This window comes from Ranitomeya variabilis, chromosome 6 (assembly GCF_051348905.1).
Source record: "Ranitomeya variabilis isolate aRanVar5 chromosome 6, aRanVar5.hap1, whole genome shotgun sequence".
Taxonomy (NCBI): Eukaryota; Metazoa; Chordata; class Amphibia; order Anura; family Dendrobatidae; genus Ranitomeya; species Ranitomeya variabilis.
In genome coordinates, this window is record NC_135237.1 from 486,217,210 (window position 1) to 486,289,298 (window position 72,089).

At 48.2% G+C, this 72,089-nt stretch overlaps 1 long non-coding RNA gene across 1 annotated transcript; it reads left to right on the forward strand.

The window, feature by feature from the left end:
• The first annotated feature begins 24,082 nt into the window (after positions 1–24,082).
• On the forward strand, positions 24,083–46,578 carry LOC143782814 (uncharacterized). The gene is made up of 3 exons (XR_013217053.1): positions 24,083–24,210; positions 31,178–31,336; positions 46,275–46,578. It is a non-coding gene; the product is annotated as an uncharacterized LOC143782814 (long non-coding RNA).
• Positions 46,579–72,089: the final 25,511 nt, after the last annotated feature.

Below are 72,089 nucleotides of genomic sequence, written 5' to 3' on the forward strand. Positions count from 1 at the left end.
GAGGAGCCGTGGCACGGCGCCGGGGGGGTAAGAATGACGGCTGTGCTGCCTCATATTACGAAGGAAAGTCCCACCTCCGGGACGGTCTCACGGTTTCAGGGGACACATTTTATAAGTGTTTAGTTCTGTGTTTGCAAGGAGCATCATGAAAAGAGCCACCTTTTCCTTTTGCATCTTTTCTGCTGCACAAGCTGGCTCTTTCAGCTACAAACGCCTTGGGGGGGTTAAAGGTTCCCTTTCGACTTTCTCCAATCAGGCTTCGGCCTACATTGTGTTCCTCTGCTTTTCCACCTGTCCCTGGGCTCCAACACCGCTAGTTGCCGTCCAGAAGTGCTGTCCGCACAGTCCCTACAGTCCCTCCTCTGTTATTGGGGTTCAGTAACGTCAGCTGTTCCCCTGCTGTGTGTGTGGCAATCCCTCCTACCTCCTCCTACCTCCTCCACCTCCTCCTCCTCCACCTGTCCCTGGGCTCCAACACCGCTAGTTGCCGTCCAGAAGTGCTGTCCGCACAGTCCCTACAGTCCCTCCTCTGTTATTGGGGTTCAGTAACGTCAGCTGTTCCCCTGCTGTGTGTGTGGCAATCCCTCCTACCTCCTCCTACCTCCTCCACCTCCTCCTCCTCCACCTGTCCCTGGGCTCCAACACCGCTAGTTGCCGTCCAGAAGTGCTGTCCGCACAGTCCCTACAGTCCCTCCTCTGTTATTGGGGTTCAGTAACGTCAGCTGTTCCCCTGCTGTGTGTGTGGCAATCCCTCCTACCTCCTCCTACCTCCTCCACCTCCTCCTCCTCCACCTGTCCCTGGGCTCCAACACCGCTAGTTGCCGTCCAGAAGTGCTGTCCGCACAGTCCCTACAGTCCCTCCTCTGTTATTGGGGTTCAGTAACGTCAGCTGTTCCCCTGCTGTGTGTGTGGCAATCCCTTTTACCTCCTCCACCTCCTCCTCCTCCACCTGTCCCTGGGCTCCAACACCGCTAGTTGCCGTCCAGAAGTGCTGTCCGCACAGTCCCAACAGTCCCTCCTCCGTTATTGGGGTTCAGTAACGTCAGCTGTTCCCCTGCTGTGTGTGTGGCAATCCCTCCTACCTCCTCCTACCTCCTCCACCTCCTCCTCCTCCACCTGTCCCTGGGCTCCAACACCGCTAGTTGCCGTCCAGAAGTGCTGTCCGCTCAGTCCCAACAGTCCCTCCTCTGTTATTGGGGTTCAGTAACGTCAGCTGTTCCCCTGCTGTGTGTGTGGCAATCCCTCCTACCTCCTCCTACCTCCTCCACCTCCTCCTCCTCCACCTGTCCCTGGGCTCCAACACCGCTAGTTGCCGTCCAGAAGTGCTGTCCGCACAGTCCCAACAGTCCCTCCTCTGTTATTGGGGTTCAGTAATGTCAGCTGTTCCCCTGCTGTGTGTGTGGCAATCCCTCCTACCTCCTCCTACCTCCTCCACCTCCTCCTCCTCCACCTGTCCCTGGGCTCCAACACTGCTAGTTGCCGTCCAGAAGTGCTGTCCGCACAGTCCCAACAGTCCCTCCTCTGTTATTGGGGTTCAGTAACGTCAGCTGTTCCCCTGCTGTGTGTGTGGCAATCCCTCCTACCTCCTCCTACCTCCTCCACCTCCTCCTCCTCCACCTGTCCCTGGGCTCCAACACCGCTAGTTGCCGTCCAGAAGTGCTGTCCGCACAGTCCCTACAGTCCCTCCTCTGTTATTGGGGTTCAGTAACGTCAGCTGTTCCCCTGCTGTGTGTGTGGCAATCCCTCCTACCTCCTCCACCTCCTCCTCCTCCACCTGTCCCTGGGCTCCAACACCGCTAGTTGCCATCCAGAAGTGCTGTCCGCACAGTCCCAACAGTCCCTCCTCTGTTATTGGGGTTCAGTAACGTCAGCTGTTCCCCTGCTGTGTGTGTGGCAATCCCTCCTACCTCCTCCTACCTCCTCCACCTCCTCCTCCTCCACCTGTCCCTGGGCTCCAACACCGCTAGTTGCCGTCCAGAAGTGCTGTCCGCACAGTCCCTACAGTCCCTCCTCTGTTATTGGGGTTCAGTAACGTCAGCTGTTCCCCTGCTGTGTGTGTGGCAATCCCTCCTACCTCCTCCACCTCCTCCTCCTCCACCTGTCCCTGGGCTCCAACACCGCTAGTTGCCGTCCAGAAGTGCTGTCCGCACAGTCCCTACAGTCCCTCCTCTGTTATTGGGGTTCAGTAACGTCAGCTGTTCCCCTGCTGTGTGTGTGGCAATCCCTCCTACCTCCTCCTACCTCCTCCACCTCCTCCTCCTCCACCTGTCCCTGGGCTCCAACACCGCTAGTTGCCGTCCAGAAGTGCTGTCCGCACAGTCCCTACAGTCCCTCCTCTGTTATTGGGGTTCAGTAACGTCAGCTGTTCCCCTGCTGTGTGTGTGGCAATCCCTCCTACCTCCTCCACCTCCTCCTCCTCCACCTGTCCCTGGGCTCCAACACCGCTAGTTGCCGTCCAGAAGTGCTGTCCGCACAGTCCCAACAGTCCCTCCTCTGTTATTGGGGTTCAGTAACGTCAGCTGTTCCCCTGCTGTGTGTGTGGCAATCCCTCCTACCTCCTCCTACCTCCTCCACCTCCTCCTCCTCCTCCACCTGTCCCTGGGCTCCAACACCGCTAGTTGCCGTCCAGAAGTGCTGTCCGCACAGTCCCTACAGTCCCTCCTCTGTTATTGGGGTTCAGTAACGTCAGCTGTTCCCCTGCTGTGTGTGTGGCAATCCCTCCTACCTCCTCCTACCTCCTCCACCTCCTCCTCCTCCACCTGTCCCTGGGCTCCAACACCGCTAGTTGCCGTCCAGAAGTGCTGTCCGCACAGTCCCAACAGTCCCTCCTCTGTTATTGGGGTTCAGTAACGTCAGCTGTTCCCCTGCTGTGTGTGTGGCAATCCCTCCTACCTCCTCCTACCTCCTCCACCTCCTCCTCCTCCACCTGTCCCTGGGCTCCAACACCGCTAGTTGCCGTCCAGAAGTGCTGTCCGCACAGTCCCAACAGTCCCTCCTCTGTTATTGGGGTTCAGTAACGTCAGCTGTTCCCCTGCTGTGTGTGTGGCAATCCCTCCTACCTCCTCCTACCTCCTCCACCTCCTCCTCCTCCACCTGTCCCTGGGCTCCAACACCGCTAGTTGCCGTCCAGAAGTGCTGTCCGCACAGTCCCAACAGTCCCTCCTCTGTTATTGGGGTTCAGTAACGTCAGCTGTTCCCCTGCTGTGTGTGTGGCAATCCCTCCTACCTCCTCCACCTCCTCCTCCTCCACCTGTCCCTGGGCTCCAACACCGCTAGTTGCCGTCCAGAAGTGCTGTCCGCACAGTCCCAACAGTCCCTCCTCTGTTATTGGGGTTCAGTAACGTCAGCTGTTCCCCTGCTGTGTGTGTGGCAATCCCTCCTACCTCCTCCTACCTCCTCCACCTCCTCCTCCTCCACCTGTCCCTGGGCTCCAACACCGCTAGTTGCTGTCCAGAAGTGCTGTCCGCACAGAGCCAAACACCTCGCCAATGTGTTAGTGGGGTTCAGCACCGCCAGCTGTTCCCCTGCTGTGTATACGGCAACGTGTACTGCGACCGCCACGCAGGCACAACAAGTTAAATTTAAGGGAACCTGTCCCCCCCCCCAGGCGTTTGTTACTGAAGGAGCCACCTTGTGCAGCAGTAATGATGCAAAGGGAAAAAGTGCCTCTTTTCGTGGTGCTCCTTGCACATGCTGAACCTAACACTTATGAAAAGTGTCCCCTCCTACCGTGATACCGTCCGGTTGGTGGAACTGTCCTTTGTGATGTGACGCAGCACAGCCGTCATTTTTACCCCCTTGGCGCCGTGCGCCGCCTCCTCAGCGTTGTTTGAATCAGTCCCGGAGCCTGCGCTGTTAGGTTAGCCCTTGGCCATGCACACATTTTGCGCTGCCCATCTTCTGACATCATTTGGTGTCAGGCTGGCTGCGCCTGTGCGGCCGCGCTGGCCGAGAGCCCGCCTCGTACTGTCTTCTGATTTAATCCCACTGGGGGCCTGAGATCCATGGACATGCGTAGTGCATATCTGAACCTCCACCTCTCACTCATCTCCCTACGGCTTTTTCAGACTGTGCGGTGTCAGCTGGTCCCTAATAGCATGCCACGGCCGTGACACCGCACAGTCTGAAGAAGCCGTAGGGAGGGGAGTGAGAGGTGAGGATATGCACTGCGCATGGCCACGGATCCCAGGCCCGCGGTGGGATTACATTAGACGACACTGCGAGGCGGGCTCTCGGCCAGCGCGGCCGCACAGGCGCAGCCAGCCTGACACCAAATGATGTCAGAAGACGGGCAGCGCAAAATGTATGCATGGCCAAGGGCTAACCTAACAGCGCAGGCTCCGGGACTGATTCAAACAACGCTGAGGAGGCGGCGCACGGCGCCAAGGGGGTAAAAATGATGGCTGTGCTGCGTCACATCACAAAGGACAGTTCCACCAACCGGACGGTATCACGGTAGGAGGGGACACTTTTCATAAGTGTTAGGTTCAGCATGTGCAAGGACCATAATTAAAAGAGCTAAGTTTACCTTTTCCAGCATTAGTGCTGTACACGATGGCTCTTTCAGCTACAAACGCTTGGGGGGGGGTTAAAGTTTCCCTTTCAACTTGCTCCAGTGCAGGCTTCGGCCTACACTGTAATCCCTCTCCTCCTCCTGCTGACCCTGGGCTCTAACACCGCCAGTTGGGGCCCAGATGTGCTGGCTGCACAGAGCCAAACACCAGCCAATGTGTCAGTGGAGTTCAGCACCGCCAGCTGTTCCCCTGCTGTGTAGCCGGCAACGTGTCCTGCAAAAGCCTCGCAGGCACAAGAACTGAAATTGAAGGAAACCTGTCCCCCCTCCCCCAGGCGTTTCTACGTTTTACAGCCACCTTGTACGACAGTAATGCTGCATGTGTGCAAGGTGAAGACACTGCTTATTCAGGTACTATACAGATTATCAGGTTTTAAATATATCAGATAGGGATTTTATACATTAGTTAGGACTGCTCTATAAGGGTATACCTTGACGATTTGGTGGAGCAGCTTAGTATACATTTTTTTTGCAAAAAAACGTATCAACTAAATACCCTGTTTTCTTTACATCTTTTGACTAGCACTTGCTGATTACTGTGATTTTTTTTTTTTTTTTACAACAGAGTATTTTTGACCTCACTGTGCTCTTTTGTGTCTTCAAGTTTTCTGGTGGTGTGAACAGGTTCCTATAGACTTGTTCAATGTGCAAGTGGCCCATGTGTTTCTGGTTCTCTAATTGTTCTCTTGTTTCTACAAGACTGGGGAGTCCACCACTCCTCTGTGGGTCATTTGCATTTAAGCTGTTCCATCCTGCATGTCCACATGGATAGTCCTTCTCTGAACCCTGCTTATTCAGGTACTATACAGATTATCAGGTTTTAAATATATCAGATAGGGATTTTATACATTAGTTAGGACTGCTCTATAAGGGTATACCTTGACGATTTGGTGGAGCAGCTTAGTATACATTTTTTTGCAAAAAAACGTATCAACTAAATACCCTGTTTTCTTTACATCTTTTGACTAGCACTTGCTGATTACTGTGATTTTTTTTTTTTTTTTTTTTTACAACAGAGTATTTTTGACCTCACTGTGCTCTTTTGTGTCTTCAAGTTTTCTGGTGGTGTGAACAGGTTCCTATAGACTTGTTCAATGTGCAAGTGGCCCATGTGTTTCTGGTTCTCTAATTGTTCTCTTGTTTCTACAAGACTGGGGAGTCCACCACTCCTCTGTGGGTCATTTGCATTTAAGCTGTTCCATCCTGCATGTCCACATGGATAGTCCTTCTCTGAACCCTGCTTATTCAGGTACTATACAGATTATCAGGTTTTAAATATATCAGATAGGGATTTTATACATTAGTTAGGACTGCTCTATAAGGGTATACCTTGACGATTTGGTGGAGCAGCTTAGTATACATTTTTTTGCAAAAAAACGTATCAACTAAATACCCTGTTTTCTTTACATCTTTTGACTAGCACTTGCTGATTACTGTGATTTTTTTTTTTTTTTACAACAGAGTATTTTTGACCTCACTGTGCTCTTTTGTGTCTTCAAGTTTTCTGGTGGTGTGAACAGGTTCCTATAGACTTGTTCAATGTGCAAGTGGCCCATGTGTTTCTGGTTCTCTAATTGTTCTCTTGTTTCTACAAGACTGGGGAGTCCACCACTCCTCTGTGGGTCATTTGCATTTAAGCTGTTCCATCCTGCATGTCCACATGGATAGTCCTTCTCTGAACCCTGCTTATTCAGGTACTATACAGATTATCAGGTTTTAAATATATCAGATAGGGATTTTATACATTAGTTAGGACTGCTCTATAAGGGTATACCTTGACGATTTGGTGGAGCAGCTTAGTATACATTTTTTTGCAAAAAAACGTATCAACTAAATACCCTGTTTTCTTTACATCTTTTGACTAGCACTTGCTGATTACTGTGATTTTTTTTTTTTTTTTTTTTTTTTTTACAACAGAGTATTTTTGACCTCACTGTGCTCTTTTGTGTCTTCAAGTTTTCTGGTGGTGTGAACAGGTTCCTATAGACTTGTTCAATGTGCAAGTGGCCCATGTGTTTCTGGTTCTCTAATTGTTCTCTTGTTTCTACAAGACTGGGGAGTCCACCACTCCTCTGTGGGTCATTTGCATTTAAGCTGTTCCATCCTGCATGTCCACATGGATAGTCCTTCTCTGAACCCTGCTTATTCAGGTACTATACAGATTATCAGGTTTTAAATATATCAGATAGGGATTTTATACATTAGTTAGGACTGCTCTATAAGGGTATACCTTGACGATTTGGTGGAGCAGCTTAGTATACATTTTTTTGCAAAAAAACGTATCAACTAAATACCCTGTTTTCTTTACATCTTTTGACTAGCACTTGCTGATTACTGTGATTTTTTTTTTTTTTTTTTTACAACAGAGTATTTTTGACCTTACTGTGCTCTTTTGTGTCTTCAAGTTTTCTGGTGGTGTGAACAGGTTCCTATAGACTTGTTCAATGTGCAAGTGGCCCATGTGTTTCTGGTTCTCTAATTGTTCTCTTGTTTCTACAAGACTGGGGAGTCCACCACTCCTCTGTGGGTCATTTGCATTTAAGCTGTTCCATCCTGCATGTCCACATGGATAGTCCTTCTCTGAACCCTGCTTATTCAGGTACTATACAGATTATCAGGTTTTAAATATATCAGATAGGGATTTTATACATTAGTTAGGACTGCTCTATAAGGGTATACCTTGACGATTTGGTGGAGCAGCTTAGTATACATTTTTTTGCAAAAAAACGTATCAACTAAATACCCTGTTTTCTTTACATCTTTTGACTAGCACTTGCTGATTACTGTGATTTTTTTTTTTTTTTACAACAGAGTATTTTTGACCTCACTGTGCTCTTTTGTGTCTTCAAGTTTTCTGGTGGTGTGAACAGGTTCCTATAGACTTGTTCAATGTGCAAGTGGCCCATGTGTTTCTGGTTCTCTAATTGTTCTCTTGTTTCTACAAGACTGGGGAGTCCACCACTCCTCTGTGGGTCATTTGCATTTAAGCTGTTCCATCCTGCATGTCCACATGGATAGTCCTTCTCTGAACCCTGCTTATTCAGGTACTATACAGATTATCAGGTTTTAAATATATCAGATAGGGATTTTATACATTAGTTAGGACTGCTCTATAAGGGTATACCTTGACGATTTGGTGGAGCAGCTTAGTATACATTTTTTTGCAAAAAAACGTATCAACTAAATACCCTGTTTTCTTTACATCTTTTGACTAGCACTTGCTGATTACTGTGATTTTTTTTTTTTTTTTTTTTACAACAGAGTATTTTTGACCTCACTGTGCTCTTTTGTGTCTTCAAGTTTTCTGGTGGTGTGAACAGGTTCCTATAGACTTGTTCAATGTGCAAGTGGCCCATGTGTTTCTGGTTCTCTAATTGTTCTCTTGTTTCTACAAGACTGGGGAGTCCACCACTCCTCTGTGGGTCATTTGCATTTAAGCTGTTCCATCCTGCATGTCCACATGGATAGTCCTTCTCTGAACCCTGCTTATTCAGGTACTATACAGATTATCAGGTTTTAAATATATCAGATAGGGATTTTATACATTAGTTAGGACTGCTCTATAAGGGTATACCTTGACGATTTGGTGGAGCAGCTTAGTATACATTTTTTTGCAAAAAAACGTATCAACTAAATACCCTGTTTTCTTTACATCTTTTGACTAGCACTTGCTGATTACTGTGATTTTTTTATTTTTTTTTTTTACAACAGAGTATTTTTGACCTTACTGTGCTCTTTTGTGTCTTCAAGTTTTCTGGTGGTGTGAACAGGTTCCTATAGACTTGTTCAATGTGCAAGTGGCCCATGTGTTTCTGGTTCTCTAATTGTTCTCTTGTTTCTACAAGACTGGGGAGTCCACCACTCCTCTGTGGGTCATTTGCATTTAAGCTGTTCCATCCTGCATGTCCACATGGATAGTCCTTCTCTGAACCCTGCTTATTCAGGTACTATACAGATTATCAGGTTTTAAATATATCAGATAGGGATTTTATACATTAGTTAGGACTGCTCTATAAGGGTATACCTTGACGATTTGGTGGAGCAGCTTAGTATACATTTTTTTGCAAAAAAACGTATCAACTAAATACCCTGTTTTCTTTACATCTTTTGACTAGCACTTGCTGATTACTGTGATTTTTTTTTTTTTTTTTTTACAACAGAGTATTTTTGACCTCACTGTGCTCTTTTGTGTCTTCAAGTTTTCTGGTGGTGTGAACAGGTTCCTATAGACTTGTTCAATGTGCAAGTGGCCCATGTGTTTCTGGTTCTCTAATTGTTCTCTTGTTTCTACAAGACTGTGGAGTCCACCACTCCTCTGTGGGTCATTTGCATTTAAGCTGTTCCATCCTGCATGTCCACATGGATAGTCCTTCTCTGAACCCTGCTTATTCAGGTACTATACAGATTATCAGGTTTTAAATATATCAGATAGGGATTTTATACATTAGTTAGGACTGCTCTATAAGGGTATACCTTGACGATTTGGTGGAGCAGCTTAGTATACATTTTTTGCAAAAAAACGTATCAACTAAATACCCTGTTTTCTTTACATCTTTTGACTAGCACTTGCTGATTACTGTGATTTTTTTTTTTTTTTTTACAACAGAGTATTTTTGACCTCACTGTGCTCTTTTGTGTCTTCAAGTTTTCTGGTGGTGTGAACAGGTTCCTATAGACTTGTTCAATGTGCAAGTGGCCCATGTGTTTCTGGTTCTCTAATTGTTCTCTTGTTTCTACAAGACTGGGGAGTCCACCACTCCTCTGTGGGTCATTTGCATTTAAGCTGTTCCATCCTGCATGTCCACATGGATAGTCCTTCTCTGAACCCTGCTTATTCAGGTACTATACAGATTATCAGGTTTTAAATATATCAGATAGGGATTTTATACATTAGTTAGGACTGCTCTATAAGGGTATACCTTGACGATTTGGTGGAGCAGCTTAGTATACATTTTTTTGCAAAAAAACGTATCAACTAAATACCCTGTTTTCTTTACATCTTTTGACTAGCACTTGCTGATTACTGTGATTTTTTTTTTTTTTTTTTTACAACAGAGTATTTTTGACCTCACTGTGCTCTTTTGTGTCTTCAAGTTTTCTGGTGGTGTGAACAGGTTCCTATAGACTTGTTCAATGTGCAAGTGGCCCATGTGTTTCTGGTTCTCTATGTGTGCAAGGTGGCTCAGAAACTTATTCTCCTTGCCCAGGTTGAACTGAACACGTCTAAAATGAGTCCTCTGCGACCATTAAAACGTACCTCAGGTGTGATTTTCCTTTGTATTGACACGCAACAAGCTCCTTGGTAGCGCTGCCCGTCTTCTGGCATCATTGTTTGGCTGCCTGCGCCTCTGCGGCCGCCTTGCCCCACACAACGCCCCTCGGTGTCTTATTTATTTTGACTGCGAGGGTGTGATTGATGGGCTTGAGCAGTGCATATGTTCGCCTGTCCCTCGTCTCCTTCCACCTTCTTCAGAGTGTGCGGCTTCATGGCCGTGGCATGCGATAAGGGATCAGCTGACGCCGCATAGTCTGAAGCGGGTGTAAGAACCCAAGCGAGAGGCGAACATATGTACTGCGCCAGGCCATGAATCCCAGCCCCGCAGTGTTTTAACAATGTTAAGACACTGCGGGGCTTAGATTCATGGTCATCGCAAACCGCAACGGCCGACATTACATGATGTCAGAGGATGGCCAGCGCTAACAGCGCAAGGCCAAGGGATAACACAAAAGCGCAGACTCCTGTGCAACAAATAACGATGCTCAGGAGGCCGTGCAAAGCACCAAGGTGGCATTTTTGCCAGCTGTACTGCGTCTCTTTACGAAGGGAACTCACGCCTCAAAATCAGTTTGACTGTGTGTGAGAGGCGAACATATGTGCTGCGCCAGGCCATGAATCCCAGCCCCGCAGTGTTTTAACAATGTTAAGACACTGCGGGGCTGGGATTCATGGTCATCGCGAATCGCACCGGCCGACATTAAATGATGTCAGAAGATGGGCAGCGCTAACAGCGCTAGGCCAGGGGATAACACGACAGCGCAGACTCCTGTACAGCAAATAACAACGCTCAGGAGGCTGCACCCAGCACCAAGGTGGGATTCTTGACATCTGTGCTGCGTCTCATTACGAAGGGAACTCGCGCCTCCAACACAGTTTGACTGTATAAAGGGCTAAATGTTATACGTGTTTCATTCAGCGTGTGCAAGGAGAAAAATTAAAAGAGCAACCTTTGACTTGTGCAGCACTACTGCTGCATAAGCTGTGGCTCTTCTACTTTGTAACACCTGAGGGGGGGTTAAAGGTTACCTTTGAAATTGGTTCAATTAGGCTTCGGCCTACACTCTGCTCCCCCTGCAGAGCCCGGGCTCCAACACCGCCAGTTGGGGCCCGGTACTGCTAGCTGCACAGAGAAAAACACCAGCCAATGTGTCAGTGGGGTTCAGCACCACCAGCTGTTCCCCTGCTGTGCAGCCGGCAACGTGTCCTGCAAAAGCCACGCAGGCACAACAGACCCAAAGCTGCCGCCAGTGCAGGCTTCGGCCTACACTCTGCTCCCTCTCCTCCTCCTGCTGACTCTGGGCTCTAACACCGCCAGTTGGTGCGCGGTCCTGCTAGCTGCACAGAGCCAAACACCAGCCAATGTGTCAGTGGGGTTCAGCACCGCCAGCTGTTCCCCTGCTGTGTAGCCGGCAACGTGTCCTGCAAAAGCCACGCAGACACAAGAACTGAAATTGAAGGGAACCTGTCCCCCCTCCCCCAGGCGTTTGTACGTTTTACAGCCACCTTGTACAGCGGTAATGCTGCATGTGTGCAAGGTGGCTCATAAACGTATTCTCCTCGCACATGTGGAACTGAAAACACGTCTAAAATGTGTCCTCTGTGTGACCATTTAACCGTCCCGGAGGTGTGACTTTCCTTTGTAATGACACGCTGCAACCCCCTTGGTAGCGCTGCCCGTCTTCTGGCATCATTGTTTGGCTGCCTGCGCCTCTGCGGCCGCCCTGACCCACACAACGCCCCTCGGTGTCTTATTTATTGGGACTGCGAGGGTGTGATTGATGGGCATGAGCAGTGCATCAGTTCGCCTGTCCCTCATCTCCTTCCGCCTTCTTCAGACTGTGCGGCTTCATGGCCGTGGCATGCGATAAGGGATCAGCTGACGCCGCACAGTCTGAAGCGGGTGTAAGGACCCGAGTGTGAGAGGCGAACATATGTGCTGCGCCAGGCCATGAATCCCAGCCTCGCAGTGTTTTAACAATGTTAAGACACTGCGGGGCTGGGATTCATGGTCATCGCGAACCGCACCGGCCGACATTAAATGATGTCAGAAGATGGGCAGCGCTAACAGCGCTAGGCCAGGGGATAACACGACAGCGCAGACTCCTGTACAGCAAATAACAATGCTCAGGAGGCTGCACCCAGCACCAAGGTGGGATTCTTGACATCTGTGCTGCGTCTCATTACGAAGGGAACTCGCGCCTCCAACACAGTTTGACTGTATAAAGGGCTAAATGTTATACGTGTTTCATTCAGCGTGTGCAAGGAGAAAAATTAAAAGAGCAACCTTTGACTTGTGCAGCACTACTGCTGCATAAGCTGTGGCTCTTCTACTTTGTAACACCTGAGGGGGGGTTAAAGGTTACCTTTGAAATTGGTTCAATTAGGCTTCGGCCTACACTCTGCTCCCCCTGCAGAGCCCGGGCTCCAACACCGCCAGTTGGGGCCCGGTACTGCTAGCTGCACAGAGAAAAACACTAGCCAATGTGTCAGTGGGGTTCAGCACCGCCAGCTGTTCCCCTGCTGTGCAGCCGGCAACGTGTCCTGCAAAAGCCACGCAGGCACAACAGACCCAAAGCTGCCGCCAGTGCAGGCTTCGGCCTACACTCTGCTCCCTCTCCTCCTCCTGCTGACTCTGGGCTCTAACACCGCCAGTTGGGGCTCTAGGAAGACAAGCTTGAATAGGTCCCCATCCTGGTTCCAGCACCGTCAGCTGGTTCCGGGCAGAGCCTTTGGCTTAGGTGCCTCCTTCTGGGTATCCGAGTTCCACCAACGTCAGGTGGTCCTTGGTAGTGCTTTCAGCACGGGTACCTCCTGCTTAGTAACCGGGTTCCAGTAACGTCAGCTGGTCCTCGGTAGTTCCATTGGCTCTTGGACCTTCGGCTACCCATCCGGGTTCCAGTAACGTCAGCTGGTTCTCGGCAGTGTCTTTTGCTCTTGTACCTTCTGCTCCCCATCCTGGTTCCAGTACCGTCAGCTGGTTCCGGGCAGAGCCTTTGGCTTAGGTGCCTCCCTCTGGGTATCCGAGTTCCACCAACGTCAGGTGGTCCTTGGTAGTGCTTTCAGGCACGGGTACCTCCTGCTTAGTAACCGGGTTCCAGTAACGTCAGCTGGTCCTCGGTAGTTCCATTGGCTCTTGGACCTTCGGCTACCCATCCGGGTTCCAGTACCGTCAGCTGGTTCTCGGCAGTGTCTTTTGCTCTTGTACCTTCTGCTCCCCATCCTGGTTCCTGTACCGTCAGCTGGTTCCGGGCAGAGCCTTTGGCTTAGGTGCCTCCCTCTGGGTATCCGAGTTCCACCAACGTCAGGTGGTCCTTGGTAGTGCTTTCAGGCACGGGTACCTCCTGCTTAGTAACCGGGTTCCAGTAACGTCAGCTGGTCCTCGGTAGTTCCATTGGCTCTTGGACCTTCGGGTAGCCATCCGAGTTCCAGTTCCATCAGCTGTTTCTCGGCATTTTCTCAGCCTTCTTGTACCTTCTGCTACATTTCCAAGTTCCAGACCCTAAAGACGACGACCCGGAAGACCACCCCTAAGATGACGACGACACCAGAGACGACGACCACTGAGATGACGACGACCCTGGAGACGATGACCCTGAAGACCACCCCGATGACGACGACCCCGGAGACGACGACCCTGGAGACGACAACCCTGGAGACGACGACGACATGGGAGACCGAGAAGCAGAAGAACAAGAGGCTGCAGAACAAAGAGCAGAAGAACATTAAGCATAAGACTAAATATCAGAGCAAAAGATATTATCTAAATTATAAGCAGAAGAAGACTAAGCAGTGTATGGGGGTGAGTCCGTTCCTCCTTATGGTGCCCCTGGATAAAGCCTGATGCTGCAGGCCAAACTGAACGCGGACAAATGTAACTCTTTTGTGACAGGCAGAACGGAAGGTGTAATCTTCAAACTTTTATAGATAACTACGGGAATGCCTGTCACAAATAAGAATATGATGAAGAAGTTGAATATGAAAAAGATGATAGTTAAATAAAAAGAATATGAACAATGTAAAAAAAAAAAAATATAGGTAGAAGAAGAAGAAGATGAATAAGGTGAAGATAGTTGATGTCAAAGAAGCTGATGATGTGGATAATGAAGAAGAAAGTGGGAGAAGTAAAAAAGAAGGTGAAGGACGTGGAAGTAGTGAAACATCAATATCTGAAAAAAAAAAAAAATACATAGTCAAAATCTTTCTAACGCCGAACGTCATAAAAAAAAAAAAAAAAAATGCTATTCTATTTGTTTGGGCTAAACCTCTGTGCCTTTAATGTCTCCGCCACGTCCCCCAATACATCCTACATTATTCTTAGTTGTTTTCCTTCATGTAGAATGAACCTACAAGTTTATAAAGGGTTTATTTTAATTCCGATATTTTCGTCCCATTGACTTGCATTGGGATCGGGTATCGGTATCGGATTAGATCCGATACTTTGACGGTATCGGCCGATACTTTCCGATACCGATACTTTCCGATATCGGAAGGTATCGCTCAACACTACTCATAACAGGAAATTTTTGCTTCAAGTGCATATTTTTATTAATAGATGATAAGCGACATACAATTTGACGTTTCGGCCTCTCTGTGGCCTTGATCACAATGTCGCGTTGTAATGTTACTTCAATAAGTTGTACTTGTACATCCCCTTTGGGAAAAGGTAAATATTATGGGTATGTCGACACTGGATCAGATATACACTGGATTCACAGGATTGATCATAGTGCCATATATCCTATGATCAATCCTGCGAATCCAGTGTATATCTGATCCAGTGTCGACATACCCATCATATTTACCTTTTCCCAAAGGGGATGTACAAGTACAACTTATTGAAGTAACATTACAACGCAACATTGTGATCAAGGCCACAGAGAGGCCGAAACGTCAAATTGCCTGTCGCTTAGTTATCACCTATTAATAAAAATATTCACTTGAAGCAAAAATTTCCTTTCACTAGCCATGACAACTCATGCGTCACCTGCCTGCTGCACTGATACATGTGTGCTTACCCAGACCTTGGGCTCGGAGGATCTCATCAGGTGCGCCAAAACACTATCAGCCTTTCTGCTCGGCGCCGGCTCGGAGAGGTCATGGACCGCTCCAGCCAGATAATGTGCTGCTTCAAGTCAATAGAGCAGCTCCTTCTCTTCCGGGCTTCTCCATCAACAAGGCATAACTGCTGACATTATGCTGATTGACGGCTGACTTCCTGCAGTTAGGCAGCAGGAAACTGGCTGTCAATCTCATGACATTAGCAGTCACACCTTGTCAACAGAGCAGAGTGGAAGACAAGCAGCTGCGCTGTTCATATGATATCAGTGGAAGCCATAGAATCACCAGCAGTAGCCGGCAGAGATTGGCAGTGGGAAGAATGGGCAGGTAGTTAGTGACTTCCTAACTGTACTGTAAGTTCTTAGGCCCTTAGTAAAAAAATGAAATACTCCCTGATAATCTATTTAAATCTTAAAGTCATCAGCATCTCCCTTATATAAAAAGAGATTTGAAAAATTCAGGTACACTAGTTTTGAAGATAGCGGTACTACTATATCTAGAAGAATGGTTAGGTACAGCTATGCTCCCAAAACATCAATACAGCATGTCTACTAAAAGGCCTTATTTTTGAGAAGTAATGCTCTGGAAGTGAGAATGATACTTCTACATTTTACATTTTTTTGCTACACTGCGCTTCAGTTATAGCCATATATTACACATATGTTGGCATTATATTGTACCAAACTGGCATTTTAGTGCCCACTTGCCAACAGTAAATAAAAACTAAGATGCAATGTATTCCTAGATCACCCTGAAAAAAATAAGAATGAATGTCAAAATGATAGTAACATATTTTGTGGTCTACTTACTCTGGCCTTGCCTGAAGTATTGTAGATGTATCATTGTTTTGTTAAAGTACAGTTCGGTCTACGTTTCTCCACATTTCTTATGGGAAGAATCCCTTATTACTCACCTGAGACAATATTAGCTGCACAAACTATTTCTCTTCCCTTCCAGATTTCATTCTCAGATTCAGCTCTACCTAAAGATATAGTGCTTTGCAGCTATAGATATTAGATGCTGGAGAAAAGGACCAGTTTATTGTACTGGGATTTTACTGATAGCAAAATTAAAGGAAAATATCATAATTCTTTTTATTACAGTGATAACTATACAAGCATTATTTTTGTTAATTATATCTATAGTATTGTAATGGAGTGGATAATTCTATGCAGGTTCAGACCTCACCAGGACTAGGCCATGTAACCACTGTTATGTTATAAATCCAGAGCTGCATCCTTCTATTTCCACATGCTCTGTCTATTCCTCATTGTATGGGGTTGCCATTCTGACTCAAAGAGTGTGACGCCCCAGGGCCCTGGTTGTCACAGTTGCATTGCTTTCCTTATGGGGAGAGTGATGTCACGCTTGGAAGCGATGGAGGATTCTTTTTGACAGGTAATTAGCACATATAACACCGTTCTGACTCCAGGCCAGAAGGGGGAGCTCTGCACCCGATTTCAGGGGAGCTGCTCTCTCTGGTCGGGAGGAGGAGTTAGTTGCTAGGCAGTTGCTAGGCAGTTGGAAAGAATTGGTCAGTTGGTGCCGGACAGCAGACTGGAGCAGTCTGAGGCAGACAGGTGAGGGGTCGTACAGCCTAAAGTACTGTAGCCCCTGGATAGTGATATACAGAAGGAAGAACAGCTTTTAGTGAATGTGCCAGAGAGCGAAGCACAGGAGAGTGACAGCAAAAGGGAGAATAGCTGCGAGAGGGCTACCTCCCTGACAGAGCGCAGATACCGGTAACTGGAAGACCGAGGTTGTGTCATACTCTAGGAGGCACAGCAGAAAGAGGTAGGACAGCTAGACTACATGTAACCTGTCTGCCCTAACACCCAGGAGACACAGTGACACATAGAGCCCGGGTCATGATAGAGACCCAGTAAAAAGGCTCGAGTCACCTGTCATACAGGTTTGTGTCCCACTTCAATAAAGGACAGATATAACTGAGAGGACCTTGCTAAGAAGCCATAGGCAGTAAGGAACTACACCACAGCACTAGAAGGAAGGTTTTTAACTCCACCTGGTAAAGCTGAACCCTGAACTCGCTTCCAAGCTGGCCGGACCCTTCCTGTACCTGTGAACTGGTGCCCTGGACTGTGGCTGCCTGCTACCATCAGTAAACCAGGTAAAAAGACTGCACAACTGCGTCCTTCGTTCTTTACTGCACCACTCACCATCTTCCATCTATTCACCAGGAGCCCTGGGGACCTACTTCACCTATGGGAAGTTATACCATCTGGCTGCCATAGCATCACCCCAGAGGACTCCTTTAAGCAGCGTTGGTCATCCCTGACCAAATACCACAGGTGGCGTCAGGAACATTTATCATTTTGCAAATCCCCTTAAAGACTATCCCTTTAATATGGGCTCCTAGGGCCACGGACCGGGTCACCGCCGCCGTGACACGTCCCTTTAAGTACCGGACCCGCTACCGAGTACCCCACGGCCCTGGCAGGCGTTTCAAGAGCACCTCCAACATCCCACTCCCAGGCCTTACAAGCCAGCTCAGGTGGCAGAGCGCAGCTTGAGTATTGAGGTAGATGACGTCCACACTACTACTTTGGACAGGCTCCTTGCAATGCACAAAATGTCACGATAAACCAAACTCTTCTACATCATTGGGTAACTTTGCAATGACGCTGGACATTTTTGCTTTGGACTGTAACAAACGTTTTATCTTTTTAATAGGCCTTTTAGTCGATCCTAAGCTATGGCGACTTGATGGATGAATGATCTGTAGAAAAATCGATCTTGTGCAAACCTAAAAAAGTCCACCATGGCCTTCTCCATCGTTATCTTGACAGTATCAAACCATCGGGTTGCTGGTGTTCCTCTATCCCTTGTTCCTTCTATTCTTCCAATCATGATGTCCTTCTCCAGTGATTGCTCTCTTCCTATGATGTGCCTGCAGTAGGTAAGTTGTAGTTTTGGTGATCCTTGTTTTAAGTGACATGTTTGGCATGATTTTTTTTCCAAAATTGATTTGTTTGGTCTTCTTGTAATCCATGGTATTGATAAAATCCTTCTCCATCACCACATGTAAAAGGCGTCGATTCTTCTTGTCTCTTTACTTTTTGTCCAGGTTTCGCATCCGTATGTTATCACAGAAATGACTGAACTACGCACAACTCGTGTCTTCAACACCAGTGAAATGTTCCTCAATTTGAAGAGCTTGTCCAATGACTTCATTGTTCATTTGCCAATAGCTATTCTCCAATTGACTTCCAATGTCATCGCTGCATCTTGATTGATCATCGATCCAAGTAGGTTGAACTCCTTTACAACTTCCAGTTCACCACTGTCCATCTCAAATGTGTCCTGGTCACACCTGGCAGTAGTCAATATCTTTGTCTTCCTTGTATTGAGTAGCAGTCCCATGCTCAAGCTTTCCATCTTGATGCTCTGTAATAAGTCCTTTATTTCATCTACATTTGTTGCTATCAATGTTGTATCATCTGCGTATTTAAGATTGTTGATAATTCATCCAGCAACTTTGATTCCTTCTTTTTCGGCAAGTCCACACTTCCTGAAAATTGCTTCTGCGTATAAATTGAAGGTAAATGGTGACACAATACAGCCTCAAATGCAGTCTAACAAACTTAACTCTGAAATGTTTCTGGGTAAGATTACTATAATGTTGGGCAGTTCTGCTTAGGACCTTGTGACAAACCCAGCTGTGCGACGTTGCAGGATAACTCTTCTATACCACTGGCTATTTCTGACTTGGACTCAGGTCTGCTATAATGCTGGGATAACTATGCCACACTGCTGCTAACTCTGCATTGGATTCTGTGGCTAAGTCTGCTCTGCTATATCGCTAAGTCTACTTTGTCATTTAGTTATACAACTCACCTCTGCTCTACTGATTCCTGAACCTCAACTCTGCTTCTTCAGATCCTGTGATTCCTGTCTGCTCCTCCTGTTGTGGTCCTGCACAGCATACTTTCTTCCATCTGGATCTCCCTGCTGCACCAGCGTCATCTCTCCATGCTGAATAAAGACTACTTATCTGGATCAAGGGCTTTAAGGATCCAATTCACTAAGGGAGTCATAACAATTACTCTCATAGTTATTGTCATTGCCAACAAGTACTACATGGACGAAGTTTGATTTAGTTATAGTCATGCTGGACTGAAAATTTGCCACATACAGAAGGTAGTTTTGTTGGCTTACAGAGTTTTAATCCTGGGTTACAGTCCAACAAAGGGGATCATTTGTAAGGGTTGTCCAATCAAAACCAATAAGTCTGCAGTGTACGGCCTCGGTCTCCAAACACTTGTATGGAGCATGGCTGTACCCACTGGCCAGGGGTATGTATAACTCATACATATCCTCAGGTCCCATATCTAAACCGGTGAATCTCCGCAGCGTAAAGTGTGTTTCCCGGGAGGATTCATAAGTCTGCAGTTTTGACCGGACAACCCCATTAATGTTCAGATAGGTTTCATCTTTCTTCAGTTTTGCTCCCACACTTCAAAAATACTAACAGGTTGCATAACTAGCTATGACATGGGCCCTATTGTGTGTATCCTAAAAGTAAGGAAAGTAGATTGTAGCCATTTCCATCAGTCCCTGATATAACTCACTATTTCCTACGGCTGCTGTGTAACATATAAAGCATGGGAAGGATAGAAATAAGCATGGCTCAACATTTTTTATGCTTTCACAATTTTGCATGCAAATACTAAGTATAATTTGTATACTACCGAAAAAAATATTTACCCCTGTGTAAAACCCGCTTAAAACACTAAAGATATCCATTTAACGTTGGGCTAGTCACAATTCAACTAACTATAAGTTATTTATCAGCTGTAAATTTATCTTACTAGATGCAAGAAAGAAAAAATTGTTGTTTAGTTATAAGAGTTATTTTTTTTAGCTCTATTATAAGTTTTCAATGCAAGGTCAAACGAGAGCTTTGGCACACATATATTGTAACTTTGTGTTCAGTGTTTCAATGTTTTACAAACAGCAGTTCCATCAATCATTCTGACAGACTTGTCCAGTTTCAGAGGGTAGATTAAATTGTCACCGTATTATATAAATAGGTGAATAGCACCTCTTGCAAATTATAAAAATGAAAGAGTTCTACTTGTTCTGGTTTCAAAGACAAAAGGCTTTCAATCAGACTCCTTGTTTTGGCTATCCTTATAATTATTTTTACAGTAATTGCTTGAAAGGTAATAAATAAGCCTTAGTATGCAAAAAAAAGACAAATGAGGCTCTGCATAAAACTCGTATTACAAAAAAAAAAAAGAAAAAAGGATTACACTTATTTTTGGTATTTATCACCTTTTTTTGTACCATTTTATTGTAGACGTGATATGTTGTGTTTATACATCAATTATGTAATGTTTCTTAAACCCGTCAAGGATGGGGCTACAATAATCCCTTGCCGCTGCAGCCAATTTTAGTTGTTGCTCTTTGTTTTTTCTTCCCCTTCTTCCAAGAGCCATAACTTTTTTATTTTTTTTATGAACGGAGCTGTTTTAGGGTTTGATTTTGAAGGACAAATTGAAGTTTTGATTGACACAATCCATTTTACCATATTATCGTACTGGGGTGCCAAGTGCACACCAGTAACCAAATTTAGGGCCCCACTATTCAGCTACATTCAAATGTGACATTATCCTCAATCACAAATTTATATAACAATGAACAATGATTGTTAAAGCGATCCTGTCACCAGATTTGGCCAATATCAGGGCTGATATACAGAATTCTATAATGCTGTATATAAGCCCCCCAACCCGACCTGTAAGGAAGAATAACTTTTATTATACTCACCTGCGGGGCGGTTCGGTTCAAGGCGTGTCACTCTTCTTGGTCCTGCGCCTCCCATCTTCGATTGCCGTCTTCCTTCTTGGTTCGTGTGGATGACACGTCCCTGCTGCTCATATGAGAGTGTGGGGCTCCACTCGTGCACAGGGGCCCACCAGAGGATTCTCCTGCTCTCCTGTGGGCTAGTCCAAGCCTGAACGTATTGTAAAAATGGAAAAATTCCAAATGGGTTGAAATGGTGAAAAAAGGCAATTCAGACATTTGTTTGGGGGTTTTCTTTTAACATCATTCAATGAAGGTTAACATATCCTCATAAAATGATTCTCCAGGTCATTACTAGTGTTGAGCGATACCTTCCGATACTTGAAAGTATCGGTATCGGATAGTATCGGCCGATATCCGAAAAATATCGGATATCGCCGATACCGATACCCGATACCAATACAAGTCAATGGGACACAAGTATCGGAAAGGAAACTCTCCTTCAGGCCCTGGGATCCATATTCATGTGTAGAATAAAGAATTAAAATAAAAAATAGGGATATACTCACCCCTCCGGCGGCCCCTGGACCTTAGTGCTGTAACCGGCAGCCTCCGTTCCTAAGAATGAGCGCGTTAAGAACCTTCGATGACGTCGCGGCTTGTGATTGGTCGCGTGACCGCTCATGTGACCGCTCTCGCGACCAATCACAAGCCGCGACATCATCGAAGGTCCTTCACACGCTCATTCTTAGAAACGGAGGCTGCCGGTTACAGCGGTTACAACCAGGGCGCGTCAGAGGGTGAGTATATCCATATTTTTTATTTTTATTCTTTATTTTACACGTAAATATGGATCCCGATACCGATTCCCGATATCGCAAAAATATCGGAACTCGGTATCGGAATTCCGATACCGCAAATATTGGCCGATACCCGATACTTGCGGTATCGGAATGCTCAACACTAGTGATTACGATTACATGCTTATTTTTAAGTAGTGAAACAAATTCAGAAGTTTGTTAAAAAAATAATTTTTATGTCACCATTTTCAGAGACCTTTAATATTTTTGTTTTCACATCTATGGAGCTGTGGGAGGTCTTGTATTTTGCATGGAAAGCAGACAATTTTATTGATACCAGTTTGGGATCCAAAATCATTTTAATCACTGTTTTTGCATTTTAGCCTGTTGTGGTGACCCCCCCAAAACCCGCAATTCTGACATTTTGATTTTTTTTTATCTTGACGATGTCTACAACATGGGTTAATTAATTTTACATTTTGATAGACTCGAAATTTACAGATGCGGCAAAACCAAATACAAATATTTTTTGTTGTTGTTTTTTTGCTAAACTTTATTTTTGAAGGATGAAAAGTTATGTGATTTGAATATTTTTTCTTATATTTATGGGGGTGGGATTGTTTATTTTTTTTCATTCACTTTATGTATTTTTTATAGAATTTTTCTATGGATTAAGAATGTTTGGTGGTACTATATCAATGACGGTCTACGCTGATGACCATTTGATAAGTGGTAAAACTGTACTATCCTCCTGAAACTGCTGTATATTGTTTATACAATTCTGATTTCTTCTTGTATTCTCTCAATTATATTTTATTTGAAAGATCAAATAAAAATATTTTAAAATGAATTTTTTTTTACATTTTTTAACCTTGCTTTTTAGTTCTCTTTGCGAACTTGAATCGGTGATCGATCACCTCTACTGTATACTGTAATAGCACATCATTGCGGAATATAGTAAACCTATATATACAGGAGTACCAAAGGTGGTAGTGATAGAAGCCTGCCATGGCATGGTAGCAATTACTGGCAATTAAGTCTTATGGGCTTAAATGCCTCTTTCAGAGATTCATATTGGCATTTAAATGGTTAACAACAGCAATCGGAACTCAGCTCTTTCCACTGCATTTACACACTGCTGCCAGCTAAGATATGTGTGATGAAGGTTCATCTCCTGAGCAGGCCCGGATCTAGGGGTGGGCCCAAGGGGCCTGGGCCACCCACCAAGCAGGGGCCTCCCACCAATATAGGGATAAATATCTCAAAACAAGTAAAATACACATCTCTCTTTGCTGTGAACCGTTTCTAATGATAAGGAACATTTAACAAAAGAGAAACTATTGAAAGTGTTGGGACCTGGCTACGGTCCTACATCTCAGGGGGTGGCGCAGAACAGCAGAATTATGGCACCTGCATCAGCATCCACTGACCTGGTTAGCCAAACTTCCTTAGTACCTGTACCTAGTGCTTAGCTTATGGCATGCGGCAGCCTTCTCCGATCCCAACAGAAGCTTCTAGGTGCTACCTATTCAGCTATATGATCGCTCCCTCAGATTAGATCAGATGGGAGTTTGTTCAGCTACCTTCGAGGAAGGAGGCGAAGCCACGATGTCGGCCCGAGAAGAGGATTCTCCACCGCAGAGCACGGCAGGACTTCACTCTGGATCTTCAGTCACTGAAGATCCAGAGTGAAGTGGTTCAGTCTTCACAGTGTTGCGGTGGGTGAGCATGATCTCTCTGTGTGTGTCTGTCTGTGTGTCTATGTGTGTGTGTCGGTTTGTGTATCTTTCTTGCAGCTCCTGTCCTACACAGTACCATGCTGTATATATAAATCCACACTATATCCTGCATTACAGTGTGTCTGTGTATACTGTACAGGGTCCGACTGGGGCAACGGGAGACCCGGACACTGGTGAATGATCCTTCGGTGGGCCAGGGCCTGCCCCCAGCCCCTGCCTCTTTCAATAGTCCCTGCTCTGCACACTAACAGTGTGCACTGAGTGGTGCACGCTTAGTGACCCAGCAGCAGCGAGCAGGCTGTACAAATGATGTGAAGTGCAGCCGCACAGCAGCTCCTTCACATCACCTTCTAAGGCTACGTTCACATTACCGTTGTGCGGCGCAGCTTTGGGCGCAGCCGCGGCGACGCATGCGTCATGCGCCCCTATGTTTAACATGGGGCGCATGGACATGCGTTGTCTTGTGTTTTGAGACGCATGCGTCATTTTGGCGCAACTGTCAGGGTGCAGAGGACGCTGCATGATGCAGTTTTTTCTGCCCCAAAAATCATGCAAAAAATGAACGCATGCATCACAAAACGCTGTGTTGTGCATGCGTTTTGCATGCGTTGTGCGTTGCGTCGCAGACGCTGCGCCGCACAACGCAAATGTGAACGTAGCCTAACAGCAGTGCACAGCCTGTGTGTGTGTTTGTGTGTGGAGTGCCGACCTCTCTTCAGCCAGCACAGTCAGAAGAACAGCTGACTGTTCGCTGTGTGAGGCTGAGTCTGAGGAGACACACAAGCACACACAATGCAGTCACCGAGTACAGAGGTGGTCTAATGCTGATTGGCTGAAATTCAGCGAATCAGCATTAGTTTTCTTCCTGTGACCTCACAACACAGCTCAGGCAAGGAGCTGTGATTGGTTGGCTGTCCTGCTCAAGCAGCACAGTGTCCTATGGAGAAACAGAGAGAGGAACATTTATGACTGCAGTGGTGTGACTTGTAAAATTTTGTAAGTAAAATATATAATGCCTGCAGCATGACTAGTTTCCCAGCCACTGAGGCAGTTATGGGAGGGGGCCCCCATGCAGTCTAAAGGTGACATAGAGTGTGGGGGTCACACAGTAAATTTCTAACTTCCTGTGGGCCCCCTCCCCCACTGTATCACCTAAATTCCTGTGGGCCCCCATCCAGTCACAGAAATTCCTGTGGCCTCTTCTGGGGAAGGGGACCTTCAGGAAATTAGGTGACACAGTGGGGAAGGGGTCCTCAGGTATTAGACTCCTTCATGACATCTGCTTTATATGTACGGTGCATGTTAATTGCTACTGTCAATCTCTGTAGTAGTATATAGAGGATGTGTCCCGTGTGGTGTAGTTTATAGAGGATGTGTCCCGTGTGGTGTATTATATACAGGATGTGTCCCGTGTGTAGTATATAATATATTATGTCTATATAACTGCATGGTGGGCACCAAGAATGACTTTTCTCTGGTGGGCCCCAAGGTACTCCAGTCCGACGCTGATACTGTATGTATATAGTGTGGACCTGTTTACAGTATAGTGCTGTGCTTACACTTTATACAGCCCCTCTATTCTACAGTCAGCACAGCAACAGCCTCTGATATATACAGCCAGGTAAACAGCCTCTGATATACACAGCCCGGCAGCAGCGGCAGCAGCCCTATATATATATATATTTTGCGTTTTTGCATTATATATTGCAACACCTTGAAATGCCCCGGCCCACCCACCTCTTTAATCCGGCCCTGCTCCTGAGCCCTTTCATCACACAGACGCCCCCACCTTCCCCGCACTGATGTACATGTATGGCAATTTTTATTACAACGTTAAAGACACAAAACTTTTTTTAATCTCCTAATTTATCTTTCCATAGCAATAGCTTATTAAAATAAAATAATGAATTACTTTTTTTTTTTTTTTTTGGTTGGGGAGATGTAAAAAAAACAGCAGTTTTGTTACATTTTGAAATATTATTTGTATAGGGATCACAGTATAATATATACATTATCTTTTTATACAAATCTTCTGATAATAGATTTTTTACTTTATTCTACAAGTTTTTACAATAATATCTATCTAGTAGGCCGGTGCAAAATTTTCGCACATTGGTTGTCAGGGGCGCAGGCAATTGCAGGAAAATTAAAGGAGATCCCTCAACATTAAACATATTGGTATTTTACTTACTGATCAGAAGGAGTCTGATTGTCAAGACCTTGCAAAAAAAAACAGGGGCAGCAGCATTTTTTCTCCTCCACAGCAGCACTGCCATCTATCTGCAGTGTAGGGAAGTGCAACACAGCCCTATGTATGTGAACGGAGCAGCTCCCTGTACAGCAGTGCCACTTTGGCAGTAAAAGTTATGATGGAGAATTGACCCCATAACTGAGCGCATTTACACCATTGTATAATAATTGGGACTATCTCTTTAAAAAAAAAAATAATACCTGCAGATTATTTTACCTTTTTTTTCCCCTACGGTTGGATTTTTTTTTTCAATTTTTCCAAGGTTGTTTCCACCAATCTCTCTCATCGGGAAACAATGTACAGTCTGAGTTATGTCAACGCTGCAGTTTTTTACTTGGAACCAGAGGTGACTCCAGGTCACCAATAAGCTGCAACCTTAGAAGGAAGATAGACTTTTCAATGACTTTCCAATAATATGAAAAATCTAATGGTTCAGAACCTGTCCGGTCCCTTTTAGGCTGCATTAATTTATATCTTCAGTTTTAAAGCTGAAGTCTTAAACAGATAATGTTTTACTTTTATTCTACTTCCAGATATGTAGCAAATATTTTATATGTACCTGCCTGAAATCAGATGGGCAAGGAGTTTGGCTAACTGGAAAACCCCCAAGGCAAATGTTAGGATTTGTTGCAGCTTTGTGGTAGTGTACTTTGGGGTAGTGTGGTGCCACCTGCAGGTAATTTTCCTTACTGCAGTTTTATGAGAATTAATGTTTAAAGTGTATTTTGTGATCACATCGTGGATGTGTAGTTTGCTTGGCTATTTTCTTGCTGAAGGGGGCAAGTTTACCTTTCAAATGGTGTATCATCTGTGTGTTTGGGTGCAGTATGACCGGAGATACAAAGTAATCACCGAAAAAGAGTATTTTGAAATAATATAGAAGGAATAATATACTGTTATAATATAATGTTTTGCTACCCTTGCACAATGCATAATACTTGAAAACAATAACTTTTTTTTGTGTAACTGTATAGTAAGACCCATTATATTTTATTTTCACTGGTACCATTTTAGGGTACATATGACTTTTTGATTATATTTTCCTGGTTTGAGGAAGGATAAACCAAAAAGTCTATCATTGCCTTTACAACATTGATGAGGGTTTAATACTGTGTAAATTTTGTACTCTGGAAAATATGGGTGACACAATTACGTGTAGTTTTTGTATCCTTTACTTTGAAATAAACTAAATAACTGTTTTATTTTTATTAAATGATTGCAAAAATGTTTTTTGTATTTTGATTTAAAGGGGTTGTCCAGGCTTTCTGTACAATTTGTGTGTGTACCTAGGATGCAGAACGCTGACATTTTGTAATAAACTCCCTGTCAGCATTCTGCATAGTGTCTTGGATATCATACACAGTCATGTGAGCAGCTGTCTCCTGATTTTGAAGAAGCTGCTCACTCCCCGACTAGAGTTTTCCTGTCTGGCAGAAACTTGTCATAACCGCCCCATGTCTTTGCCAGACCCTCTGCCTGCCTCCTGCCCCAGCCTCCCCATGCTCAGGAATGACTCAGTGCAGGGGCAGACACTGACAGCTTGGGGCCCCCGTGCAAGAAATGTGACTGGGCCCCCCTCCTTTTATTGCGACAAAGCTATGTATATATATATATATATACACACACAGTGGATAGGGAAAGTATTCAGACCCCTCTAAATTTTTCAGTCTTTTGTTTTTGCAAATTTAATAAAAAAGAAAAACTTAATTTTTACATGGTCATAAGTACTCAGACCCTTTGCTCAGACACTCATATTTAAGTCACATGTTGTCCATTTCCTTGTGATCCTCCTTGAGATGGTTCTACTCCTTCATTGGAGTCCAGCTGTGTTTAATTAAAATGATAGGACTTGATTTGGAAAGGCACACACCTGTCTATATAAGACCTCACAGCTCACAGTGCATGTCAGACCAAATGAGAATCATGAGGTCAAAGGAACTGGCCAAGGAGCTCAGAGACAGAATTTTGGCAAGGCACAGATCTGGCCAAGGTTACAACAGAATTTCTGCAGTATGCAAGGTTCCCAAGAGCAGAGTGGCCTCCAAAATCCTTAAATGGAAGAAGTTTGGGACCACCAGTAGTATTTCTAGACCTGGTTGTCCAGCCAAACTGAACAATCGTGGGAGAAGAGCCTTGGTGAGAGGGGTAAAGAAGAACCCCAAGATCACTGTGGCTGAGCTCCAGAGATGCAGTAGGGAGATGGGACAAAGTTCCACAAAGTCAACTATCAATGCAGCCCTCCACCGGTTGGGCCTTTATGACAGAATGGCCCGACGGAAGCCTCTCCTCAGTGCAAGACATATGAAAGCCTGCATAGAGTTTGCTAAAAAACACATGACTATGAGAATTGTTTGAATGCAGATTGCACATTTTCTGTTAGTGCAATAAACCTCATTTCAAGGCAGAAACATTACTGTGTCCAACAGTTATTAGATATATGAAACTGAAATAGCTGTTGCAAAAAAAACCCAATTTTTATAAAACATTAAGCTTAAGATTAATAGGGGTGCCCAATCTCTTTCATATAACTGTATATATATATATATATATATATATATATATATATATATATATATATATATGTATATATATATATATATATATATATATATATAGCCACACACTATTACATACTATCCTTTATTATGTATATTGCCGTCCCTTATACAGTGCCCTCTCTTGCTATGTACAGCACTGTCCATTACATATTAGATTATATAGAGCCCTGTTTTTTATTACATACCGTCCTCTCTTGTTAGATATATAATGCAATGATGGCGGATGGAGCATGGGAAAGCTTCTTTTCTAAAGGAGCAGCTGATGGACTAGTAGTCTTGTCACCGACTCCTCCATCAGTAGTCATTTTATATCTAACAAGAGAAGGGACTATGTAATAAAAGAGGGCACTGTGAATAACAAAAATAACAAGAATACACTATGTAAGAGACAGCACTGTACATAACAACAGAGGAAGCTATATAATAAGAGACGGCACCATATATAACTAGAGAGGATGGTATGTAAAAAGAGAAATTGTGTTATACAAAAAAAGAGGAAACTATGTAACTAAGGATGGTGTTAAGCATAATAAGTAAGTACACGATATACTAAGGGACTGTGTTAGACATAAGTGAGTACACAATATACTAAGGGACTGTGCTATACATAAAAAGTGACACTATATACTGAGGGATGGCGCTATACATAATAAACAAGTACACTATATACTAAGGGACTGGCTATACATAATAAGTGAGTACACTATATACTAAGGGACTGTGTTAAACATTGTAAGGATAATGTCTTCCTCTACCTCCCTCTGTTCCTAAATCCATTATAAGTCCCCCTTCCTCCCTTCCCAATCCCCTACACCCCTCATTGTCCTCCTCCTCCCGCATCCCATTATTGTCCTCTCCCCCTCCCCATCATTGCTTTCTCCCCCACCACCCCATCATTGCCAGTTCCACCACCTCCATCATTGCCTTCTCAACCCCATTACCCCATCATTGCCTATTCCACCACTTTCATCATTTCCTCCTCCCCTATCACCCCCATTATTGCCCTTTCCACCATCATTGTCCTTTCCACTACAACCCATTCCCTTTCCCCCACCACCCCCATCATTGCCCATTCCACCACCTCCATCACTTCCTCCTCCCCCACCACCCCAATTATTGCCCTTTCCACCACGATCATCTTTGTCCTTTCCACCACCACCATCATTGCCTTTTCCCCATCACTGCCCATTCCACCACCTCCATCATTGCTTTCTCCTTCACCACTCCATCATTGCCTTCTTCCCCACCACCTCCATCATTGCCTTCTTCCCCACCACCTCCATCATTGCCTCCTTCCCCACCACCTCCATCATTGCCTCCTTCCCCACCACCCTCATCATCATTTCCACTGCCACCATCATTGTCGTCTCCCCCATGATTGCTCATTCCACCAACTCCATGATTTCCTCCTCCCCCATCATTGTCCATTCCACCACCTCCATCATTTCCTCATCCCCACCACCCCATTATTGCCCTTTCAACCACCATCATAATTGTCCTTACCACCACCTCCATCATTGCCTTCTCCCCCACAACCATGATTGCCCTTTCCTACATACACACAAAGCACCATTCATCTCTCTGCACGTTCCCTCCAGTGCTACGCACGCATGCACACACACACCACCACTCATCTCTACAAACACACATGTATGTATACACACATACAGCACCTCTCACCTCTCTGCATGCTCTCCTGCAGCCGCAGCAAAGCCAACAGCTTCCTCTCTCTGGTACAGCCACGGCAGCGCTGAATGATTATGTCATCCAGCCGCGCTGCTGACTGCTGTCCTGTGTGAGACAGGAAGCGTGGGCTGGAAGCAGGACAGGATTGCTGCAGCTCCACTGCCATTTTCTCTTGTAGGCAGCAGAGCTCCAGGGATCTTTCCCTACACGCCGCACATGAGAGCAATCTGGCCAGGGGCCCCCTGGAGCCTGGGACCACATAATGAGGCCAGGTTGCTCTCATTATTAGCCACACTGCCGGGGCCCCAGTGTAGTTGCATCGGCTGAATATGCAGTATGTCCACCCGTTTTAGCGGATTGGATGAACCTAGATGGAAAAGGCTTCTACATTCATGAGTATAATGTGCTGTGTGCATCCATCCATCCCTCCCTCATCCATGCATACCTCCCTCATTCATCACTCCATCATCCATCTATAAACACACACCTTGTACTTCATAGTTCTCAAGGGAGGTTCCAGTTCTGGAATATGACAGCACTGGAGGATGATGGCTTACTGGTCGCTTCACATTTGATTCTTCTCAAATCTTTGGCAATTAACATGTGTCTTTTTTTCTCAACACTTTTTTTCAACCCTGTTGACTATTTGCAACAAAACTTTTGATGGTTCTGTGATTACGTCCCAATACCTGAGCAATATTAAGTGTGCTGTTTCCCGCTGTAAGATTTGTAAAAATGTTTGACTTTGCTTTGTAGCCTAAAGCCTCCCATACACTTTAGAAAGTTGTCAGCTGCACAATGGCTATTTTGCCCGTCTCTCCCATATTTGAGTACTCACTCTGTAAAGTGCTATAGTGTTGTTTAATGAGAAACCCAATGCTAGACATCTCTGGTAGAGGCTTATCACTTGAACAACATAAGGATTGGATGTCCGAAAGAGGACGTTCGAGATCCTTGCCTCCCCAACAATATTCTGTCTGGGGCCCTTTTTACACATTGGACTGTCGGCTGAACCCCTTGATTCCATCAAGTTTCAGCCAACGTTTGACTAATATGTTTGTGGGCTTTAAGAGCAAATTTGAACATAGAAATCTGTACAGGCAGAGTAAGTTCTGTACAGTGAATACAATCTGTGATTTATCTAACCACAATGTACTGTGACATTTTAAGAAAAAAAATTATCCTTATGCAATGTCAATCCCGATCAATCTTTCTTGACGCTACAGAAAAATAAAAATACTTATTTTTCAAGTTAATTGTTAATCACAATAACAAGCTCAAGTAAAACAAGGAAATAGCTCTGTACTTTTTTCCCCCACTTTACAGAATCTATATGATTATTTCCAGCCAACCGATGAATTATATTCTATTGATTTAGTCTGTTTCATGATGGCTCTGCTCTGCTTTTCATGTTATCTAGGCAAACTGGGTGCAGCAAATCTCTAATTCTATATTCTTTTGTTGAAAGATTTTGAAACTGGAGCAGGCAATAATTGAACAGAGAAAGGAAATGAAACAACTCCAACATCTTTAGCAAGAGACGCTGGAAAAAAATGGCCGATTACAGGGAAAAATTGAAACCCACATGATAACAGCTGAGAGTGAACAAGATGTACTTTTAAAAGAGGTGAATACTTTATTCTGGTAGTGACATGTCTTGAATTGTGAGTGATTGCTTTTTGTCCTTTTGTGAAATTCATATGTTGGAATATAACAAAAATTTGTTCTAATGCTTTAAGATGTTGTGCCATTGCCGATCATATATAGGAAAAGAATACTCTAAAGTAAAAGTTCAGAAATGTAATATCTCAAGAAATGTTGAAAAAACTCAAAACTATTATTTTCTTAAACCTCAACTTACAGAGAAACATTTTGACTGCAGTTAAGCAGCTCTTACAATATTATTCATAATCAGAATCAGAATCATAGTCAGAATCTTTAGGGTTAAAAAATACCACAATATTATTTTTTCTCTTTTATCGCACTTACTGTTTTCCATTGTTTTATATTTGCAGACAATAATATAGTAATTGAAATAAATATATAAAGGAAGGAATAAAGGAAGTCCTGGAAGCAGTGCAAAAATGGAAACAAAATAAATTCTTGATTTCCCATAGGTCCTGTCCTGATGCTCACTTGGTCCCCACTGGTCTGTACTTCCTATTCACACTCACAAAGGTGACCCGCCACAGTTAACGATTGATTGAGTGGGAATTTGCCCCATTTCTATGTTATCAAGGACAGGACAAGGAAGCACAGACTAGCATGGGCCATGTAAGAGCTAGTACCAGACCTGCAGGTGATTAGGAAGAGTGATTATTATTATTAATTTGTTTACCACTCAAAAAATCTATAAAGGGGTTGTCTGGTCTAAAAGGAAAAGTCTGCAGTCTCCCCACGAGTGCACTATTCTCCATTGTCTACCTCGGGAGCGTCAGACAATGGAGAAAATTCTCCTGCTCGCTGTGCCATCAGACAGGTCCTGCGCGTTCACGGCCAGTGAACTCACTTCACCTACGTGACATCGGCACAATCGCCGTGGGAAAATTTCCCACAGCACTCATGCTGATGTCAGAAAGGTGAAGTGAGTTCATTGTCTGTGAACTCCCTGGACCTGTCTGACAGTACTGCGAGCAGAACTTTCTCACGCTCGCGGTGCCCTCAGGCAGGGAATAGCAATTCACAGACACTGAGCGCACGTTGCTCAGTGTCTACTGGATAATAGGCTGCATGTTCGCATCATGCAACCATGCAGCCTGCCATCTATATGTAGCAGAGCTACAAATGGATTAAAAGCATCTATGAGGAAAGGTGAGAAATTTTGTTGTTTGTTTTTTTTACCTCTTTCGCAGATGACGAGGGCATCGGGGGAATGGTCGAGGTCGTAAGTATGGTCTAATTAAGATTATTAAAGGAGTCTGTGTCTTTTTTTTAATGAAAAGACTTTTTTCTGGGTGTCTGTATTTTCATACAATGTGACTATGGAGTTAGTAATGGGGGTGTCTTAATGACACCTTTCCATTACTAACCTCGGGGCTTGATGTCACCTGACAAAACAAAGGTGACATCAACCACCCAAATATCACCCCACTTGCCACTGCTACATGGCAGATGGGAAGAGCGAGGCTAAGGGCTCCTTTCAACTTGCGAGATAAACGTCCGTGTATCGCATGTGAAAACCCAGCTGTGGCGCCGGCACTTTGGAGCGGAGCGTGCGGCTGCATAGCAACACATGGAGCTGCACGCTCCGCTCCTGAGTGCCGGCACCAGAGCTTGGTTTTCACATGCGAGACACGGACGTTTATCTCGCAAGTGGAAAGGAGCCCTAAGTGCCAGAATTGGTACATCTTAGAGATATGTCTTTTCTGGGCTGGCCGAGAGCTGATGTTTCTAGCCTGGGGGGGCAGTATCCATGGCCCCATCCTATGCTATTAACCCCTTCATGACCTTGGGATTTTCCATTTTTCCGTGTTCGTATTTTCGCTCCCCTCCTTCCCAGAGCCATAACTTTTTTTATTTTTCCGTCAATATGGCCATGGGAGGGCTTATTTTTTGTGAAACAAGTTGTACTTTTGAACGACATCATTGGTTTTAGCATGGCGTGTACTAGAAAACTGCAAAAAATTTTCAAGTGCAGTGAAATTGCAAAAAAAAGTGGAATCCAACACTTGTTTTTTGTTTGGCTTTTTGCTAGGTTCACTAAATGCTAAATCTGACCTGCCATTATGATTCTCCAGGTCATTATTTTTTATCTAAGTGGTTAAAAAAAATTCCAAACTTTGCTAAAAAAAAAAAAAATAAATACCGCCATTTTCCGATACCCGTAGCGCCTCCATTTTTCATGACCTGGGGTCGGTTGAGGGCTTATTTTTTGCGTGCTGAGTTGGCGTTTTTAATGATACCATTTTGGTGCAGATACGTTCTTTTGATTGCCCGTTATTACATTTTAATGCAATGTCGCGGCGACAAAAAGACATAATTCTGGCGTTTCAAATTTTTTTCTCGCTACGGTGTTTAGCGATCAGATTAATGCTTTTTTTATTGATAGATCGGGCAATTCTGAACGTGGCGATACCAAATATGTGTAGGTTTGATTTTTTTTTCTTGATTTATTTTGAATGGGGCGAAAGGAAGGTGATTTAAACTTTTATTTTTTTTTTACTTTTGCCATGCTTCAATAGCCTCCATAGGAGGCTAGAAGCTGGCACAACTCGATCACCTCTGCTACATAGCAGCGATCATCAGATCGCTGCTATGCAGCAGAAATGCAGGTGTGCCGTGAGCGCCGACCACAGGGTGGCGCTCACAGCTAGCCGGGATCAGTAACCATAGAGGTCTCAAGGACCTCTATGGTTACCATGCAGAAGCCTCGCTGACCCCCGATCATGTGATGGGGGTCAGCGATGCGCTCATTTCCAGCCGGAAGCGCCGGTTAAATGCCACTGTCAGCGTTTGACAGCGGCATTTAACTAGTTAATAGCGGCGGGTGAATCGCGATTTCACCTGCCACTATTGCAGGCACATGTCAGCTGTTCAAAACAGCTGACATGTCCCGGCTTTGATGCGGGCTCACCGCCGGAGCCCGCATCAAAGCGGGGGTTCTGACCTCGGACGTACTATCCCGTCCGAGGTCAAAGGGGTTAATATCAGCCCACAGCTGTCTGCATAGCCTTTGCTGGTTATTACAGGGGGACCTTATGTCATTTTTTTAGGGTCCCCAATTCTAATAGCCAGTAAAGTCTGACAGATGTCTGTGGATGGATACCATGTTTTGGCATAGGTGGTTTTCCTTTATTGGATGCTGCCCTTCCCGTGGTTGTTCCTTCCCGGTGAAAGACCTGGCTATTCATTGCTTGCGTTGAGAAACACGTGATGGTGTCTCCGCGGCTTTTCTACATGCATTTGCATATTTCCCATAAGGGATGGGGGCAGTGTTCTGGATCACTGCGTTGAGAAACACGTGATGGTGTCTCCGCGGTGTTGAATGTTTTGATCTCCCCGAGGTCATTCATCCTTATGTTTATACAAATTATATTTGTCACAGACATCTTTGTATATCTACTTATTCTATTTACTATATGTAATACATCTCTTCCATCCTGTCAGCTCCTGCTGTGATTTTACAGTACATGGCAGATGAACTGCCGACTTTTCTTCTATGTATGTAATACACATACATATGTGTGTCATCTATATATCTATGTATACAGGGTGGGACATATATATGGATACACCTGGCTGGGCCATGTATATGGATACACCTAAATAAAATGGGGATGGTTGGTGATATCAACTTCCTGTTTCTGGCACATAGTATATGGGATGGGGAAAACTTTTCAAGATGGATGATGACCATGGTGGCCATTTTCAAGTCAGTCATTTTCGATGCAACTTTAGAAATGGCCCACCCAGATGTATCCATATAAATGGCCCACCATGTAAATATCTATTCTAACCTGTAAGCGGCACATGAATTGCCAGCTTTTATTATATCTATCGTCTACTTCAAAATACTTTAGCAGCATCGCAATTATTTTCCTGCACTTTTACCGAATGTTACGGACTTTTTCCGATTTTAAGAAAAATGCTTGTGTTACCAATCACAAATCCGATTTGTGCCGAATTTATGTAATGGCAATCATTTTCTGAACATATTCGCTCATCTCTAGTTGTAATTGACAAAGTAGGCAAGGAGAACAAACTATAAACCCATAGAACATTGAGTTTGATAATCACCTTTTATTTTGTAATGCCTAGGCTCTGGAACATGTGGAGGAGAGAACACTAAACCTTAGAGTAAAAGACATCAAACATGTCCTACCAAGCAATGTGAAAGTTTCATTTTAGGCTGGAGGGACATTGGATTAATTCCGATCACATATAATATGTATGATGGAGTCACATTTCTTTCTATGTATATATACATAGTGTGTCTAGACAGAACAATACCAATATTATTTAATTTATTGGCTCTTCATACTTCTCAAATAACTTTTATGAATGTTTCCATCCATCTTATTATTGGATCTCAACATATTTTTGCTCTCTTATAACTAAGAATAAAATATCTAAAACATCCTTCAATCTATTTTTACATTGCACAAGAGTAAGAATGGTAGCCCCCCCCAATGAGAATTAGGGAATAAAGGGGGGATCACATGGCCACACAGGTTAAAGGGAACCTATCACCCCGTTTTTTTCGGTATGAGATAAAAATACTGTTAAATATGGCCTGAGCTGTGCATTACAATAGTGTAGTTTGTGGACCCCGATTCCCCACCTATGCTGCCGAAATACGTTACCAAAGTAGTCATTTTCGCCTGTCAATCAGGCTGGTCAGGTCGGATGGGCGTGGCTTCTTCCCCCAGATATTGCGTAGTTTTCCGTTGGTGGCGTAGTGGTGTGCGCATGTCCAACGTCCCCAATCCTGCACGGGGGGGTGAAAATAGCAGCGATGTCCGTTATTCCATTGGTGGTCGGTGGGCGCGGCCATCTTCCTTTGGCCGCGCGTGCGCAGAAGCGGCGCTCTGCTGGCCGCGGCTTCAGGAAAATGGCCGCCGCGATCTCCATCTGCGCACGCGCGGCATCCCGCGGCCATTTTCCTGAAGCCGCGGCCAGCAGAGCGCCGCTTCTGCGCACGCGCGGCCAAAGGAAGATGGCCGCGCCCACCGACCACCAATGGAATAACGGACATCGCTGCTATTTTCACCCCCCCGTGCAGGATTGGGGACGTTGGACATGCGCACACCACTACGCCACCAACGGAAAACTACGCAATATCTGGGGGAAGAAGCCACGCCCATCCGACCTGACCAGCCTGATTGACAGGCGAAAATGACTACTTTGGTAACGTATTTCGGCAGCATAGGTGGGGAATCGGGGTCCACAAACTACACTATTGTAATGCACAGCTCAGGCCCTATTTAACAGTATTTTTATCTCATACCGAAAAAAACGGGGTGATAGGTTCCCTTTAAGAATAGTTTTGTGGCTGAAGTTTCAGTCAAGGGTTAATATTAAGGCGAGTTGCCAACTGAGTGGTGCTATTTTTGGATATTCTGGCTCAGACCAGTTTGTTTGGCACTCTTTTTAACGGCTGTTCATTGGTGGACAGTGCATTGCTGGGCCGTTTCTATAGTATGTAAACCAGTTTCTGGCTAATTTCACTCATTCTGAGGTGAGGTACTGAAGAAAGAAAATACCTGCGTCATGGAGAACTTACTTCAGCAGATATTAGCCAGGGCCGGGGAAGAGGATGGAGCGGAATGGCTGAGAAGCTGCTTCGCTGTAAAACCTATACCAGCAGCTTCGGAAGCCTTCCCTCCTCCTGCTGACCTGTGCTCACCGCCGCTTCAGCCAACACCTTCTTCGCTGTCACCGCCGAGATCTCACAGAGGCAAGAGGAGGAGGAAGCCCAGAACCGCATACTCCCCATCGTTGGTGACATCACGCTCCAGCCGAACAGGAAGTCCTGCTCGCCTTCTTCTCGGAAGTCTCGCAGTCCGGCACGAGATTTCCCGCAGCGAATAGAAGATGTGCCGGCTTCGTCATCAGGAGCCGCTGCCATGTCAAGCATGCACTGTGGGTGTAAAAGCGCTGCGGCTGCGGCGCCAGATTTGAATCCACAGGCGGCTCCTTCTCCTGCAGCAAGCACCCACCACACAGCGCCTTCCAGACCATGAATCAACCAGGTCAGCGATGAAGTCATCATTCCTTCAACCAGCACGCAGATGCGCTCGCCTACCATGGAGGGCTTGAGCGCAGGCTGCACTACTGAGGTACCTCCTGATGACAGAAGACCTGGAAGGGGTGAGAACTTGCCTGTATCGTTATCTTTTGGTGATTCTGATTTAAAATACATGCTAAAGAATGTCCTTTCTGAGGCTTTAGGGGAAGCTTTTAAGTCTTCCCCTTTAAATCCTCCTATAGATTTATCTAATGATGCCACATTGGTTTCTTTGCCTCCTAGAAATACTTTTAAAGAGGCCCTCATATGTGAACTCTCTCCTTTTGGCTTCCATCTGAGTCTTTCTACGAAGGAGCTCATATGGAGCAATCATTATGTGGACTTATTCTCACTTCTTCCTCGCAGAGAACAGCTGGGTAAAATAGACAAGAAGGATGATAAATCAGAGCCCGATGATAATAGGCGCGGTTCTGTCAAATCCTTCAATAATTGGATTCAAGCATTTTCTATATATTCTGCTGTTCTTGGCGAGAAATTCCCACATTTGTGTAGCAAATTATTTCAGCATGTGGACATTATTCTGGAGGCTTACCGGAATTTTGGCGGATTTGCTTGGCCGAATTATGACAAAGCTTTCTGTCAAAAACTGGTGGTACATCCTGAAGTGCATTGGGGTAGCAAGGATGTGGGATTATGGCTCAATTTGATGCTTCCTCAAAGAAACTTTTCTAATAGATCTTTATCCACAACCATCCCTAAAAAAGGCTTCTGCTTTGCTTTCAATGACTCCGTTTGTAAGTGGGGCAGTAGTTGCAGGTTCCGTCACGAGTGTTCCTTTTGTGGAAACTCACACCCAGTTTCCAAATGTTTTAAAAAGCAATCAGCTCAGTCCTCATCTAAAGATGCTAACGCAAAAGGCTCAGACCCCAGTGATGGTGGAAAGATTGGCTTCTTGGCTAAACCGTTACCCAGATCAAATGATTAGTGATTTGCTTTTTCGTGTTTTTCAAAATGGATTTTTCATTCCTCCATTCCAGGGGTCTGGCTGCAAGATCGTTAAAAATTTACATTCTGTTTTTATTCACCCTGAAGTTGTTAGGGAAAAAATTTATGGTGAATTTGTGTTGGGTAGGGTAGATGGTCCTTTTACTTCACCTCCCTTCCCCAATTTCAGAATTTCTCCATTGGGAGTAGTTCCTAATAAAGAGGCTGGTTTGTTTCGCCTTATTCACCACCTGTCATATCCACTTGGTGCTTCATTAAATTATGAGGTAGATAAAGCCACTTGTTCGGTAACCTACTCATCTTTTGATGTGGCAATTGACATATTATGAAATTTCGTTCTCGGGGCTTTAATGTCAAAATCCGACATTAAATCCGCTTTTAGGCTTCTTCCAGTTCACCCTGACGGTTTTTCTTCTTTGGATTTTTATTTTGATAATAAATTTTTCTTTGATAAGTGTCTTCCTATGGGATTTTCTTTCCTGTTTTTATTTTGAAAGCTTTTCATCTTTTTTACACTGGGTTCTGGAAATGCAATCTTTGGATGTTGGTATATTGCACTACCTCGATAACTTCCTTTCTATAGGCCCCCCTTCCTCTTCAAAGTGTCTACTTACGCTGAATATTTTTATTGGCATGTGCAGGCACTTTGGTGTCCCAATTGCTGATGAAAAAACTGTTTTGCTATCTACAGTTATTGAATTTTTGGGGATCATTTTGGATTCCTCTACAATGAAATGTAGGCTTCCTGAAGAAAAAATTATTAGATTGCGTGCTGCTTTGCTTAATTTTCTCGCTAAAAAGAAAATTACTTTAAAAGAGTTACAGTCCTTATTAGGTTTATTGAATTTTGCAATAAAGATTATCCCAATTGGCCGCGCATTTTCAAGGCGCCTTTATGACGCTACAAGAGGTTTTTCTTCCCCAAACTCGCATATTAGAATCGGTTCAGATTTAAAGGAGGATGCCAAAATTTGGCTTTCTTTCCTTTTCAATTTTAATGGCAAATCTTGTTGGCAGTCTCATTTTTATTTCTCTGACTCTTTTCTGTTTGTTTTTTCAGTGAATAGTTTTTCCGCTTGCGGTATTCTTTTTTCATCACATTGGATCTCTCAGCGATGGCCTGATTCTTGGGTTACCGGCGGGGTAACTAGAAATAATATGGTTTTGGAACTTTTTTCTATTTTTGTATCCGTGGCCTTATGGGGGTCATCCATGCAAAATTCGAGAATAAATATTCTATCAGCGGACCAAGGTGTTATTTTTTCAATTAACACTTTATCATCAAAAAACAAATGGGCTGCTGGCATTTTAAGACAACTGGTCTTGAAATGTCTTAATTGTAACATTTGGCTTAAAGCAAGTTTTGGCAAGAGCAAGTGGAGCTGTGCAACCGATGCCCTCTGTGAACGTCATTGGTCGATCTTTCGTTTGCAGGTACCCGATGCGGATCCGGAGGAGACGCTGTTTCCCCAGTTTATTTGGGAAGTCATTCCGATTTGATCCCTCATTTTATTCAAAACTCCTTATCCGTAAGATCATGGGCCAGTTATTCGGCCGCATGGAAACTGTGGCTTAATTTTTGTAATTTAAATAATTTCAATCCCAAAGTAGCTAGCCCCATTTCTGATTTGCAATTTGCGGAGTCTTTAATTGTTCGAGGCCTATCCTATTCTGCTGTTACCAAATACTTAGCAGGCGTTTCATTTTTTCATAGGCTTTTCGGTGAAGCGTCTTTAGCTTCTCTTTTTCCGATTATGCAATTTCTGAAAGGCTTCAGGAAAGGTAGTTTTCATCCAGACAACAGACGCCCGATTTCTTTTTCACTTTTGAAAGACCTTTGCTCAGCCTTAAGCCAAATGTGTTCGAATTCCGATGAGGTTTTATTATTTTATGTGGCTTTTTGCTTGGCATTTTTTGGGGCCCTCCGCATAGAATTGGTTTCCAGTAAAAAAATCTCAGCCCTCTGGATTGATGATTTTAGATTTGAAGGTCTATGTCGATTTTATTATTTTCTCAATTAAAAGATCCAAAACGGATCAATTAGCACGGGGATCAAGTTTGAAGATTCTTTCCTTTTCAGACCCTATTATATGTCCAGTTTCAAATATAAAAAAATGGTTGCTTGTTAGACCTAATTTTGACGGCCCTTTATTTCTGCATAAAGATGGTTCACCGGCTACGGTTTTTCAATTCAATTTTAAAGAACTGTTTGAGAGTTTTGGGAAAACAACATCTTCAAATCACTTCTCACTCCTTTAGAATTGGAGCTGCTACTGAGGCTTCTAGGGCCAGCCTTGGCGATCATCAAATCAGGCAATTAGGCAGATGGGAGTCAGGGAGGTTTAAGTTGTATGTTCGGCACGATTTATACGATGACTAATCTCTGTTTCGTTTTAGGTCCAGTCATAATTTGGGTCATCTGCCATTCTTTTATTTATTGGGCCCAGAAGAGAGCTTTACAACGATGCTATTCTGAGAATTTGTCCTTCGATCTTGCCAAGGCACAGATCTTCTGGCATGGAGTTTGTGGTTTAAGATGGTTTAATTTGGTTTCAGAATTTAAGAAATGTTTTAGACAATTTCCATTCCCAGATCTGGTAGTGTTCCATGCAGTAGGGAATGATCTCAGAAAATTGAAAACCCTGGATCTTTTAGCCATTATGCGTTCGGATATTGTTAATCTTAGACAATCTTTTCCTTATCCGGGTTTTGTCTTTTCTGAGATTGTTCCTCGTCTTATATGGGATACACCGGAATTCAGATTCCTGGACAAAATTCGTAAGAGGGTCAATAAAAGCATGGAAAAATTTTTACCATTAGTCAATGGATTTTCCTATCGGCATGATGACCTTGAGGGTTTCTTGCCTGGGCTTTATCACTCTGGGTGGATTGTTTAATGGAGTTATGGAATGTTTGGACATTTATGATAATCGTTCAGTTGGTTTTTATGCTGTTTTTATTATAAAGTTACCCTATAATAAACATCACGGCCAATTTTATTCCACAATAATTTGTTGTGTATTTGTATGAATGAGCCTTGTGTTGCCATGGTAGCCCCCCCCCTAATGAGAATTAGGGAATAAAGGGGGGGTCACATGGCCACACAGGTTAAGAATAGTTTTGTGGCTGAAGTTTCAGTGAAGGGTTAATATTAAGGCGAGTTGCCAACTGAGTGGTGCTATTTTTGGATATTCTGGCTCAGACCAGTTTGTTTGGCGCTCTTTTTAATGGCTGTTCATTGGTGGACAGTGCGTTGCTGGGCCGTTTCTCTAGTATTTAAACCAGTTTCTGGCTAATTTCACTCATTCTGAGGTGGTGTACTGAAGAATGAAGATCCCACCCTCCTTGATCTATTATTTTCACTGTCATGATGGTTATAGTGTGGGAAAATCACCCAGTCTCTGGGTGGATTGTTTAATGGAGCTATGGAATGTTTGGACATTTATGATAATTGTTCAGTTGGTTTTTATGCTGTTTTTATTATAAAGTTACCCTATAATAAACATCACGGCCAATTTTATTCCACAATAATTTGTTGTGTATTTATTTGTATGAATGAGCCTTGTGTTGCCATGGATTTTAAGATTTACTTTTTTGTCCAGTCTTAAAAAAGTCCAATGGCCTTAAACGGGAATTTTTCGATTTTACTACTGAAACTAGTGGTATAGCTCCCAGTGTGGCAATTAAAACAAGTTTTGTGTTTCCCATTTCCATGCTAATTTACATGTGATTTCAAACCTTGTTTTCTAGGCTCTAACTGGTCAGATTACAACAAGACGGGAATCATATTTATTGTTTTACTGGGACGTATACTGTCATGCCACTAATTTCATTAGAAAAATGTCTAGACAGGATTTCTTTTATAATATATATATATATATATATATATATATACACATACATATATACATACATATATATATATATATATATATATATATATATATATATATATATATATATATATACACATACACTGGCCGAGTACAAGATATTACTTATCCTGTTCCAAATGAAAAAAGAATACATAAATAATGTGAAAAAATATGACCCCCCCCTTTTTTTTCCTGAAATGTAATTAGTAAGATGTAAAAAAAGAAAATAACATATTTAGTACTGCTGCTTGCATAATTGCTTGAACTAATAAAATCTAATGTATTTTTCCACTGTGACATGCCAAAAAATTAAATAAAAAAAGCCTGAATTGTAGTTTTTCCTATGATGCAACTCTCCCGCTAAAAATGCAATAAAAATGATAAATACATTGAATACAGCCCAAAATAGTATCAACATAAATGACAGCTTGCAAAAAAACAAACCCTCACACAACTCCATCAAAGGAAAAAAAAAAAAAAGTTGTACAAAAAGGCAACCCAATTCAGTTTTATTTTCAAAGGTCAAAGTTTTGAATTTCTTTTAACTGGTTCAAGACCGGGCCGTTTATTCCTGGCCTATTTTAGTTTTTACGGTTTTAAAAGCTCTAAAATGTTTCCTAGTTTGGATATGCAAGTAAATTTTGTGTCTTTTTTGTGACACATGTGGCTTCATTTTTATGTCACTGTCATATTCTTTCATCGGCAGATATCGGGGGAAAAAATAAAAGGAAATAAGTGTCTGTTTTTCCCATTTTTTGGGGACCATGAAGAATTACTAAAATACTTTTAAAAATATTGATCAGTAACTAAAAACAGTACCACTGGCGCTCAACACTGCTGCCCACTGAGTCTGTGGGACTGACTGGTATAATCACCCAGCTGCTGGTATCCTCAGAACATGTGCCACTTCTGAAAAGACCAAATAAATAAACTCAAAACTGATACCTCGCTTAGGTGATTTAGAGTGATCTATCTCTAGTGACAGGGATACGATCCAAGTAGGTGTGATGGTGAATGCAAATATCCCACTACAAATGGTGGTGGGCCCAGTACCTGACTGCTGAGCCACCTAATCACCTATGAGTGATTGCAAGATGCACTGAACAAAAATAGCCAATAAGTCGCCCTGTTCAACGTAGATGTCAGTGCACTGCGGCCCCCGCAAAAAACATGAACAATAATTCAACCCTGATGAAGAAGGGCGTTTACCCTTTGAAACGCGTTGGTTTGCTTTTTGGTCCCAGCGGGGCTCCGTAGGCCTGTGACATCACACACTGCTTGTCAGCGTCGGCCATTTTTGTTTCTAAGTGCAACCAGGGACGCCTCCGGCCGGGATGTTCTCTGGCTCTGTACTTACCAGCGATACCCCACACAGGTCACGCAGGACCACTATCTGTGTGCCCACCCGTCGCCCGCAGACATACTCTGCGTGCATATCCGCCACGTTTACTTGCGGCACACCGCACACCTCCTCTGACATCTATTAGGAAGAGCTGCACACCCAACCAGATACAGCACACGGTAAGGGCTTTTCAGAATTATTGTTCATGTTTTTTGCGGGGGCCGCAGTGCACTGACATCTACGTTGAACAGGGCGACTTATTGGCTATTTTTGTTCAGTGCATCTTGCAATCACTCATAGGTGATTAGGTGGCTCAGCAGTCAGGTACTGGGCCCACCACCATTTGTAGTGGGATATTTGCATTCACCATCACACCTACTTGGATCGTATCCCTGTCACTAGAGATAGGTCACTCTAAATCACCTAAGCGCGGTATCAGTTTTGAGTTTACTTTTAAAAATATGTTCCGCGCTGTGTAAGAAATATTTTTATGTATCGGACACTTTTTTTTGACTAGTAACCGCAGTTCGGATTGACAGCAGCAATTTTTTACTTTTTTTTTCTTATTTTTATTTTACACACTGCAAAAAAGACCCTTAAAATAACATGGGTATCTACCCAATTTATCAAATGAAAAAAAAAATTATATATATACAGTGGGGCAAAAAAGTATTTAGTCAGTCAGCAATAGTGCAAGTTCCACCACTTAAAAAGATGAGAGGCGTCTGTAATTTACATCATAGGTAGACCTCAACTATGGGAGACAAACTGAGAAAAAAAAATCCAGAAAATCACATTGTCTGTTTTTTTATCATTTTATTTGCATATTATGGTGGAAAATAAGTATTTGGTCAGAAACAAACAATCAAGATTTCTGGCTCTCACAGACCTGTAACTTCTTCTTTAAGAGTCTCCTCTTTCCTCCACTCATTACCTGTAGTAATGGCACCTGTTTAAACTTGTTATCAGTATAAAAAGACACCTGTGCACACCCTCAAACAGTCTGACTCCAAACTCCACTATGGTGAAGACCAAAGAGCTGTCAAAGGACACCAGAAACAAAATTGTAGCCCTGCACCAGGCTGGGAAGACTGAATCTGCAATAGCCAACCAGCTTGGAGTGAAGAAATCAACAGTGGGAGCAATAATTAGAAAATGGAAGACATTCAAGACCACTGATAATCTCCCTCGATCTGGGGCTCCACGCAAAATCCCACCCCGTGGGGTCAGAATGATCACAAGAACGGTGAGCAAAAATCCCAGAACCACGTGGGGGGACCTAGTGAATGAACTGCAGAGAGCTGGGACCAATGTAACAAGGCCTACCATAAGTAACACACTACGCCACCATGGACTCAGATCCTGCAGTGCCAGACGTGTCCCACTGCTTAAGCCAGTACATGTCTGGGCCCGTCTGAAGTTTGCTAGAGAGCATTTGGATGATCCAGAGGAGTTTTGGGAGAATGTCCTATGGTCTGATGAAACCAAACTGGAACTGTTTGGTAGAAACACAACTTGTCGTGTTTGGAGGAAAAAGAATACTGAGTTGCATCCATCAAACACCATACCTACTGTAAAGCATGGTGGTGGAAACATCATGCTTTGGGGCTGTTTCTCTGCAAAGGGGCCAGGACGACTGATCCGGGTACATGAAAGAATGAATGGGGCCATGTATCGTGAGATTTTGAGTGCAAACCTCCTTCCATCAGCAAGGGCATTGAAGATGAAACGTGGCTGGGTCTTTCAACATGACAATGATCCAAAGCACACCGCCAGGGCAACGAAGGAGTGGCTTCGTAAGAAGCATTTCAAGGTCCTGGAGTGGCCTAGCCAGTCTCCAGATCTCAACCCTATAGAAAACCTTTGGAGGGAGTTGAAAGTCCGTGTTGCCAAGCGAAATGCCAAAAACATCACTGCTCTAGAGGAGATCTGCATGGAGGAATGGGCCAACATACCAACAACAGTGTGTGGCAACCTTGTGAAGACTTACAGAAAACGTTTGACCTCTGTTATTGCCAACAAAGGCTATATTACAAAGTATTGAGATGAAATTTTGTTTCTGACCAAATACTTATTTTCCACCATAATATGCAAATAAAATGATAAAAAAACAGACAATGTGATTTTCTGGATTTTTTTTTTCTCAGTTTGTCTCCCATAGTTGAGGTCTACCTATGATGTAAATTACAGACGCCTCTCATCTTTTTAAGTGGTGGAACTTGCACTATTGCTGACTGACTAAATACTTTTTTGCCCCACTGTGTATATATATATATATATATATATATATATATATATATATATATACCTAATCCTAAATGCACGACTTCTTAACTTCACATAACATTTTCTGGTCTCCCAAGCAGAAGACGACATACTTCATCTCCAACAACCTGATTTTGCTTTTGCTAATAACGTGTAACATGGTGAAGCCTGCTATTGATTGTTAAGGAGTGCCACTTGACACAGAAGTTGCTTTATATTTTCAAGGTCTTTATAGCTAATTCTTGAAGAAAACTAGGTAATAGGACAGGTAGATAGAGTACAGAATGACCTAAAGTAATTAATAAATGTTTTTTTCATCTTTCAAGGTGAATGTTGGGTAGGGGCGCACAAAATATCATTCATTTACATTTACCACGGGTCCATCCACTAGGTACTGGAGACTCGTCAAGGAAAACAGTGATTGTTAAAGATGATATTAACACAGAGCTGTGTAAAGAATGTAAGAAAGTTAAGTGTTTTCTTGGGAAAATGCGGTTCAAGGTATGTTTAATTAAGTAAAGCTGAGAGCAGAAGAACAAATGCAAGGCCAGTGATAATGGACTCTGTGGAATATTGTGGGACTGAAAGCAGCTTTTCCTATTGTTACATGGTAGTAATGCGTATAGAGGTTCGTCTGGAATTCTTTTGAAGACTCTAACATCGCATGTTAAGTAAAACAATCTGACTAGCAAAAATATTTGCCTTGTTCTACGTCTATCATGCACCAACACGTGGAAAACTAATTTTTAATTACAGTGGACCAAAGCAATTATTCCATAAGTATTTGTAGTTATTTTATAAATCCAAGGCCAGGAGATATTCATTTAGTAAAATATTCTGTTTTAATTGTCCCAATCTCTGCTTCTTTAGAGGTCTCTATTACATAAAATGTTAATGTGTTCTGTCATTTTTAATGTATCCCTTCCATTTCCCAATGAAAGCCGTCGGTCTTGAGGAATCAGATTCTGATTTTACAGGCATTTTTGGTCTATAACTACAGTATATCGTAAGTTGGCAGTCAATAAGAAATCATGATGCACAACACATGCATTGCATTTTTTGTGGCTTTTTACGCATTTGCATTTTTTTAAAATGTTTTTGGGAAACACCACATGCTTTAGATGTTTTTCTATAGATTTTTGTATAATAAAAAGAAAAAGACCTAATAAAGTGTGTGACCAAAAAACCACCAAAAACGAATTTCCTAAATGCATGGAATTCATTCATTTTCTTAAGGCTCTGTTTGCATTAGATGAACTTGCTGCAGAATTTAGACGGCAATTTTTGCAATACCCGCATAAATTCTTTGGCTATTGCTCTGGCTTCTAGTGCACAAATTCTGAAATATATCGTAGATTTCACCCTGACATTGAAGATGGTATTAGTGATGTATAACTGCAGCATAAATTGAGACTGCGGATGAGAAATCCAGTGATGGTCACAATGTTGGAACTGTAAGGGTATGTGTCCACGTTCAGGATTGCATCAGGATTTGGTCAGGATTTTTCATCAGTATTTGTAAGCCAAAACCAGGAGTGGAACAATTAGAGGAAAAGTATAATAGAAACATATGCACCACTTCTGCATTTATCACCCACTCCTGGTTTTGGCTTACAAATACTGACGTAAAATCCTGACCAAATCCTGATGCAATCCTGAACGTGGACACATACCCTAAAATGCTGCGGATTTTTGGTCTGGATTTTCAAGTGCATAACCAAATCATATGAACATACTCTTACGGCTATATTCACACAAATGTACTGTATTTTTTGGATTATAAGATGCATTTTTTCCCCCCTAAAATTTTTGGGGAAAATGGGGGTGCGTCTTATAATGCGGACATACCTTGCCAGTACCGTTGCTGCAGGCTGAATGAGGGGGTGTCCGGCGCTGCTGCAGCAGTCTCCGATGCTGCGGGGGCTCTGTCGACATTTTGTGAAAGGCCAGAGCCCCTGCAGTTACATGGTTTCCTATGCGGTGGACTCTGTGAAAATGGACAGATGGAGATCTCGGCACCAAGATCTAGGGAGATGAGAACTTAGCACTGAGATTTCTCATTGTAGGCTTTTTAGGCCAAGAGAGGTGTCTTATCAGGACAGGGACCCAACTATAAGGTACGCATTGACATTGCAGTTGGGCTCATATACATTGGCCAATTTATGTGCTAAGTACCTTCTTTTTACTGTAAATTTTCCTACAGCAATTTTGCATTTCCAATTTTCCAAAATTCCACATGTACAAAATATAGCACTTAACCAAAGTTCTATGGCAGTAATGCAGCTCCAATTTTGTAGATTTACCATTCTAAACAATCCAGAGTGCAGCTTTATATTTTCTTACATTGACATGGACATTACATTCATGAAGTTCCCCCATGGCTGCGTGTCCAACAGACGAGTTTTAGTTCTTTTCAGCACTTACCCCCATGACAAAGGATAAGGTTGTAATATTAGAGGTTAGGACCATTCCAAATAGGGTCACAATGATGGTTTCGCGACATGTGCGTTTGGGATGGCCCCTGGGAATCCTTTGGTCAGTGCACCTGCACCTCACACTATGGATTAGTGTATTTGATATCAGCTATCATGGCACATACATGCATTTTCATCAGGTGCCTCATTTCCACATACCAGTAAACGATAAAAAAGACATCTCTAGCACAATCACTTTATTTTTTGGTATGGTCCTGCCCATATTAGTGGCTAGACCCAATCATTTGCACATTGAGTGTTATTGGTTACAATAAGATTTTGACATCATATACTACTGTTTATTGTGGAACTGTTCCTTACTCGACCTTTCATTCCCAGGGTACCAATTGTGAATCCTATCTTTATCTACATATTTATGTTTGATATATTTTGGTCAAATGTTATGCATTATTGTAATAATAAAATTATGTTCATTTTATGAAGTCAGCACTTCAATTTTCTTTTGTTAATTAGTAACTTTTTGGGAATTTCTTCTTTATTATATCCCCACTTGATTAAGACTTGTTTTAGGATTATGTTAATTACATTGCCTTTTAGTTCTCTTATTATTAGAGTCACTGTGAATTTTTTAACCCCTTAATCCCATATGACGTATTATCCCATCGAGTTGACCTAGGACTTAATTCCCAGTGACGGGGTAGTGCGTCATATGCAATCGGCTGCGCTCACGGGGGGAGCGCAGCCGATTGCGACCAGGTATCAGTTAACTATCGCAGCTGACATCCGGCACTATGAGCCAGGAGCAGTCACGGACCGCTCCTGGCACATTAACCCCGGCACACTAGGATCAAACATGATCGCAGCGTTCCGGGGGCATAGAGAAGCATTGCGCAGTGAGGGGGCTCCCGTGAGACCCTCAGTACAGGGCGATATGCTCACCTTGTACCAAGCGTCTCCTCCCTGCAGGCCCCAGATCCAAAATGGCCGCGGGGCTACTTCCGGGTCCTGCAGGGAGGAGGCTTACAAGCGCTGCTCAGAGCAGGCGCCTGTAATGTGATAATGTAAAAAAAAAAATATTTAGATGTGTAAAAAAAAAAAGAAAAAAAAAATATTGTTCCCATAAATAAATTTCTTTGTCTAAATAAAAAAAAAACAATAAAAGTACACATATTTAGTATCACCGCGTCCGAAACGACCCGACCTATAAAACTGTCCCACTAGTTAACCCATTCAGTGAACACCGTAAAAAAAAAAACAAGGCAAAAAACAATGCTTTATTGTCATACCGTCAAACAAAAAGTGAAATAACACGCGACCAAAAAGACGGATATAAATAACCATGGTACCGCTGAAAATGTCATCTTGTCCTGCAAAAAACGAGCCACCATACATCATCATCAGCGAAAAAATAAAAAAGTTATACTCCTCAGAATAAAGCGATCCAAAAATAATTATTTTTTCTATAAAATAGTTTTTATCGTATAAAAGCGCCAAAACATAAAAAAATGATATGAGGTATCGCTGTAATCGCACTGACCCGAAGAATAAAACTGCTTTATCAATTTTACCAAACATGAAACAGTATAAACGCCCCCCACAAAAGAAATTCATGAATAGCTGGTTTTTGGTCATTCTGCCTCACAAAAACCGGAATAAAAAGCGATCAAAAAACGTCATGTGCCCGAAAGTGTTACCAATACAAAAGTCAACTCGTCCCGCAAAAAACAAGACCTGACATGACGCTGTGGACCAAAACATGGAAAAATTATAGCTCTCAAAATGTGGAGACGCAAAAACTATTTTTTGCAATAAAAAGCGTCTTTTAGTGTGTGACGGCTGCCAATCATAAAAATCTGCTAAAAAAAACCATTATAAAAGTAAATCAAACCCCCCTTCATGTCCCCCTTAGTTAGGGAAAAATAATAAAATTAAAAAAATGTATTTATTTCCATTTTCCTATTAGGGTTAGGGCTAGGGTTAGGATTAGGGTTGGGGCTAAAGTTAGGGTTAGGACTGGGGCTAAAGTTAAGGTTAAAGTTAGGGTTGGGGCTAAAGTTAGGGTTCGGATTACATTTACGGTTGGGATTAGGGTTAGGGGTGTGGTTAGGGTTATGGTTGGGATTAGGGTTAGGAGTGTGTTGGAGTTAGGGGTGTGGTTATGGTTGGGATTAGGGTTAGGGGTGTGGTTGGGGTTAGGGGTGTGGTTTGGATTAGGGTTAGGGGTGTGTTTGGGTTAGGGTTTCAGTTACAATTGGGGTTTCCAATGTTTAGGCACATCAGGGCTCTCCAAACGCGACATGGCGTCCGATCTCAATTCCAGCCAATTCTGCGTTGAAAAAGTAAAACAGTGCTCCTTCCCTTCCGAGCTCTCCCGTGAATCCAAACAGGGGTTTACCCCAACATATGGGGTATCAGCGTACTCAGGACAAATTGGACAACAACTTTTGTGGTCCAATTTCTCTTATTACCCTTGGGAAAATAAAAATTTGGGGGGCTAAAAAACAATTTTTGTGGGAAAAAATGACTTTCTTTTCACGGCTCTGCATTATAAACTGTAGTGAAACACTTGGGGGTTCAAAGTTCTCACAACACATCTAGATAAGTTCCTTGGGGGGTCTAGTTTCCAATATGAGGTCACTTGTGGGGGTTTCTACTGTTTAGGCACATCAGGGGCTCTGCAAATGCAACGTGACGCCTGCAGACCAATCCATCTAAGTCTGCATTCCAAATGGCGCTCTTTCCCTTCCGAGCTCTGCCATGTGCCCAAACGGTGTTTCCACCCCCCACATATAGGGTATCAGCGTCCTCAGGAAAAATTGGACAACAACTTTTGGGGTCCAATTTCTCCTGTTACCCTTGGGAAAATACAAAACTGGAGGCTAAAAAATAATCTTTGTGGAAAAAAAAGAATTTTTATTCTCACGGCTCTGCGTTATAAACTATAGTGAAACACTTGGGGGTTCAAAGCTCTCACAACACATCTAGATAAGTTCCTTAGGGGGTCTACTTTCCAAAATGGTGTCACTTGTGGGGGGGTTTCAATGTTTAGGCACATTAGTGGCTCTCCAAACGCAACATGGCGTTCCATCTCAATTCCAGCCGATTTTGCATTGAAAAGTCAAATGGCGCTCCTTCCCTTCCGAGCTCTGCCATGCGCCCAAACAGTGGTTTACTCCCACATATGGGGCATCCGGGTACTCAGGACAAATTTTACAACAACTTTTGTGATCCATTTTCTCCTGTTACCCTTGGTAAAATAAAACAAATTGGAGCTGAAGTAAATTTTTTGTGAAACAAAATAAAATGTTCATTTTTTTTAAACATTCCAAAAATTCCTGTGAAGCACCAGAAGGGTTAATAAACTTCTTGAATGTGGTTTTGAGCACCTTGAGGGGTGCAGTTTTTAGAATGGTGTCACACTTGGTTATTTTCTATCATATAGACCCCTCAAAATGACTTCAAATGAGATGTGGTCCCTAAAAAAAATGGTGTTGTAAAAATGAGAAATTGCTGGTCAACTTGTAACCCTTATAACTCCCTGACAAAAAAAAATTGGTTCCAAAATTGTGCTGTTGTAGACATGTGGGAAATGTTACTTATTAAGTATTTTAAGTGACATATCTCTGTGATTTAAGGGCATAAAAATTCAAAGTTGGAAAATTGCAAAATTTTTGCCAAATTTCCGTTTTTTTCACAAATAAAAGCAGATAATATCAAAGAAATTTTACCACTATCATGAAGCCCAATATGTCACGAGAAAACAGTGTAGGAATCACCGGGATCCGTTGAAGCGTTCCAGAGTTATAACCTCATAAAGGGACAGTAGTCAGAATTGTAAAAATTGGCCCGGTCATTAATGTACAAACCACCCTTGGGGCTTAAGGGGTTAATATTGAAAAAATTGGTTGCATAATGGAGGTTTCAAAAAGTGCATATTAGCCCTAACTAGCCTATCCCAAACGTTCCTACCCTGTAACAGTTTAACCATTTATCCCCAAACCCTGTTTTTACCATTATTGCTAGGCCAAATTTTACAATTTTGACAAGTGTCAATTTTTGAGGTAAGAACTCAGGAACACTTCAACGGATCACAGTGATTCTGACACTATTTTTTCATGACATATTGTACTTCATGGTAGTAGTAAAATTTCTCCAACATGACTTGCATTTATTTGTGAAAAAATCAGGAGTTTGGAGAACATTTTGAACATCTTGCAATTTTTAACATTTTAATTTTGATGCCCATAAACCAGAGTTATGTCACACAAAAAATAGTTAATAAATAACATTTCCCACATGTCTACTTTACATCAGCACATTTTTTTTTAAACATAATTATTTGTTGGGTAATTAGAAGGGTTAAAAGTCGACCAGCAATTTTTCATTTTTCCAACAAAATTTACAAAACCATTTAGGGACCACATCACATTGGAAGTGACTTTCAGGGGCCTATATGACAGAAATTTCCCAAAATTGATACCATTCTGTTAACTGCACCCCTCAAGATGCTCAAAATCACATTCAAGAACTTTATTAACCCTTCAGGTGCTTCACAGTATTTTTTGCAACATGGAAGGGAAAAAATGAACAATTAACTTTTTTCACATGTTACTTTAGACCCAAATTTCTTTATTTTCACAAGGGTAAAAGGAGAAAATGGACCCCAAAAATTTGTTGTGAAATTTTTCCTAAGCATGCTGATACCCCATAGGTGGGGGAAAAGTACTGTTTGGGCACACAGCAGGGCTCAGAAGAGAAGGAGCACCGTTTGACTTTTTGAAAGCAAAATTTGCTGCAATTGAGAGCAGATGCCAAGTCGTGTTTGGAAAGCCACTGATGTGCCGAAACAATAAAAAAGCACAATTTACTCCATTTTGGAAACTATACCCCTCAATGAACTTATGTGTGGTGAGCACCTTGAAACCCAAAGTGCTTCACAGGAATTTATAACATTGAGCCAAGAAAACAAAAAAAAATTTCCACAAAAATTTTTTTTAGCCCCTTTTTTTTATTTTCAAAAGGGTAGCGGGAGAAAATTGACTACAAAAATTGTTGTGCAATTTCTCCTAAATACACGAATACCCCATTTATGGGGTAAAAGTACTGTTTGGACGCACAGCAGAGCTCGGAAGAGAAGGAGCTCCATTTGACTTTTCGAAAACAAAATTTGCTGTAATCATTAGAGGATGCCATGTCCCATTTGGACAGACCATAATGTATTAAACTCCCCACTGTCATGACTATTGTCGGGTGACCTGGGACTAGGGGCTACTTTCCTGTCCCTAATGCTAGGAGCGCCCTAGCTCACCCTGTTCCATGGGTTACTTCTGAAGGTCAAGATGCTGGGGCCACGTACCTTGCCTTACCTCCTGAATCCACCCTCCATCTTTATCCTTCCCCCACCCAGGGAAGAGTGGGGAGGAGCAGTGCACCGTAGTACACCAACAAGATGAACAAGGTAACACAAACAGGGGAAACAGAAAATACTAGGCATACAAATATATACTCTCATATAACAGAGGAGTGCACCGGGGAGTGGAAGATGGGGTAAAACCAAAGTAGGAGAAGAAATGGAACTATCACACTCACAAACCCAAGCAACAGTGACATATAAATCCACCAAACTTCTACTCCAATAACCACTATTATCCTCCCAGCCATGCAGCATAAGCTACCTTTGACAATGTGTGTCAGTCAGAACCCATATTATACAGGGAATAGGAGTGGCTAACAGTGCTCAGCTGAGAGCCCTAGCTCCCAGAGCTCTCAGCATGCCAGATTAACTCCTGTACTACCAAAATAAATTGACACCATTTATAAAGAAGGTGAAGTGCGTCTATTCAGCGCAGAAGTAGGAGCAATGAGACGCTGCGGTCTTCTGGCTCCTATCAATAGCGGTAACCTCGTGACACCTACAAATGACCACATTTTGGAAACTAGACCCCTCAAGGAATTTATCTAGTTATCTACACGTGTGGGGATCACCATGAATCCATGGTTGCTTCACAAAATTTTACACCATTGATCTGCGAAACAGAAAAAAATTACCACAAAAATGTTATTTTAGCCCCAGGTTATTCATGTTCACAAGGATAAAATGGACCCCAATATTGGTTGTGCAATTTCTCCTGAGTACAATGATACCCCATATGTGGTAGAAAACTAATTTTGAGGCACAGTGCAAAGCTCAGAAGGGAAGAAGCGTCATATTGGAGTTCAGATTTTGCTGGAATGGTTTGAGGGTGCCATGTCACTTTGGCAGAGCTCTCCCCCGTATGTGACCTCATGTTACAAACTACACCCAGCAATGATTTCATCTAAGGGTTCAGTGGTCATATTGACACCACATGTGCCTCACAGAATTTTATACCATTGGGTGATGAAGAAAGAATAAATTACATTTTTACCACTAAAATTATGTTTTAAAACCAAGTTTTTTGTTCTGATAGGAAAAAATGGACCTTAGTTTTAAAAATTTCTCATGAGTGTGCCAATACGCTATATGTAATCAGGAAATACTTTTCAGGCACATTGAAAGCTCAGAAGGGAAGATCATATTATAGCGAACAATACAAAGGTGACATCAAACCCACAAATATGAACCCCACTTTCTATAGCTACAGAGCAAGTGGGGAGAGCCAGTCAAAGCGCCAGAATTGGAGCATCTATTACATGTGCTTTTTCTGGGGTGTCTGCGGGCTTATATTTTTAGGCTGGGGGGGACAATATCTATGGACCATTTACCAGCCTGAGAATATCAGCCCCTAGATGACTGCTTTAGCAAGGCTGGCTGTCAAAAATGCGGGGTACCCCACAAAGTTTTTTTAAATAATTAAAAAAAAAAATGGCATTGGGACCCCTCTATTCTTGATAACTAGACTTGCTGACAGCTTGAGGGTTGCAGACTCCAGCTGCCAGTGTTGCCTGGCTGGATATCAAACATACAAAGGAACCCACGTCAATATTTTTAAAATTATTTATTTATAGCGGAATAGATGGGTCAACTGATGCCACTTTTCCTGGTGTCTGACCCTAATTTAAGCTGTTTTGCAGGCATTTTGGTCCCTCTGAAGGTGCTGTCTATGCTTTTGCCTCCCATTGAAGTCAACGTGGTTTGGGTATGTTCAGCATGCCATCTCAAATGGATACGTCAAGAATAAAAAAATCTAAATTTTATGGCTCTTGTCAGAAGTGGAGAAAAGACTAAAGTTCAAAAAAGAAAAATTGCCTTTGGTGAAAATTGGTGTTAATATTATTTTCTTTTCCCTATCTTTTAGTCTGTATTTGATTGCAATATTGTGACAATTTACTTCCAATACTTCTTAAGATTCAATAAAAAATATATTTTAAGTTCTTTTATTTCTAAAACAACAATCATAAAAGAATAAAGTTCATATAAAATCCAGTTAATATCTGATATACAGCGCTGTAGTATGGCCGTCACCAGCTCTGTGCCCAGCACCATCTGCCCTGCACCAGGACCTGTGTGCACAGTGTGACCCCCCTGACTGCCCATTACCCGCGCTCCCCCAGCATCATCCTCCCTGCACCAGGACCTGTGTGCACAGTGTGACCAGCGCTGACTGCCCATCACCAGCGCTGCCCAGCACCAACCTCCCTGCACCAGGACCTGTGTGCACAGTGTGACCCCCCTGACTGCCCATTACCCGCGCTCCCCCAGCATCATCCTCCCTGCACCAGGACCTGTGTGCACAGTGTGACCAGCGCTGACTGCCCATCACCAGCGCTCCCCAGCATCATCCTCCCTGCACCAGGACCTGTGTGCACAGTGGAACCCGCTGACTGCCCATCACCATCGCTCCCCCAGCACCATCCTCCCTGCACCAGGACCTGTGAGCACAGTGTGACCCCCCCTGACTGCCCATCACCAGCGCTCCCCCAGCACCATCCTCCCTGCACCAGGACCTGTGTACACAGTGTGACCCGCGCTGACAGCCCATCACCAGTGCTCCCCAGCACCATCCTCCCTGCACCAGGACCTGTGAGCACAGTGTGACCCCCCTGACTGCCCATCACCAGCGCTCCCCAAGCACCATCCTCCCTGCACCAGGACCTGTGTACACAGTGTGACCCGCGCTGACAGCCCATCACCAGCGCTCACCAGCACCATTCTCCCTGCACCAGGACCTGTGTGCACAGTGTGACCCGCGCTGACTGCCCATCACCAGCGCTCCCCAGCACCATCCTCCCTGCACCAGGACCTGTGTGCACAGTGTGACCCCCCTGACTGCCCATCACCAGCGCTCCCCAGCACCATCCTCCCTGCACCAGGACCTGTGTGCACAGTGTGACCCCCCTGACTGCCCATCACCAGCGCTCCCGAGCACCATCCTCCCTGCACCAGGACCTGTGTACACAGTGTGACCCGCGCTGACAGCCCAGCACCAGCGCTCCCCAGCACCATCCTCCCTGTACCAGGACCTGTGTGCACAGTGTGACCCCCCTGACAGCCCATCACCAGCGCTCCCGAGCACCATCCTCCCTGCACCAGGACCTGTGTGCACAGTGTGACCCCGCTGACTGCCCATCACCAGCGCTCCCCAGCACCATCCTCCCTGCACCAGGACCTGTGTGCACAGTGTGACCCCCCTGACTGCCCATCACCAGCGCTCCCGAGCACCATCCTCCCTGCACCAGGACCTGTGTGCACAGTGTGACCCCCCTGACAGCCCATCGCCAGCGCTCCCCAGCACCATCCTCCCTGCACCAGGACCTGTGTGCACAGTGTGACCCCCCTGACTGCCCATCACCAGCGCTCCCGAGCACCATCCTCCCTGCACCAGGACCTGTGTGCACAGTGTGACCCCGCTGACTGCCCATCACCAGCGCTCCCCAGCACCATCCTCCCTGCACCAGGACCTGTGTGCACAGTGTGACCCCCCTGACTGCCCATCACCAGCGCTCCCGAGCACCATCCTCCCTGCACCAGGACCTGTGTGCACAGTGTGACCCCGCTGACTGCCCATCACCAGCGCTCCCGAGCACCATCCTCCCTGCACCAGGACCTGTGTGCACAGTGTGACCCCCCTGACTGCCCATCACCAGCGCTCCCCAGCACCATCCTCCCTGCACCAGGACCTGTGTGCACAGTGTGACCCCCCTGACTGCCCATCACCAGCGCTCCCGAGCACCATCCTCCCTGCACCAGGACCTGTGTGCACAGTGTGACCCCCCTGACTGCCCATCACCAGCGCTCCCCAGCATCATCCTCCCTGCACCAGGACCTGTGTGCACAGTGTGACCCGCGCTGACTGCCCATCACCAGCGCTCCCCAGCGCCATCCTCCCTGCACCAGGACCTGTGTGCACAGTGTGACCCCCCTGACTGCCCATCACCAGCGCTCCCTCAGCACCATCCTCCCTGCACCAGGACCTGTGTGCACAGTGTGACCCCCCTGACTGCTCATCACCAGCTCTCCCCCAGCACCATCCTCCCTGCACCAGGACCTGTGTACACAGTGTGACCCGCGCTGACTGCCCATCGCCAGCGCTCCCCAGCACCATCCTCCCTGCACCAGGACCTGTGTGCACAGTGTGACCCCCGCTGACTGCCCATCACCAGCGCTCCCCAGCATCATCCTCCCTGCACCAGGACCTGTGTGCAGTGTGACCCCCCTGACTGCCCATCACCAGCGCTCCCGAGCACCATCCTCCCTGCACCAGGACCTGTGTGCACAGTGTGACCCCCCTGACTGCCCATCACCAGCGCTCCCCAGCATCATCCTCCCTGCACCAGGACCTGTGTGCACAGTGTGACCCGCGCTGACTGCTCATCACCAGCGCTCCCCAGCACCATCCTCCCTGCACCAGGACCTGTGTGCACAGTGTGACCCCCGCTGACTGACCATCACCAGCGCTCCCGAGCACCATCCTCCCTGCACCAGGACCTGTGTGCACAGTGTGACCCGCGCTGACTGCCCATCACCAGCGCTCCGCAGCGCCATCCTCCCTGCACCTGGAACTGTGTGCACAGTGTGACCCCCGCTGAATGCCCATCACCAGCGCTCCCCAGCACCATCCTCCCTGCACCAGGACCTGTGTGCACAGTGTGACCCCCCTGACTGCCCATCACCAGCGCTCCCGAGCACCATCCTCCCTGCACCAGGACCTGTGTGCACAGTGTGACCCCCCTGACAGCCCATCGCCAGCGCTCCCCAGCACCATCCTCCCTGCACCAGGACCTGTGTGCACAGTGTGACCCCGCTGACTGCCCATCACCAGCGCTCCCCAGCACCATCCTCCCTGCACCAGGACCTGTGTGCACAGTGTGACCCCCCTGACTGCCCATCACCAGCGCTCCCGAGCACCATCCTCCCTGCACCAGGACCTGTGTGCACAGTGTGACCCCGCTGACTGCCCATCACCAGCGCTCCCCAGCACCATCCTCCCTGCACCAGGACCTGTGTGCACAGTGTGACCCCCCTGACTGCCCATCACCAGCGCTCCCGAGCACCATCCTCCCTGCACCAGGACCTGTGTGCACAGTGTGACCCCGCTGACTGCCCATCACCAGCGCTCCCGAGCACCATCCTCCCTGCACCAGGACCTGTGTGCACAGTGTGACCCCCCTGACTGCCCATCACCAGCGCTCCCGAGCACCATCCTCCCTGCACCAGGACCTGTGTGCACAGTGTGACCCCCCTGACTGCCCATCACCAGCGCTCCCCAGCATCATCCTCCCTGCACCAGGACCTGTGTGCACAGTGTGACCCGCGCTGACTGCCCATCACCAGCGCTCCCGAGCACCATCCTCCCTGCACCAGGACCTGTGTGCACAGTGTGACCCGCGCTGACTGCCCATCACCAGCGCTCCGCAGCGCCATCCTCCCTGCACCTGGAACTGTGTGCACAGTGTGACCCCCGCTGACTGCTCATCACCAGCGCTCCCCAGCACCATCCTCCCTGCACCAGGACCTGTGTACACAGTGTGACCCGCGCTGACTGCCCATCACCAGCGCTCCCCAGCGCCATCCTCCCTGCACCAGGACCTGTGTGCACAGTGTGACCCCCCTGACTGCCCATCACCAGCGCTCCCTCAGCACCATCCTCCCTGCACCAGGACCTGTGTGCACAGTGTGACCCCCCTGACTGCCCATCACCAGCGCTCCCCCAGCACCATCCTCCCTGCACCAGGACCTGTGTGCACAGTGTGACCCCCCTGACTGCTCATCACCAGCGCTCCCCCAGCACCATCCTCCCTGCACCAGGACCTGTGTACACAGTGTGACCCGCGCTGACTGCCCATCGCCAGCGCTCCCCAGCACCATCCTCCCTGCACCAGGACCTGTGTGCACAGTGTGACCCGCGCTGACTGCCCATCACCAGCGCTCCGCAGCGCCATCCTCCCTGCACCTGGAACTGTGTGCACAGTGTGACCCCCGCTGACTGCTCATCACCAGCGCTCCCCAGCACCATCCTCCCTGCACCAGGACCTGTGTACACAGTGTGACCCGCGCTGACTGCCCATCACCAGCGCTCCCCAGCGCCATCCTCCCTGCACCAGGACCTGTGTGCACAGTGTGACCCCCCTGACTGCCCATCACCAGCACTCCCTCAGCACCATCCTCCCTGCACCAGGACCTGTGTGCACAGTGTGACCCCCCTGACTGCCCATCACCAGCGCTCCCCCAGCACCATCCTCCCTGCACCAGGACCTGTGTGCACAGTGTGACCCCCCTGACTGCTCATCACCAGCGCTCCCCCAGCACCATCCTCCCTGCACCAGGACCTGTGTACACAGTGTGACCCGCGCTGACTGCCCATCGCCAGCGCTCCCCAGCACCATCCTCCCTGCACCAGGACCTGTGTGCACAGTGTGACCCGCGCTGACTGCCCATCACCAGCGCTCCGCAGCGCCATCCTCCCTGCACCTGGAACTGTGTGCACAGTGTGACCCCCGCTGACTGCTCATCACCAGCGCTCCCCAGCACCATCCTCCCTGCACCAGGACCTGTGTACACAATGTGACCCGCGCTGACTGCCCATCACCAGCGCTCCCCAGCGCCATCCTCCCTGCACCAGGACCTGTGTGCACAGTGTGACCCCCCTGACTGCCCATCACCAGCGCTCCCTCAGCACCATCCTCCCTGCACCAGGACCTGTATGCACAGTGTGACCCCCCTGACTGCCCATCACCAGCGCTCCCCCAGCACCATCCTCCCTGCACCAGGACCTGTGTGCACAGTGTGACCCCCCTGACTGCTCATCACCAGCGCTCCCCCAGCACCATCCTCCCTGCACCAGGACCTGTGTGCACAGTGTGACCCGCGCTGACTGCCCATCGCCAGCGCTCCCCAGCACCATCCTCCCTGCACCAGGACCTGTGTGCACAGTGTGACCCGCGCTGACAGCCCATCACCAGCGCTCACCAGCACCATCCTCCCTGCACCAGGACCTGTGTGCACAGTGTGACCCGCGCTGACTGCCCATCACCAGCGCTCCCCAGCACCATCCTCCCTGCACCAGGACCTGTGTGCACAGTGTGACCCCCGCTGACTGCCCATCACCAGCGCTCCCCAGCATCATCCTCCCTGCACCAGGACCTGTGTGCAGTGTGACCCCCCTGACTGCCCATCACCAGCGCTCCCGAGCACCATCCTCCCTGCACCAGGACCTGTGTGCACAGTGTGACCCCCCTGACTGCCCATCACCAGCGCTCCCCAGCATCATCCTCCCTGCACCAGGACCTGTGTGCACAGTGTGACCCGCGCTGACTGCTCATCACCAGCGCTCCCCAGCACCATCCTCCCTGCACCAGGACCTGTGTGCACAGTGTGACCCCCGCTGACTGACCATCACCAGCGCTCCCGAGCACCATCCTCCCTGCACCAGGACCTGTGTGCACAGTGTGACCCGCGCTGACTGCCCATCACCAGCGCTCCGCAGCGCCATCCTCCCTGCACCTGGAACTGTGTGCACAGTGTGACCCCCGCTGACTGCCCATCACCAGCGCTCCCCAGCACCATCCTCCCTGCACCAGGACCTGTGTGCACAGTGTGACCCCCCTGACTGCCCATCACCAGCGCTCCCGAGCACCATCCTCCCTGCACCAGGACCTGTGTACACAGTGTGACCCGCGCTGACAGCCCAGCACCAGCGCTCCCCAGCACCATCCTCCCTGTACCAGGACCTGTGTGCACAGTGTGACCCCCCTGACAGCCCATCACCAGCGCTCCCGAGCACCATCCTCCCTGCACCAGGACCTGTGTGCACAGTGTGACCCCGCTGACTGCCCATCACCAGCGCTCCCCAGCACCATCCTCCCTGCACCAGGACCTGTGTGCAGTGTGACCCCCCTGACTGCCCATCACCAGCGCTCCCGAGCACCATCCTCCCTGCACCAGGACCTGTGTGCACAGTGTGACCCCCCTGACAGCCCATCGCCAGCGCTCCCCAGCACCATCCTCCCTGCACCAGGACCTGTGTGCACAGTGTGACCCCGCTGACTGCCCATCACCAGCGCTCCCCAGCACCATCCTCCCTGCACCAGGACCTGTGTGCACAGTGTGACCCCCCTGACTGCCCATCACCAGCGCTCCCGAGCACCATCCTCCCTGCACCAGGACCTGTGTGCACAGTGTGACCCCGCTGACTGCCCATCACCAGCGCTCCCCAGCACCATCCTCCCTGCACCAGGACCTGTGTGCACAGTGTGACCCCCCTGACTGCCCATCACCAGCGCTCCCGAGCACCATCCTCCCTGCACCAGGACCTGTGTGCACAGTGTGACCCCGCTGACTGCCCATCACCAGCGCTCCCGAGCACCATCCTCCCTGCACCAGGACCTGTGTGCACAGTGTGACCCCCCTGACTGCCCATCACCAGCGCTCCCGAGCACCATCCTCCCTGCACCAGGACCTGTGTGTACAGTGTGACCCCCCTGACTGCCCATCACCAGCGCTCCCCAGCATCATCCTCCCTGCACCAGGACCTGTGTGCACAGTGTGACCCGCGCTGACTGCCCATCACCAGCGCTCCCGAGCACCATCCTCCCTGCACCAGGACCTGTGTGCACAGTGTGACCCGCGCTGACTGCCCATCACCAGCGCTCCGCAGCGCCATCCTCCCTGCACCTGGAACTGTGTGCACAGTGTGACCCCCGCTGACTGCTCATCACCAGCGCTCCCCAGCACCATCCTCCCTGCACCAGGACCTGTGTACACAGTGTGACCCGCGCTGACTGCCCATCACCAGCGCTCCCCAGCGCCATCCTCCCTGCACCAGGACCTGTGTGCACAGTGTGACCCCCCTGACTGCCCATCACCAGCGCTCCCTCAGCACCATCCTCCCTGCACCAGGACCTGTGTGCACAGTGTGACCCCCCTGACTGCCCATCACCAGCGCTCCCCCAGCACCATCATCCCTGCACCAGGACCTGTGTGCACAGTGTGACCCCCCTGACTGCTCATCACCAGCGCTCCCCCAACACCATCCTCCCTGCACCAGGACCTGTGTGCACAGTGTGACCAGCGCTGACTGCCCATCACCAGCGCTGCCCAGCACCAACCTCCCTGCACCAGGACCTGTGTGCACAGTGTGACCCCCCTGACTGCCCATTACCCGCGCTCCCCCGGCATCATCCTCCCTGCACCAGGACCTGTGTGCACAGTGTGACCAGCGCTGACTGCCCATCACCAGCGCTCCCCAGCATCATCCTCCCTGCACCAGGACCTGTGTGCACAGTGGAACCCGCTGACTGCCCATCACCATCGCTCCCCCAGCACCATCCTCCCTGCACCAGAACCTGTGAGCACAGTGTGACCCCCCCTGACTGCCCATCACCAGCGCTCCCCCAGCACCATCCTCCCTGCACCAGGACCTGTGTACACAGTGTGACCCGCGCTGACAGCCCATCACCAGTGCTCCCCAGCACCATCCTCCCTGCACCAGGACCTGTGAGCACAGTGTGACCCCCCTGACTGCCCATCACCAGCGCTCCCCCAGCACCATCCTCCCTGCACCAGGACCTGTGTACACAGTGTGACCCGCGCTGACAGCCCATCACCAGCGCTCACCAGCACCATTCTCCCTGCACCAGGACCTGTGTGCACAGTGTGACCCGCGCTGACTGCCCATCACCAGCGCTCCCCAGCACCATCCTCCCTGCACCAGGACCTGTGTGCACAGTGTGACCCCCCTGACTGCCCATCACCAGCGCTCCCCAGCACCATCCTCCCTGCACCAGGACCTGTGTGCACAGTGTGACCCCCCTGACTGCCCATCACCAGCGCTCCCGAGCACCATCCTCCCTGCACCAGGACCTGTGTACACAGTGTGACCCGCGCTGACAGCCCAGCACCAGCGCTCCCCAGCACCATCCTCCCTGTACCAGGACCTGTGTGCACAGTGTGACCCCCCTGACAGCCCATCACCAGCGCTCCCGAGCACCATCCTCCCTGCACCAGGACCTGTGTGCACAGTGTGACCCCGCTGACTGCCCATCACCAGCGCTCCCCAGCACCATCCTCCCTGCACCAGGACCTGTGTGCACAGTGTGACCCCCCTGACTGCCCATCACCAGCGCTCCCGAGCACCATCCTCCCTGCACCAGGACCTGTGTGCACAGTGTGACCCCCCTGACAGCCCATCGCCAGCGCTCCCCAGCACCATCCTCCCTGCACCAGGACCTGTGTGCACAGTGTGACCCCCCTGACTGCCCATCACCAGCGCTCCCGAGCACCATCCTCCCTGCACCAGGACCTGTGTGCACAGTGTGACCCCGCTGACTGCCCATCACCAGCGCTCCCCAGCACCATCCTCCCTGCACCAGGACCTGTGTGCACAGTGTGACCCCCCTGACTGCCCATCACCAGCGCTCCCGAGCACCATCCTCCCTGCACCAGGACCTGTGTGCACAGTGTGACCCCGCTGACTGCCCATCACCAGCGCTCCCGAGCACCATCCTCCCTGCACCAGGACCTGTGTGCACAGTGTGACCCCCCTGACTGCCCATCACCAGCGCTCCCGAGCACCATCCTCCCTGCACCAGGACCTGTGTGCACAGTGTGACCCCCCTGACTGCCCATCACCAGCGCTCCCCAGCATCATCCTCCCTGCACCAGGACCTGTGTGCACAGTGTGACCCGCGCTGACTGCCCATCACCAGCGCTCCCGAGCACCATCCTCCCTGCACCAGGACCTGTGTGCACAGTGTGACCCGCGCTGACTGCCCATCACCAGCGCTCCGCAGCGCCATCCTCCCTGCACCTGGAACTGTGTGCACAGTGTGACCCCCGCTGACTGCTCATCACCAGCGCTCCCCAGCACCATCCTCCCTGCACCAGGACCTGTGTACACAGTGTGACCCGCGCTGACTGCCCATCACCAGCGCTCCCCAGCGCCATCCTCCCTGCACCAGGACCTGTGTGCACAGTGTGACCCCCCTGACTGCAAATCACCAGCACTCCCTCAGCACCATCCTCCCTGCACCAGGACCTGTGTGCACAGTGTGACCCCCCTGACTGCCCATCACCAGCGCTCCCCCAGCACCATCCTCCCTGCACCAGGACCTGTGTGCACAGTGTGACCCCCCTGACTGCTCATCACCAGCGCTCCCCCAGCACCATCCTCCCTGCACCAGGACCTGTGTACACAGTGTGACCCGCGCTGACTGCCCATCGCCAGCGCTCCCCAGCACCATCCTCCCTGCACCAGGACCTGTGTGCACAGTGTGACCCGCGCTGACTGCCCATCACCAGCGCTCCGCAGCGCCATCCTCCCTGCACCTGGAACTGTGTGCACAGTGTGACCCCCGCTGACTGCTCATCACCAGCGTTCCCCAGCACCATCCTCCCTGCACCAGGACCTGTGTACACAGTGTGACCCGCGCTGACTGCCCATCACCAGCGCTCCCCAGCGCCATCCTCCCTGCACCAGGACCTGTGTGCACAGTGTGACCCCCCTGACTGCCCATCACCAGCGCTCCCTCAGCACCATCCTCCCTGCACCAGGACCTGTGTGCACAGTGTGACCCCCCTGACTGCCCATCACCAGCGCTCCCCCAGCACCATCCTCCCTGCACCAGGACCTGTGTGCACAGTGTGACCCCCCTGACTGCTCATCACCAGCGCTCCCCCAGCACCATCCTCCCTGCACCAGGACCTGTGTGCACAGTGTGACCCGCGCTGACTGCCCATCGCCAGCGCTCCCCAGCACCATCCTCCCTGCACCAGGACCTGTGTGCACAGTGTGACCCGCGCTGACAGCCCATCACCAGCGCTCACCAGCACCATCCTCCCTGCACCAGGACCTGTGTGCACAGTGTGACCCGCGCTGACTGCCCATCACCAGCGCTCCCCAGCACCATCCTCCCTGCACCAGGACCTGTGTGCACAGTGTGACCCCCGCTGACTGCCCATCACCAGCGCTCCCCAGCATCATCCTCCCTGCACCAGGACCTGTGTGCAGTGTGACCCCCCTGACTGCCCATCACCAGCGCTCCCGAGCACCATCCTCCCTGCACCAGGACCTGTGTGCACAGTGTGACCCCCCTGACTGCCCATCACCAGCGCTCCCCAGCACCATCCTCCCTGCACCAGGACCTGTGTGCACAGTGTGACCCCCCTGACTGCCCATCACCAGCGCTCCCGAGCACCATCCTCCCTGAAAAGGACCTGTGTACACAGTGTGACCCGCGCTGACAGCCCAGCACCAGCGCTCCCCAGCACCATCCTCCCTGTACCAGGACCTGTGTGCACAGTGTGACCCCCCTGACAGCCCATCACCAGCGCTCCCGAGCACCATCCTCCCTGCACCAGGACCTGTGTGCACAGTGTGACCCCGCTGACTGCCCATCACCAGCGCTCCCCAGCACCATCCTCCCTGCACCAGGACCTGTGTGCACAGTGTGACCCCCCTGACTGCCCATCACCAGCGCTCCCGAGCACCATCCTCCCTGCACCAGGACCTGTGTGCACAGTGTGACCCCCCTGACAGCCCATCGCCAGCGCTCCCCAGCACCATCCTCCCTGCACCAGGACCTGTGTGCACAGTGTGACCCCCCTGACTGCCCATCACCAGCGCTCCCGAGCACCATCCTCCCTGCACCAGGACCTGTGTGCACAGTGTGACCCCGCTGACTGCCCATCACCAGCGCTCCCCAGCACCATCCTCCCTGCACCAGGACCTGTGTGCACAGTGTGACCCCCCTGACTGCCCATCACCAGCGCTCCCGAGCACCATCCTCCCTGCACCAGGACCTGTGTGCACAGTGTGACCCCGCTGACTGCCCATCACCAGCGCTCCCGAGCACCATCCTCCCTGCACCAGGACCTGTGTGCACAGTGTGACCCCCCTGACTGCCCATCACCAGCGCTCCCGAGCACCATCCTCCCTGCACCAGGACCTGTGTGCACAGTGTGACCCCCCTGACTGCCCATCACCAGCGCTCCCCAGCATCATCCTCCCTGCACCAGGACCTGTGTGCACAGTGTGACCCGCGCTGACTGCCCATCACCAGCGCTCCCGAGCACCATCCTCCCTGCACCAGGACCTGTGTGCACAGTGTGACCCGCGCTGACTGCCCATCACCAGCGCTCCGCAGCGCCATCCTCCCTGCACCTGGAACTGTGTGCACAGTGTGACCCCCGCTGACTGCTCATCACCAGCGCTCCCCAGCACCATCCTCCCTGCACCAGGACCTGTGTACACAGTGTGACCCGCGCTGACTGCCCATCACCAGCGCTCCCCAGCGCCATCCTCCCTGCACCAGGACCTGTGTGCACAGTGTGACCCCCCTGACTGCCCATCACCAGCACTCCCTCAGCACCATCCTCCCTGCACCAGGACCTGTGTGCACAGTGTGACCCCCCTGACTGCCCATCACCAGCGCTCCCCCAGCACCATCCTCCCTGCACCAGGACCTGTGTGCACAGTGTGACCCCCCTGACTGCTCATCACCAGCGCTCCCCCAGCACCATCCTCCCTGCACCAGGACCTGTGTACACAGTGTGACCCGCGCTGACTGCCCATCGCCAGCGCTCCCCAGCACCATCCTCCCTGCACCAGGACCTGTGTGCACAGTGTGACCCGCGCTGACTGCCCATCACCAGCGCTCCGCAGCGCCATCCTCCCTGCACCTGGAACTGTGTGCACAGTGTGACCCCCGCTGACTGCTCATCACCAGCGCTCCCCAGCACCATCCTCCCTGCACCAGGACCTGTGTACACAGTGTGACCCGCGCTGACTGCCCATCACCAGCGCTCCCCAGCGCCATCCTCCCTGCACCAGGACCTGTGTGCACAGTGTGACCCCCCTGACTGCCCATCACCAGCGCTCCCTCAGCACCATCCTCCCTGCACCAGGACCTGTGTGCACAGTGTGACCCCCCTGACTGCCCATCACCAGCGCTCCCCCAGCACCATCCTCCCTGCACCAGGACCTGTGTGCACAGTGTGACCCCCCTGACTGCTCATCACCAGCGCTCCCCCAGCACCATCCTCCCTGCACCAGGACCTGTGTGCACAGTGTGACCCGCGCTGACTGCCCATCGCCAGCGCTCCCCAGCACCATCCTCCCTGCACCAGGACCTGTGTGCACAGTGTGACCCGCGCTGACAGCCCATCACCAGCGCTCACCAGCACCATCCTCCCTGCACCAGGACCTGTGTGCACAGTGTGACCCGCGCTGACTGCCCATCACCAGCGCTCCCCAGCACCATCCTCCCTGCACCAGGACCTGTGTGCACAGTGTGACCCCCGCTGACTGCCCATCACCAGCGCTCCCCAGCATCATCCTCCCTGCACCAGGACCTGTGTGCAGTGTGACCCCCCTGACTGCCCATCACCAGCGCTCCCGAGCACCATCCTCCCTGCACCAGGACCTGTGTGCACAGTGTGACCCCCCTGACTGCCCATCACCAGCGCTCCCCAGCATCATCCTCCCTGCACCAGGACCTGTGTGCACAGTGTGACCCGCGCTGACTGCTCATCACCAGCGCTCCCCAGCACCATCCTCCCTGCACCAGGACCTGTGTGCACAGTGTGACCCCCGCTGACTGACCATCACCAGCGCTCCCGAGCACCATCCTCCCTGCACCAGGACCTGTGTGCACAGTGTGACCCGCGCTGACTGCCCATCACCAGCGCTCCGCAGCGCCATCCTCCCTGCACCTGGAACTGTGTGCACAGTGTGACCCCCGCTGACTGCCCATCACCAGCGCTCCCCAGCACCATCCTCCCTGCACCAGGACCTGTGTGCACAGTGTGACCCCCCTGACTGCCCATCACCAGCGCTCCCTCAGCACCATCCTCCCTGCACCAGGACCTGTGTACACAGTGTGACCCGCGCTGACAGCCCAGCACCAGCGCTCCCCAGCACCATCCTCCCTGTACCAGGACCTGTGTGCACAGTGTGACCCCCCTGACAGCCCATCACCAGCGCTCCCGAGCACCATCCTCCCTGCACCAGGACCTGTGTGCACAGTGTGACCCCGCTGACTGCCCATCACCAGCGCTCCCCAGCACCATCCTCCCTGCACCAGGACCTGTGTGCAGTGTGACCCCCCTGACTGCCCATCACCAGCGCTCCCGAGCACCATCCTCCCTGCACCAGGACCTGTGTGCACAGTGTGACCCCCCTGACAGCCCATCGCCAGCGCTCCCCAGCACCATCCTCCCTGCACCAGGACCTGTGTGCACAGTGTGACCCCGCTGACTGCCCATCACCAGCGCTCCCCAGCACCATCCTCCCTGCACCAGGACCTGTGTGCACAGTGTGACCCCCCTGACTGCCCATCACCAGCGCTCCCGAGCACCATCCTCCCTGCACCAGGACCTGTGTGCACAGTGTGACCCCGCTGACTGCCCATCACCAGCGCTCCCCAGCACCATCCTCCCTGCACCAGGACCTGTGTGCACAGTGTGACCCCCCTGACTGCCCATCACCAGCGCTCCCGAGCACCATCCTCCCTGCACCAGGACCTGTGTGCACAGTGTGACCCCGCTGACTGCCCATCACCAGCGCTCCCGAGCACCATCCTCCCTGCACCAGGACCTGTGTGCACAGTGTGACCCCCCTGACTGCCCATCACCAGCGCTCCCGAGCACCATCCTCCCTGCACCAGGACCTGTGTGTACAGTGTGACCCCCCTGACTGCCCATCACCAGCGCTCCCCAGCATCATCCTCCCTGCACCAGGACCTGTGTGCACAGTGTGACCCGCGCTGACTGCCCATCACCAGCGCTCCCGAGCACCATCCTCCCTGCACCAGGACCTGTGTGCACAGTGTGACCCGCGCTGACTGCCCATCACCAGCGCTCCGCAGCGCCATCCTCCCTGCACCTGGAACTGTGTGCACAGTGTGACCCCCGCTGACTGCTCATCACCAGCGCTCCCCAGCACCATCCTCCCTGCACCAGGACCTGTGTACACAGTGTGACCCGCGCTGACTGCCCATCACCAGCGCTCCCCAGCGCCATCCTCCCTGCACCAGGACCTGTGTGCACAGTGTGACCCCCCTGACTGCCCATCACCAGCGCTCCCTCAGCACCATCCTCCCTGCACCAGGACCTGTGTGCACAGTGTGACCCCCCTGACTGCCCATCACCAGCGCTCCCCCAGCACCATCCTCCCTGCACCAGGACCTGTGTGCACAGTGTGACCCCCCTGACTGCTCATCACCAGCGCTCCCCCAACACCATCCTCCCTGCACCAGGACCTGTGTGCACAGTGTGACCCGCGCTGACTGCCCATCGCCAGCGCTCCCCAGCACCATCCTCCCTGCACCAGGACCTGTGTGCACAGTGTGACCCGCGCTGACTGCCCATCACCAGCGCTCCGCAGCGCCATCCTCCCTGCACCTGGAACTGTGTACACAGTGTGACCCGCGCTGACTGCCCATCACCAGCGCTCCCCAGCACCATCCTCCCTGCACCAGGACCTGTGTGCACAGTGTGACCCCGCTGACTGCCCATCACCAGCGCTCCGCAGCGCCATCCTCCCTGCACCAGGACCTGTGTACACAGTGTGACCCGCGCTGACTGCCCATCGCCAGCGCTCCCCAGCACCATCCTCCCTGCACCAGGACCTGTGTGCACAGTGTGACCCGCGCTGACTGCCCATCACCAGCGCTCCGCAGCGCCATCCTCCCTGCACCTGGAACTGTGTACACAGTGTGACCCGCGCTGACTGCCCATCACCAGCGCTCCCCAGCGCCATCCTCCCTGCACCAGGACCTGTGTGCACAGTGTGACCCCCCTGACTGCCCATCACCAGCGCTCCCTCAGCACCATCCTCCCTGCACCAGGACCTGTGTGCACAGTGTGACCCCCCTGACTGCTCATCACCAGCGCTCCCCCAGCACCATCCTCCTTGCACCAGGACCTGTGTGCACAGTGTGACCCCCCTGACTGCCCATCACCAGCGCTCCCCCAGCACCATCCTCCCTGCACCAGGACCTGTGTGCACAGTGTGACCCCCCTGACTGCTCATCACCAGCGCTCCCCCAGCGCCATCCTCCCTGCACCAGGACCTGTGTGCACAGTGTGACCCCCCTGACTGCCCATCACCAGCGCTCCCCCAGCACCATCCTCCCTGCACCAGGACCTGTGTGCACAGTGTGACCCCCCTGACTGCTCATCACCAGCGCTCCCCCAGCACCATCCTCCCTGCACCAGGACCTGTGTGCACAGTGTGACCCCCGCTGACAGCCCATCACCAGCGCTCCCCAGCACCATCCTCCCTGCACCAGGACCTGTGTGCACAGTGTGACCCCCGCTGACTGCCCATCACCAGCGCTCCCCAGCACCATCCTCCCTGCACCAGGACCTGTGTGCAGTGTGACCCCGCTGACTGCCCATCACCAGCGATCCCCAGCACCATCCTCCCTGCACCAGGACCTGTGAGCACAGTGTGACCCCGCTGACTGCCCATCACCAGCGCTCCCCAGCACCATCCTCCCTGCACCAGGACCTGTGTGCACAGTGTGACCCCCCTGACTGCCCATCACCAGCGCTCCCGAGCACCATCCTCCCTGCACCAGGACCTGTGTGCACAGTGTGACCCCCCTGACTGCCCATCACCAGCGCTCCCGAGCACCATCCTCCCTGCACCAGGACCTGTGTGCACAGTGTGACCCCCCTGACTGCCCATCACCAGCGCTCCCGAGCACCATCCTCCCTGCACCAGGACCTGTGTGCACAGTGTGACCCCCCTGACTGCCCATCACCAGCGCTCCCCAGCATCATCCTCCCTGCACCAGGACCTGTGTGCACAGTGTGACCCGCGCTGACTGCCCATCACCAGCGCTCCCGAGCACCATCCTCCCTGCACCAGGACCTGTGTGCACAGTGTGACCCGCGCTGACTGCCCATCGCCAGCGCTCCCCAGCACCATCCTCCCTGCACCAGGACCTGTGTGCACAGTGTGACCCCCCTGACTGCCCATCACCAGCGCTCCCCCAGCACCATCCTCCCTGCACCAGGACCTGTGTGCACAGTGTGACCCCCCTGACTGCTCATCACCAGCGCTCCCCCAACACCATCCTCCCTGCACCAGGACCTGTGTGCACAGTGTGACCCGCGCTGACTGCCCATCGCCAGCGCTCCCCAGCACCATCCTCCCTGTACCAGGACCTGTGTGCACAGTGTGACCCGCGCTGACTGCCCATCACCAGCGCTCCGCAGCGCCATCCTCCCTGCACCTGGAACTGTGTACACAGTGTGACCCGCGCTGACTGCCCATCACCAGCGCTCCCCAGCACCATCCTCCCTGCACCAGGACCTGTGTGCACAGTGTGACCCCGCTGACAGCCCA